The sequence below is a fragment of the Lissotriton vulgaris genome, chromosome 2_1 (assembly GCF_964263255.1).
Source record: "Lissotriton vulgaris chromosome 2_1, aLisVul1.2, whole genome shotgun sequence".
NCBI lineage: Eukaryota > Metazoa > Chordata > Amphibia > Caudata > Salamandridae > Lissotriton > Lissotriton vulgaris.
Genome location: NC_141687.1, coordinates 1098630352 through 1098702440, shown reverse-complemented (window position 1 = coordinate 1098702440; position 72089 = coordinate 1098630352). Strand labels below are relative to the sequence as shown.

General features: G+C 43.9%; 1 protein-coding gene across 1 annotated transcript; it reads right to left on the bottom strand.

Moving 5' to 3' along the window:
• Nucleotides 1–22767: 22767 nt before the first annotated feature.
• Nucleotides 22768–36758, bottom strand: TLCD5 (TLC domain containing 5). Its single transcript, XM_086958781.1, has 3 exons — nucleotides 36660–36758; nucleotides 33102–33298; nucleotides 22768–24397 (listed from the first exon to the last, which is right to left on the bottom strand). The coding sequence occupies exons 2-3, from the start codon at nucleotides 33295–33297 to the stop codon at nucleotides 23859–23861; spliced, it is 735 nt and encodes a 244-aa protein (XP_086814907.1). The 5' UTR covers nucleotide 33298; nucleotides 36660–36758; the 3' UTR covers nucleotides 22768–23858.
• Nucleotides 36759–72089: the final 35331 nt, after the last annotated feature.

The following is a 72089-nucleotide window of genomic DNA, read 5'->3' as shown; positions in this document are numbered from 1 at the left end:
AAACAGGCCATACACAGCAAACCAAGAGATAATGAACTAATTAAAAACTTACAATCTAATTATAAATCTTACCTTGAGGTAAGGAAAAGGGAATCAAATGAGTTAGCATGGGATAAGCCATCTATGGCAGCAGATACAGCGAACAATAAGTTATTTTGGGAAACAGTGAATTTGCCGTTTTTAAAGTGCGATTCATTTTCTGAATTACTATCCAATGTTACATGTGAAGCGTGGGTGTCACATTTTTCAAGTATATTTAACCCATCAGATTATGAAGCATCTAGGCCACAAGCGCAATACAGAGTAAGTGGCTAGTTATACCCTTAAATATCACAATTGAAGAGGTGCAGATAGGATTGACGGGAAGCAGGGGAGGGAAAGCCCCCGGCCCAGTAGATATTTATAAAGCATCAACAGATTTATGGGGGCCATTCTTACCAGAGTTTTTAATATATCTGCGACAATGCAAATACCTCCCTCGTGTGGTCAATCTATTATCCTATTTTTAAGAAAGATTAGAAGTCAGAACCTAAAAATCACCGCCCAGTATCGCTCCTAGATTCATCAGTAAAGGTGATGAGTAAAGTACTATTAGTGAGACTAAAAGAGTGGGCAAACGAAAATGAGATACTCTCCCCAGCGCAATATGGTTTTAGGAAAGGGCTAGAGACCACAGAGCAATGCATTAATTTGGAACTACTAATAGGCAAATATACGCGTGCAAAACAAGGGAGATTATTTCTATGATTTGCAGATCTCCGCAGCGCTTTTGATCTTGTTGATCACACTATTTTGTGGTCAACTTTGCTTAACCTCGGCGCGCCTAAACCCATAATTATTTTCCTCGCAAGACTTTACGAGATGTTATCATGCAAGGTGCGATATGGGCAGCAGGGTGAGTGTACACCAAGTTTGGATGTAAAACGAGGTATTCATCAGGGCTGTGTCCTCGCCCCACTCCTTTTTTCATTATTGATAAATGAGGATGATAAGGTTTTGCAGTTGGTGCAGGTGGATGCTCCTCAAATTGCTGGCAGTTCCACACCTGTCCTGCTATATGCAGATGATGCTGTACTGCTTCCTAGGACCCCGGTTGGCCTACAACGATTAATGGATACTTTTGGGAATTTCATTGCTGCAAGGAAACTGATCATTAATAAAACAAAAACTTTTACTATGGTATGCGGCCCTAAACCAAAGAAATGTAAAAACCTTTTAGATTGATAGCACCCCAGTAGAAACCGTTAACACTTTTTGCTACCTGGGAGTAACCTATTCGGGCAATGGGAATTGGACTCATGAATTAACTAATGTCCGTTCTAAGATGACTAAAAGTGCGCATGGGGTTTTTAGATTCACATCAAAACTAGGCATCGCCCAGTTAGTGAAATGTTAGCAAATATTAAGACTACATGCGTTGCCACCGCCCTATATGATGCACGGGAGTGGGGCCATAACTGTAGCCAGATTCTGCAGCGTTCAGCTGAAACAACACATCAAGAAGTAGGACTAATATACCTAGCCGATCTGATTGCTGCCGAAATGAGGCTGTTGCTGGTATGGATATCTATTAGGGCCAAAGATGAAACTAATTTAACTAAATCCATTATTAAAGACTGCTTACTATTGGATAAAAAAAATCAGTGATATATATATATAGTATATTATTTAAGTTACAGATTCATATGAACCCGGGACATGTGATAACCTTAACTAAACAGGAGACTAAGGATTCATTTTTGGCTCATAAAACAGAGTGCCGCATTAGAGTGGTAGGGAAGCAATCCACTTTTATATTTTACCAAACAATTGAATCTAGGAAGGGAATTCAAGATTACTTGACTATGGTGACTAAGCCTTCACACCGCTTTGTATTGATTAGATTGAGACTAGGAATAGTACACCATTTAGTCACTTTTCCCGTAATGAAAATGTGTCCCCTAGATTCTACTCCCTGTGACGAGCAATCCAAGCAAAGCACAAAGCACTTTATGCTCTTTTGTAATTTTTATCTGTATTTCAGGCGTCATGAAACCACTTTTTATAAAAAATATAATGTGAGACACACCATGCTGCTATGAAATTACTTGTTGCCCTTAATTACCCCGGGAAATGTTTTTATGTTGCGTCATATATTTTAAAAGCAATTAATGGACGAAAATGCATTGTCTTCTGACAATTGATCAACATATATTTTGATATGGAATATTTTATGTATGGCGGCTGGAAATGTTTTTAGAACTGTATTTTAAATCTGTAACTGTTTAGGTCTCGGCTAAAGACGCGCGGAAGCGCGTCTCCGCCGAGATCTTTTGTCGGCGAGTGTGCTTCCCAGGAGACACTCCTGGCCACGCGCAGGCGATTCTACACTGGCACGCGCATAAGTACGAGCGCTGCGCGAAGCTCCCACACAACACACGCATGCGCATACATAGAAACACACACAGAAGCGCACACGCACGCACGCACATACATAACCCCCCCACTCATATACACACACGCGCGCACACACACACGCGCGTGCACCGCCCCCCCCCCCCTCCCCCTCCCCTCCCCTTAAACTTACTGTGGCAATCTGGGGGACTCTGCTCTCCGCACGGGCAGGGATAGTTGACGCTGCGGCTCTTGGTAGCTCCTTTACCGGAACTCCCTCTTGGTCAAGTGAGCCCCGCAACAACGTCCTGTTGTCGGCCCCGGGGCTCTCCACGCTCGCAGGAGCCCCGGGCCGCTCGACGCATTTCCTTCGCCTGCCTCCTCTTCCGGTCCGGACGCGGCTCCGCCCCTGTCACGGGCGACCTTGCCTGACTTCCGGTGCGGCCGCGGCGGAATTCCGGGGGCAGTGGGAGTTACTCCACCTGGCTGTGGAGCGGGCGCCTTGTTGGATCATTAATAATTACAACAACAATAAAACTAATAGAAACAGAGAGAAGAGGCTGATGGGACTCGGAGTTGCAGGCGGACTTTTGCCTGTTGCTTCTCTCCAGGACTCTGTTAGACTTTGAAACTGATGCTCTGTGTCATCCTCTGCCAGCCCGCTCTGTGCCAAGGAGCAGCCCGGGCAGCTAGCCACGATGATTCTTTGCTAGCCCAATAGAAGATACCCCCCCAATTGGTGGCTTTTGACTCTCGAGAGGATTTGTGGCCCCCGGACGCCAAAGATGCTGAATTCCAAGAAGGTCCCGACCCCGGTGGCGCTGGTCATGTCACCGCGGATCTCTCTGCGGACCTCCCCGCTCAGCTCCCCCCGCCACTCTCCCCTCAACTCCCCCCGCCACTCGCCCCGCAACTCGCCGCTGAACTCGCCCCGCAACTCGCCTCTGCTGTTTCGGAAGCTGCTGTTGAATCGGAGCAGCCGGGTGCAGCGGCGGTTCACCCTGGCACACCCCCTGAGGTAAGGGCAGCGCGGCCGCCGTGGCGCGCGCAGGGCACGCGGAGGGGGTGCCCGCCCGGGGACAGTGCCCCGGGAGGGTGCGTTTGGGTAGCTGCACCTGTCCTCCCAGTGTGGTTGGCACTGCACGTGCTGTGTGTGCGTTGTTAGCAACACGTCTGTGCTTTCTATGTAGTTAGCCCTAGACATGCGGCATGGATGTGGTTAGTCTTGGGACTGCGGTATGCATTTGGCACTGTTTGCAGTGTAGCTGTGGTAACGGTGTGCCCCGCACTGCATCTGTGGCATGTGTGTGAGTAGCAGTGCACCTGTGGCGTGTATGTGATTAGCAGTGCACCTGTGGAATGTGTGTGTGGTTTGCAGTGCACCTGTGGTTTTTGTGATAACAGTGTGGTAAGAACAGTGTATGTGGCACGTGTGTGTCTTGGCGCTCTTGTCATGCCGGGGTGGTGAACAGGTCACCGGTGCCGTGCAGCAGGCAGGGCCCTCATGGTGGCGGGGTGGTTAGCAGTGCACCCTTCGTGTAGTTTGTATTTCACCTGTGAAAGGTGCGCAGTTAGCACCACTATTTAGAATCATGTGTGTAGTTTGTGTTGAACCTGTGATAGGTGTTTGTTTAGTAGTGCCCCCCCCCGCGTGTGTCCTGTTAGAAGTGCACCTGGGTATCTGTGTGAGCAGCAGTGCTCCTGTGGTATAAGTAAGGTTAGCAACACGCCTGTAGCATGTGGGTGCTAAGCAGCGTATGCGCAATACTGTTTTATGTGTTGTTAGGAACAGCCATGTGGTATGTTTGTAGGCAGAAATGCCTATTTTTTGTGCGTGTTGCGGCACTGCACTTGTGGTACGTGTATGTCTGTGGCTAGCACAACATCTGTGACGTGTGTGGTTGTCACTGCACCTGCTGTGTGTGAGCCCAGCAAGGCATCTGTGACGTGTGTGATTGGCTCTGTATTTGTGACGTGTGTGGTTGTCACTGCACCTGTTGTGTGTGAGGCCAGCAAGGCATCTGTGACGTGTGTGGTTGGCACTACATCTGTGACGTGTGTGGTTGACACCGCACCTGCTGTGAGTGAGTACAGCAAGGCACCTGTGACGTGTGTGGTTGGCACTGCACCTGCGGTGTGTGTGCGCCAAGTAAGGCAACGATCCTGTGTGCGGTTGGCACTGCATCTGCTGTGAGTGAGTCCAGCAAGGCACCTGTGACGTGTATGATTGGCTGTGCATTTGTGACGTGTGTGGTTGGCACTGCACCTGTGACGTTTGTGGTTGGCACTGCATCTGTGACGTGTGTGGTTGGCACTGCACCTGTGACGTGTGTGGTTGGCACTGCATCTGTGACGTGTGTGGTTGGCACTGCACCTGTGACGTGTGTGGTTGGCACTGCAACTGTGACGTGAGAGGCCAGCAAGGCACCTGTGACGTGTGTAATTGGCTCCCCATTCGTGACGTGTGTGGTTGGCACTGCACCTGTGACGTGTGCGGTTGGCACTGCACCTGCGGTGTGTGTGCGCCAAGTAAGGCAACGATCCTGTGTGCGGTTGGCACTGCACCTGGAGTTTGTGTGGCTAGTAATTTAACTGCGTCTCCGCCGAGATATTTTGTCAGCGAGTGTGCTTCCCAGGAGACATTCCTGGCCGCGCGCAGGCGTTTCTACACTGGCACGCGCATAAGTACGAGCGCTGCGCGAAGCTCCCACACAACACACGCATGCGCATACATAGAAACACACACAGAAGCGCACACGCACGCACATACATACAGAACCCCCCCACTCATATACACACACACGCACGCACACACACACACACACACACACACACACACACACGTGCACTGCCCCCCCCTCTTCCCCCTCCCCTTTAACTTACTGTGGCAATCTGGGGGACTCCGCCCTCCGCACGGGCAGGGATAGTTGACGCTGCGGCTTTTGTAAACACTGCTGTTTTCCAAGAAATTGCAGGACAGAATAATTCTCTCCTAAAACGTAAACTTACAGTGCAGAGTAGTGAGTGCAGAGTGTGCAAAGTGCAGAGTAGTGAGTGCAGAGTGCAGAGTAGTGAGTGCAGAGTAGTGAGTGCAGAGTAGTGAGTGCAGAGTAGTGAGTGCAGAGTAGTGAGTGCAGAGTAGTGAGTAGTGAGTGCAGAGTAGTGAGTGCAGAGTAGTGAGTAGTGAGTGCAGAGTAGTGAGTAGTGAGTGCAGAGTAGTGAGTGCAGAGTAGTGAGTGCAGAGTGCAGAGTAGTGAGTGCAGAGTGAGTGTGCAAAGTGCAGAGTAGTGAGTTCAGAGTGCAGAGTAGTGAGTTCAGAGTGCAGAGTAGTGAGTTCAGAGTGCAGAGTAGTGAGTGCAGAGTGCAGAGTAGTGAGTGCAGAGTGAGTGTGCAAAGTGCAGAGTAGTGAGTGCAGAGTAGTGAGTGCAGAGTAGTGAGTGCAGAGTAGTGAGTGCAGAGTAGTGAGTGCAAAGTGCAGAGTAGTGAGTGCAGAGTAGTGAGTACAAAGTGCAGAGTAGTGAGTGCAGAGTAGTGAGTACAAAGTGCAGAGTAGTGAGTGCAGAGTAGTGAGTGCAGAGTAGTGAGTGCAGAGTAGTGAGTGCAGAGTAGTGAGTGCAAAGTGCAGAGTAGTGAGTGCAGAGTAGTGAGTACAAAGTGCAGAGTAGTGAGTGCAGAGTAGTGAGTGCAGAGTAGTGAGTGCAGAGTAGTGAGTGCAGAGTAGTGAGTGCAGAGTAGTGAGTGTGCAAAGTGCAGAGTAGTGAGTGCAGAGTAGTGAGTGCAGAGTAGTGAGTGCAGAGTAGTGAGTGCAGAGTAGTGAGTGTGCAGAATGCAGAGTAGTGAGTGCAGAGTAGTGAGTGCAGAGTAGTGAGTGCAGAGTGAGTGTGCAGAATGCAGAATAGTGAGTGCAGAGTAGTGAGTGCAGAGTAGTGAGTGCACAGTAGTGAGTGCACAGTAGTGAGTGCACAGTAGTGAGTGTAGAGAGAGTGTGCAGAGCAGTGAGTGCAGGTGCAGAGTGGTGTGTGCTGTTGAGTGCAGAGTGCTGTGTATTGGCAATGTAAATGACAATGCCATTTATTTATGATTTAAAGAAAAAAAAAGAAATGTCATGAGCAATGCCAATAGCTCTACCTTTAATGATGCCGAGACCATTGCATTGCAAATGCTTGTTTTATGGTTGTTTGTACATACCTAATGAAGCTTATATTGAATTGAAATACCCGTGAGCAGCACCTAAACGTTTGGTTTTTTAATCATGACAGAGGGATCTTGCCTATTCAAATTGACTCACCCTTGATACCCCCTAGCCATTTTTAACCCACCTTTCACTACTTATCGAGCACTGACCCACACACACCATATGGCCTGAACAACAAGAGATCTCCGATAAAGTGACCCTTCGGGGGACCCACAGGGCATTGCAGCACCGGCCCGACGAGGAACACCGCCATATGAAGCATACTATCATGGAGCGGTAGTGGTGGTGAGAACAGTCGCACATCCAATTCTCTCAATGGTACAATATTATGTATATACATTTTTGAGATATGTCGAGTTTACGGTCCCATTCAAGGTGTCAGTGGCATCCCACTACCAAGGATGTTAAATAAACAGGTATAAATACCTATTGTTAAACATCTTACAAACAGGTTGCACCTCGCAACTCTAAAGTTTAAGTTAGACAATTTGTAATATTTGATATTGACGGAATGGCCAGTACTCAAAAGATTCTGTAACAGCAATCGTCTTCTCAATGGTCGGTCATTGTTATTTTAACCAGAAAGAGGAAAAGAGATCATCATAAGTTCAGATATTTATCTTATTCAATTTAATATGAGCTTCAATTCATCCAGATACATGTAATGTCAGTACATAATTTACTGAATCGTTGAGCACTACAAGAGACAAGAGTAAAGGCCAAGCTGGAGGTCCTGGCCCTAGTCCTAGAGCCATCCAGGTTGTGATGGTTGAAGGAAGCCGATGACAGCCGACACATGTTTCGTTACATGTGTGCAACTCTCTCAAGCCTTCCTCTCTGCGTTTTCGAAAGTTGATCCAGCAATGAACCAATTGGTTATTCTCTTGTTTTAGGGTTTCATAATGGAATGAAATCTGAATATCGTTAGTCAGAGATCTATCCCCTTTAGAATTTCGCGTGGTATCAAGGAGTAGAAGCTGTAATAAGAACTGGCCCATCTTTTAATACACCTGGTATATAATGTGTTCGAACCTTGCCCCTTAGAAATTCTTGAACCGTCTTTAGGTTATTGCAGTCAATATCAAATATTACAATTGTCTAACTTAAATTTTAGAGTGCCGAGGTGCAACCTGTTTGTAAGACAATGATGAAGCATGACATTCTTCCGGGTGTGTGAGGGCATCAAGTAAAAGTCTCTCAGACTTTTTCCCACCTTTCTCTAAAATGACTTCCCCCACACTCACTTTCTCAGGAACAGTGACTCTCTTTAGTAAACTATCCACCTTTCGGGAGCACAAGTCACTGGACCTACTTCCCACTCCCTGTCTTCCTCTCTCTTTTCAAGTACACAACTCAAAAGCCACATAAGACTTCACCATCATCACAACGCAAAATCGCTATGTAATCACAATTGGCATACAAAGTACTAGACGTCACACAAGCTACAAAGAGCTTTTGTCAACGTAAAGTACCTCTTATGTGATTTCTCACATAAGACATTGTAAGAGGGGTGACCTCACTACCATTAAAGTGCAGTGTTTGACTGAATACTCATTTTTTAGGTCTCGCCTGTCGATGCGCATGCGCATCGAGCAAGGCGAGAGTATTGCGAGTTATCCACTCTTTATCTACACTGCAAGGAATCGTGGCGATTCCTTGCAGTGCCCGTGACTTTTAAGGTCAATGCGCATGCGCATTAAGCTTATGCGCATGCGCATTGACCTTAAAAGTCACGGGCGCGTGCATGTCCCCTCTCCGCCCCCTCCCCCGTTCCGCCCCCTCCCCTTCCCGCCGTGTCGCATTTCTCCTCCCCCCTCCCCTCTCTTCCCTCCGGCTTGTTTGTTGATTTGACCCGCTCCGCCCCCTCCCCTTCCCGCCGTCTCGTTTTCTTATAACTCCCATACATCCCAATGAGGTTTGCACATTTCTCCTTTGCAGCAGTATCTCAGAGACTGCCTCATTGGTGTAGGGTGAACCGCGTTCTCTCTGTTTGTGTTTTTGTTGTGCCTTTCCCAACAGCCGTGACAGGTATTCTTCATGTGTTTTTTGGCGCAGAGTTTTATCGTTGTGGTGTTCGCCCCTGAATTCTCCAAATTCTGCACGCAGGCTCTTTGTCCTCGTGTAAAGTCTCAATTTCTTGACAATGGCTGTTGTCAGCAAATGAATAATCCGAGGCCCGGAAGGTTCCTCATTATGAGTTCTGAGTTCACAATGATTTGCCACGCTCTGTTCCCGAAGGTTCGCTGTCATGGCCGCTGGATCACAACGCGGTCGTATATCACCGCTGCACAATGGCCCCGACACGGAGAGGCGATGTGTGCTTTCAGTCGCTCCATTGTCGAAACCTTTTCAGTCGGTGCTGACATGATTGTTTTTAGCATCCTCTCTCCCCGCCCTCGCGACTCTTCGTCACCTCCGATTAACCTCTCCCTCCAATGTTTAGACAGTGTCTGAAGCCGGCCCCACCGCCATTGTCACGTTATAAAACCAGGGTAAGCTTTCCCACACGGTTCTGTCAATAAAACTACTGTAACTGTTGACCTGCGCGCCTGCTGCTGTTCCTCCGCCGCGACTGTGAGAAATGGCGTGGGTGGGGCAAGCGCCGCGAATGGCCCCCGTGGAGTCGCTGCGTTATTGGACATTTGTTACTTTAATTCGGCATTTAATCACGGCGAAGCTTCACTAAACAGCAAATAAACCTATTCCTGTTGGTTGTGTTATGTATTTAGTTCTATCGGTAGAAGTTAGATTTTATTCCGGTCCGTCTTTAGAAATGCGGGACTGGGTGGTGGCGCGCCTAATATGCGTGCGCGTAATTTCGTGAAGGTGAGTGGGGTATGAGTAATTATGTGAAAAGTAAAATGCATAATTTAGCACTATACTTTAGTCAGAACTGCATTCTCGTGGTGATTTTTTACTCTTGGACGCATTTCGACCAAAAATTGAACTAAAAACACAACTGCATAACAAGCGCAATGCGAAATATACTAAAGTGTGCAAATTCGGCCAGCGTAATTTTAAATTTCACCCGAGCCTCGCTTTTATCACACCCTCACCCTCACTCACCCTCACCCTCACTCACCCTCACCCACCCTCACCCTCACTCACCCTCACCCACTCTCACCCTCACTCACCCTCACTCTCACTCACCCTCACTCACCCTCACTCACCCTCACCCTCACTCACCCTCACTCTCACTCACCCTCACTCACCCTCAACCCCTCACTCACCCTCACTCACCCTCAACCCCTCAACATCAACCCCTCACCCTCACTCACCCTCACCCTCACTCACCCTCACTCACCCTCACCCTCACCCTCACTCACCCTCACTCACCCTCACCCTCACTCACCCTCACTCACCCTCACTCACCCTCACCCTCACTCACCCTCACTCACCCTCACCCTCACTCACCCTCACTCACCCTCACCCACTCTCACCCTCACTCTCACTCACTCTCACTCACCCTCACTCACCCTCACTCACCCTCACTCACCCTCACTCACCCTCACCCTCACTCACCCTCACTCACCCTCACTCACCCTCACTCACCCTCACTCACCCTCACTCACCCTCAACCCCTCACCCTCACACAGTGCAATAGGTCTCGGAGCATTTGAGTTAGAGCTTTTAGAAATGTTTATGGCTTTTTTTTTTTAATTCTTTAGCATTGGCTACAGGAAACAAAAATGCTAAAGATTTACAAAAAAACCCATAAACAATTCTAAAAGCACTAACTCTAATGCTGCGAGACCTATTGCATTTCCAATGCTTGTTTAATGATGTCATCAGTTAAGATCACGGCAAAGCAGTAAATTAACATTTAAATGGCACCTCTACATACATTCTAAAAACTAAATGTTACTATGTTTACAGACTTTCTTCATTTCACCTCCAATTAGATTTGATTTTTCACCATTTACTGCTCACTATACCCTGCAGGAGGTTTAATAAAATAATCACATTTTAAATAAATATATTGCATATTCTTGGACTATCGTGGTTTTGGGACTGCATGTCACTAATATGAAGTACTAAAAACAAACTTGAAAACTTTTTATATGGTTACTAATTCTGTGATCTTAAAAGGTACTCATTAGCAGTAGTTATGGAACACAATTTGCAAGACATAAAGGATGGAGAGAAATACAGTTTACTCTCTCCATTTCCAGCGTTTTAAATGGTGTTGAATGGACTGCTGGGAAAGTGAAGTTCAGAAACCATTTTCAATAATTTGGGTACCATCAAAATCTTTTTTGAACGCTGGTCACATATGTCTTAATTCAGCTGTTCTTAAAATGTTATCTTCTAGGGTCACACAATGAATGACTACTAGACACTGGCACTAAGCAATTCTATGATTTGAACCCTAAAGCAATGCACACTAATACAGAAACAAGTATATATTACACTGGTACATAAATTATAAAATCTTAATTTAATACACAGACAAGATGTACAAAAAAATCAACATTTTGAAGGGAAGGTTGAAACGTTTCAAAATGTGGATGTATTTCTAAAAGGCAAAGTGATACGAAAAGCTATAGGATATGTTTTTTATTTTTTTGCTCCTCCAACATGTTTTTAGACTGTGCATTCTAGTGCTTTAATTACGGTCATCAGCTGTCCATACTATGGTTCACAGTACTTGAGCTGTTCCCCCAAATCAGCTATGGATAGCAACTTTTTTTAGCTTCCAATTTCAGATTCCTTCACGTTCACAGGACGTTTTAAAATGTTAAATGTACCTTTTTTAGTAGCTATACTTTATTAATCTGCTAATTTGATTTTTTTTAACAGTTGCAGACCCCCAGAGTACGTGTCATGGATCCCAAGTTAAGAATCACTGCCTTAATTGCATGAATCGTACTGTTATGCTAAAGTTCAATTCTTTAGATTCTCCATTTCTAGCTCTTCCCTGCCTGTCCCACTGTTTTTTCTTTGTATCATGTATATTACTTGAATTGTTACATTGAGTTTTTCCTGTTATACATAGACATTTAAGCCATGGTTTGTGAAGGAAAGGAAGTAATGTAATATTCAGGATGACTTTACTTCCCGATTTATCCATCTTGTTTTTGTAGCCCCTGTAAGAGCAGACATTTTTACTACAATACTAAACTGAAAAAGAAAAAAAAAACATTTAAAAAAATGTCAAGCAGCCGAGGGGAGAGGGGAACACATAACCTGCAACTCCTCTCTAATAAGCGAATGTCAAAACAGAAAATAAGATGAATACAGATCAGCCAAGTTTTAAATGATGGACAACTTATGCTTTAGGCTAGTTGCTCATGGCCTTACCTTGTATCATGGAGCTGTCCTTCAGGCATCTGAACAAAGGAGCGATTAATTCTCTATTAAACACTTTATCGACGTGCAAAATGTAGTTGGGAAATGTGCTCTGTAAAAAACATAACTGTCCAGCAAATAGCCCAGTGCTGTTCTAATTTTGGGTTGTCATTCTACTCGCCTCATCACATCACATCACATATTGGTTTCACATGCACATTACACAATTAAGGGTCTATGGAGAGTAGCATTTTTGAGATGCTACCACTGCAATAAAAAAATCTCACTGTGGAACTACATTTGTGCTACATCAGGTAAATGAAATATACATTTGAAGCAGCACTAAATTGTTTTTTAGCTCGTTTGTGTCATTAGATGGGAAGACAATTTGTTAATTTCTTAATAGAACCTGTTCCATACGATCTGTGTGGGTAGTTCACGATTATCGTGATGAAGTAAGTATGCACCTTATTGTGTTTATCTTATTTATTTTTGCAATTTTATGAAGCGCAAATTCGGCCAAAGGCCATCAGTCTTTTACACAAACACCTGCAACATTACGCAAGTCAAGATTCATTTTTAGGCATGGGTAGATTAAGTGATTTCGTCAAAATCTGAGGATGCTGCTCCAACGCAGAGACTCAAACGTGGTTCCCCAGTTCTCAAAGTAGACAGCTATGGTTGTATTGCCACATACTCTTCCCTTGCTATGTATGCCAGCAACACGCCAACATGCAGTTTTGTTTCCCTCCAGATGCAAAAACAACAAGCATTTACAATGCAATGGTCTCGGCTTTGTAAAGTTAGAGCTATTGGCATTGCAAATGGCATTTTTTTCATTTTTTGTTTTCTTTGAAAACAAATAAATGGTATTGTCATTTACAATGGCAATAGGTGAGCCTTAGAGAGTAGTAGAGAGTATTAGCGGACACAGAGCCACACACACAGAGCCACAAACACAGAGCCACCCACACAAAGCTAACCAGTACCAAAAGCCTCAAGCAAAATGGGGTTCACAGAGGGCGCCAGGAGGCATACCCAACAGGGAAACTGAGAAGCAAATGAGGAAGCACTTTAAGGTGACTGGCGAGGGCCCAAAATGCACTGATGGCAGTCCTAGGTCACCCGGAGGGCCCATGCAAAGTCTATACAGAAGCTCTTCACCGCTCCCTGAGGCAGCCTCCAGCATGAGGAAGGACTGCAGAGACCTGTACGGGGCAGTCAGCCAGCTCCGGGAAGATGTGCATCTGCTGCTGCTTGGTCTAGTCAAACTAACAATTTTACTTACACAAAAATCAAAGGTGCTAAAAAGCAACGTGACCACATCCTGTAAAGGAACTTTTGAAACACATCTGCACAAATCAAGAAACATGCATGAAAGTGAAGTGCAAGGGAGAGTGTGTCAGATGGAAGGGGCATGCATAAGAGGACCCTTGTGCGTCGTTATGTCCCATTGGCTCAGCTGGCCAACAATGCCATAACTACATTTTCACAAGTTATACATTTCAGCGTTTCAAAGAACTGTTAATAATTAGATGGACCCTAATGGAGTCAACACTTCTCCGAACTCGCCACATGGAGGCATAAATAGAGGTTTGGCCTCCCAGTCAGAAATGGACAACAGCCTGCCAGTACCTACTTAAGAAACCAGCACACCTGCATAAACCCAGGTATCCGGGTAAAACTGGATTTTAATTGTAAGCATACTTATAGAGCGCAGCTGTCACCCAAAGGGTATCCTGGCGCTTCGACCATAAACATTACCTACAGATGTTAACACTACGCTGCTCTCGGGAAGAGGTAGCTTTTGAGATCCTTTTTAAAAGACAAGATATCCTGCTTGCTCCTTAGAGACATCGGTAAGGAATTCCATAGTTTGGCGGCCGCAAAGCTGAAAGAGTGGCCGCCCATCCTCACCCTTTTTATCCTGGGGACAGTGACCAGGAATGCCGAAGAGGAGCTCAAAGGTCTGGCGGTAGAGTACCAGGAGAATAGATCTTGCAACATCACTGGACCCAGCCCGTGCAGAGCTCTGAAAACCAGACAAGAGGATTTGAAGCAGATCCGTTTTTGAACAGGAAGCCAATGAAGATCCGAGAGCGCAAGAGAGGACGAGGCAGACCATGGTCGTGAAAGAGCCAGTTTAGCTGCCATATTCCTCACCCGCTGCAGCTTCGCGACCAAGGTGTTGGGGGCCCCCAGAAGCAGTGCGTTGCAGTAGTCTAATCTACTGAGGATAATACTACGCACTGCTTCCGTCCTTGCCGAGGGGGGGGGGGGGAGTAGCGGAAGAATTTTCCGTAACATGCGGAGCAGTAGCATGCAAGTCGCCGTGGTTTTATTAACGAAGGCATCCAGCTGGAGGCTAGGCCCGAACAGGACGCCTAGGTTGCGGGCGGATTCTGCCGCCGCTACGGTGCCTAGAGTAGAGAAAGGTCAGAACCCCTCGGGTAAAGGACGGGGCATTCGGTCCAGTGAGCAATGGAGAACTTCGGTCTTTGCTCCATTGAACTGGAGCGAGTTCTGACGCAACCAGTCCGCCGTTACAGTCATGCAGCGGTGAAAGGATTCCATAGAAACCGCTTCCATGCCCTCAAAGGAAAAAATAAGATGGGTGTCATCGGCATAGTTGATGACAGAAATGCCAAATGACTTAATCAAACTTATTAGAGGGCGAAGATATAAGTTAAAAAGAATCGGGCTGATTGCAGAGCCCTGCGGCACACCCTGAATCACATCTTTTACGACTGATCGGAAAGGCGGCAAGGCCACAGATTGCTGCCTATTACAGAGGTAGGAGGCCAGCCAGTCCAGGGCCATGCTGGTCACCCCAGACTCCCGGAGCCTGCCAAGTAACACCGCATGGTCAACCGTATCGAACGCGGCCGACATGTCGAGTAGCACCAGAAACGCCGCTCCTCCCATGTTGACGCGCGAACGCAGGTCGTCCAAAACGGCCACCAAAGCAGACTCCGTGCCGTGGGCCGGCCTAAATCCAAATTGGGCCACGTCCAAAAGGTCGTTGGTTTCAAGGAAGCTGGACAGGACCCTAGTGACCAATTTCTCTAAGATTTTTACCGAGAAAGGCAAAAGCGAAATGGGCCTATAAATGGCCGGGCACAATGGGTCCAAGGTGGCCTTCTTTAGCAGAGGAGTAACCACTGCCAGTTTCCAGCTATCAGGGACCGTGGCCGTGATAAGGGACTGGCAGCAAATGGAATGGAGCGGCGGAAAGAGCTCCCCCTGAAACAGCTTCCAGAACTTATGTGGCAATGGGTCTAAAGGGGAGCCAGATGAAACACCATTGGCCAGTAAGCAGAAATCCTCCAAAGAAGGAGTGGGAAAGCAGGTCAGCCGAGGCTGTACTGCCTCCTCCTCAAGGGCCTCCCGAGTCGCTATGCTGACCGGTTCCAAAGAACGAGAAACGAGGGGGCTGGTCGAATTGGAGGCCGAAAGTCCATTCAGGATGTTTTTTATTTTATCCTCAAACGCCAAGGCTAGGGAGTCACATAGCTCCTGAGAAGCCGGAATGGCGGATGTAGCGCAGGCTGGATTGGAGAGGTTCTTAACTAATTTGAATAAGGTTTGGGACTTGTTACCTGCTTTAGCCAAGGTATCCTCTAGGAACTTGGCTTTAGCCACCGTAATCTGTACTTAATAGTCCTGGAGGGATTTTTTATAGAGCAGCTTATCTGCTTCCAAATAGTGCCTTCTCCAGACCCGCTCCACCTGTTTACAGCGAAGACTCTGCTGGAGAAGATCACTAGAGAACCAGGGAGTGGCTTTTGATGGCTTATCTTTCACCCTGCGCAGTGGAATCACCTTGTCGAGCGACTCAAGGATCTGCTGGCAGAGAGTGGAATAGCTCTCCTCCACATTTTGACCCAAGGAAAAGACCCCAGGCAGTAACGTGGGTAGGTTAGAGCCCTTCAATAGCCAAGACCATTGCCTGCTAAGTTTAGGCCTGCCCGGGACGCTATTACTCAGCGAACCAGCTGGTAAAAGGATGGAAAAATGGATCAGTGCATGATCTGTCCAGCATTGAGCCGCTACCTCCTTGATCTAGACTAGCGATTCATCTGCAAAGATCATAGCCAAAGTATGACCTTTTGCATGAGTATGGGCGGACACAAGCTGCGTGAAGTGAAGATTATTGCATGCTTGACAGAGTTCTCGATATGCAAGATCATAAGGACCACTGGGCCATAGATTAAAGTCGCCCAAGATTAAAAACCTTGCGTGAGAATTAGATAGATCGTAGATCAGATCTATCAGATCTTGAAGAGATGATATCACACTGGCAGGAGGACGATAACAAAGTAGCCCCGCAACCAGTGTTCCACTCTGATCTTTCAGAGAGAAGCCCATGAGCTCAAAGCCCATGACCGGTTTAACTTCAAGATGTGAGAGCGTTAGTGAGTCCTTAAAAATGAAGCCCACTCCACCGCCCCTCCCAGTGGCTCGCGGGATGTGCCTGATTGAATAACCCGACGGGAAAGCCCAGCCGAGCTCCACACTACTCTCCGCTCTAGTCCAAGTTTCAGTCAGAAACATAATATCCAACTGCAATGATTCAATGAGAAGGGCCGTCTCTGCATGGTGTTTGCAGAGCGAGCGGACATTAAGTAGTCCGCAATTTACACTCACCGAAGGGACCGCCGGGAAGGCCGGTTGTTTACCCATACTAGGGTGTTGGTTCACCAGGCAAAGTTCCTCCCTGGAGTACACCAGGCGAGTTGGAGCAGCATGTCCAGCGCTGGGCGCGTCTGGAGCGAGAACGGGCGCAAACAGGCTTACCTCTGGCGCACCTCCGGCGCCCCGCCGGCGTGCCCGCTGCGCGCCCACGCTGCGCGCTTGCTTGTGCATCTCCTTATATAGTGTGCCGCGCGGGAGTCCTGCGAGTGAAGCCACTGGACCCACTCAAAGATGGCGCCTAAAGTCGGCCCGAGTCGAAGCACACCCACCTAAGATGGCGGCCAAAACGCCGCAAGCAGTTCCCAATGAAGCCCTGAGATCCAACTAAGCCCCGCAAATGCGGGTGGGTCTACAATTACAGTGCAAGTAAGTGCCTGACTATATACCCCCTAAATGCCCCCTAAATACAGCTACGAGCGCCTACAAAGTGGTAGCGCGATTCACAATTGCGGTTAAAAAGTTAAAATATAGGCAGCTACAGCGCAGAGGAGCGCGCGAGTAATAAGTGCATGTAGGTCTACCTGAAGCAGAAAGGGAGGGGTTTAAATACCCTTTACAATGCGCGGGAGTCCTGCGAGTGAAGCCACTGGACCCACTCAAAGATGGCGCCTAAAGTCATGAAGAAGCATGCCAGTGTGGCGGAAACCACTCAGATGCTGAAACTTATGGCTGACTAGATAGTATAATTTAAAAATACCCCTGAATCTTGCTCGAAGGCGAAACAATCAACAATCCTAGCCTGTCACTACCCTACTACATCCTAGGGTTGGCTCGCCTACGGAGGAGCCTCTTTTTTAAGGTAAAGTTTACATAAACCACCACCGTCTCTCTAAAGCCTTTCACCGCCAACCCCCAAGGTCTTCAAAAAGCACATGACCGACCCTGGCATTTCTCCACACACCTGCCCACCGAAGCATTCTCGCCCTTCGACTAGTATTTCTCTGTAATACTTACCAGTTCCCTGCTGGTTAAGTTGCTAGGGCGCAGGGTTCTCAAGCCCTGCCGCCATGTGGCTCTATGCAATACACTCAACGTAAATGCGAGGACCAACCATGTTATGCAAGTTTGATCACTTGTTTCATACTTTGTGCTAATTGCTCAAAGCAAGCAAAAAATGTGGGTTTCGGAATCCAGGCCACCAGAGCCATCGATGAACAGCCTCTTTATGCCCGAAACAACCAGAATCAGACATTATGGAATTAAGAAGAGACCCATTTCTGCTCATTAGAGGTTGTTAAGCCTGGTTGGACCATTCTAACACTATAGTAATTTAAGGAGAACAGACCCTGGAAAATGAAGAATACGAGGCTATTAAAACAAGCACTGGTAAAGAGAACAGGTCTTGTTTTTATGTGCTAACACACACAGCAGTAGCGCATTAAAACGAGGCACACAGGAGGGAGTCAGCAGGAGCGGACAAATGGGGCTTTAGCTGTAGTTTAGTTGTAAGATAGGAGTGGAGTCGATGGGCTACTACTAAATATCATTAGGAGAGCGATGAATAACGAGGACGAGCTAAGACGTGATTAACAAAGTCTCAAACTATTGGAAGGAGGCTCGTGGAAGCAAGCGGATAGATGCAAGGGCCAGACATAAGTAAAACATTTAAATACGAAAAGTCGAGTCAGTGATAAATGGCTGGCCTCCATTTAGGAAGCCAGCCAATGGAGAAGAGGGGCGGGTTTAAGCCCCCTACTCCAAAACATAAAACGAGGACAAAGCGAAAGTGCTTTGGGACGAGGGGCTATCACCTGGATGATGATGTCATCACGAAGGGGAGCCGGGAACAGCGGCTTGGAATTTCACAGATTACGACAGAGAAAGATGCGCCTTGGCGAATCAAACAGAAGTTTGTGGATTAAGCTGTTGAAAGCGGGTAGGGGGTCGGAGATCTGAATCGAGGTTACAGACCCAATAATAGCAGCTCGAGCTCGGCGGTAACGGGTAGGTCACACGGCAAGGATACAGGCATGCTGAGCCTCACCTTATGGTCTCGCCCCTGATATCCAACCCCGCCGACCCTCATGTGGTTTTCAGTCCCTGACCTTCTGGCATAGGAGACCCCACAGAGGTAACACACACCACATACATGACACAAGCATGTTCCCCCTTTCCTCACTTTTTGTAAAGGTCCTGATGAATCGCGGGTAACTTGACCCTTTGCGAGAAACATGTCGACCACTTTGATCTCTAGTCTTCTCTAGTGTCACTCAACCTAATCTGTTGACACTTAGTAAGCTAGCCCCACTTTTTAATTGCAGCCAGGGGACCCCCAGAATAAAGGTAATTCCGGTACCCATAGCTACATTTTAGCAATCATCCCATCATCACACATCATCCTGCCCACACCCCCCCACTTCACCACAAGGCTGTTGGATAAAAGATCTCCGCCAAAGAGCCCCTCTTGAGGTGAGCCCGTCGGGGATTGCACCGCCTCCCCGACGAGGAGCAAACGCCAATGATGAAGCATGACATCCTTCGGGGTGTGTGAGGCAAATACATCCAACACAATGGATGCCCCAAGGTGCCATTCAAACACCTTTGGTCATGCCAGCTAAACCTTCCCCCCTTCCTACATAGGAACAGTACAGCAATCTCCCCCTTGTATCCTATTTAATATACGAACATGTGTTTTATTTAGGTTTATTTTAAATAATGTGACAGCATTAACCAAGTTGAAGTTATGGAGAAGCAGTTGGAGCTGAGACTTCGAGGCGCACCAAAGGTGAATGGATGGATGGGTGCAAGAGCGGCTGGCGGAGAGCGCCGGTGGACGGTACACCGGAGTGTGCCTTGCAGTGAGGGAAGAAAAAAAGAACCCCGGCGCTGAAGGAGTGGAACAGGCTGGGCTGCCTGCCTGCTGCACTTCACTTAGGCCACCTGGCACACCCCCAGCCCCATCCCAGAAGGTAAACACTTTGGAGCAGGTGAGCTCAGAGAGAACAGTTCAGGCCTGCTCCTTGCCGCCCTCCAAGGGTCTGCACCGGATCCATGGCGCCGAGGACCCCCAAAGCATGATTGTCCGGCTCAAGAGGGCCGTGCGAGAATTTGCGCTCATGGGGAGCTGCGTGAGCGACCATCAGCGGCGAGTTCGTGCATAGCGCCTCTGGCGATAGATAGCATCGCTTGAGTGTGAAGTGTGGAGGGCCGTGCCTCGGACTTGCAGCTGCCCCCAATAGTGTCCTTTGACCTCTGCGGCAACCCAATACAGGGAGACCGACTGTTCAAAGTTGTGTGGAGGGTCATTTCTTAGTATATTAACGGCCAAATCTTCAGTTTCCAGTGCAGTGCGTTTGATAAACATACATGGCAGAGTTGAGAGCCAGCCCCTCTAGCCGAGGGTCTGATACACCTGACACTTCTTCATGTGTACATATCACGGCTGCGGCCCCCTTAAGGGAAGGCTGACCGACATGTTTGGACATATTGCTATTTCTGCCCAAGCCCCTCCACATTTATTATTTTATGACCGTTATTATTAGGAAAAGAATTAATGTTGTAAAAAGTGATGTTTTTGTTTCCTGTATGTCTAGCCTGGGTAGACAAAGCATAAATACTGCATCTATTCACCCATCAGAGATCGTATTACCACCTGCAGTCAAAGCGATCAATGGATTACTAGTGCACAGGCCCCCCATGAAATGTTGATCGCTCCACGGAGATTAAATGGACGCTGGCGGTGGTTTGGGGCTAAAAAGCACTCTGTGAAGCAACATTGAAAAGGAATGTGATAGCATAAAATATAACACATACTAACAGCTGTTGGGGTCGAGTTGTACGTGACACCACTGTTCAGTCAACCTCAAATAAAGGCAATACCCACATCTTGCTCTCAGGCATGGAGCATGTCATTGCATCTCCAAAATTAGCAGAAACGCAAGTCCACTCACTGCCGTAATTGTGATGCATTGTAAGGAAATGTGAATACTATCGATAAAATTGCCTTTAACCATGAAACTGGGCAGAAATATGGGGACTCAAGTTTGAGCCAAGCTCGCGATTTCAGTGGGATGCTTATAGAACAGAAAATACACTTAGTTGTTACTTAAGACATTTAAGCCACCACATTTTTATCAGTTTATTTCTATTACCCAATAATGAAAGAAACATATATCCTATGATCCCGAGAATAGCTAGTAGCCAAAATAAAATTAGTTCATAAACCCATTTTTATTTAGATAAAATGCAATTAATGCACACATGAGTACACTAAATCAATTCGAAATTAATGTTCCTCGTATTGTTTTGCCTAAGGTTCTGTAACCCGTCACAACCAAGTAGTTTTGACGGATCCGCATTATAACAGCAGATTTATGTAACTGTAAATACTATTTCATTCGGAGTTCAATAATTACTCTTCCACACCTTTGATGGCTTTGCCTTTATTAACCTTTTCCTTTATTAACCCCTCCACTTCATTGTGTCGTTAGAATTCCTCTATTCACATCAGCATGCAAAAAGGACTTGATTTGTGTTTCTTTCCTAGCTGAACTGTGCTTCATTATGAGCCACTCTGCCCTTCACAACACTCTTGTAACTGTATCCACTATTCACCCCACTGCTGCCAGAGCCCACACCTGCGTAGTTGCTGGATCTTTTCCTGGTACTTCCCATAGTAGGGGAATATGAGAAACACAGAGACGATCAGTACATGACTCAGGGTGACTCAAAGGCACATTGGACAAAAAAAGTCAGAAAAGCTCATTTTAATCCTAAATGCTAATCATGTTTCTTGCTGAACATCAGTCCAAAGTGCTGCAAGCAAGTAACAGTGCACTCACTCTCAGGGACGGGTGCCAAAGATCCTGCAAGCACGATCGAGCAATGCCTGAGAAGTGAAAAAGGTCTAGAGCAGCGTCTTGCTGTCAGCAACATAGAAACGGGGCAAAGGGCTACTCAAAGGCAGGTATGATGAAGGCGGAGCAGAGTTTTTTTCTCGTGTTCAACAGTTCAGTTGCGCGGAAAACACTGAAAGAAAGCACCAATCTGCACAGATATTGTAAACGAAGTTGATAATTTTGGTTAAGACTTTGTAATGGGCAATTCTGATGTTTGGGGTATATTTAATGTTAACGTACAAAAATTTAGCAATGCAGTATATTTCTCTTCATTTTTTCATACGTTCACATTATTTGCATTAAAATGGCACGTCTTGCTTTTTGCTTGTTATGGAAGTGCGGCGGTCGGGCAGAAATGGCTGCCGCAAAGCGCCGAGATTTTCGGAATCGGGGCGTGTTTTTTTTGTTGTTGAGTGACGGCCAAAGAAACGAAAAAACACACCCCCGAATCCGAAAAGGACGGGGATGAAATGGAGTGACGCCCCTCTGCTCCAATGGCTGGCCTCCGTTTAGGAAGCCAGCCAATGGAGAAGAGGGGCGGGTTTAAGCCCCCTACTCCAAATCATTAAATCTTTGGCTGCGCAAACACTGCTGCGCAGTGTTACGCTAGGCTTCGACCTAAAAAGGAAAAGATTAGCCCCCCCCTCCTCCCAGCAGAAAAGCGGGCCATTTTAGGTATGACAATTTTTCAAGTAAACAATGAAAAACCCAATCATCCATAAACAGACAGAAAATTAAAACACCAATCAGCAGAGAAATACATTCAAATTAGGCAAGCCTGTTTTTCGTTTTTAAGGGGTTTCAAATGCGAATTTGCTCACTGAAATCTGAAACTGGTGATGAATTTCAGAATGTCATTGAAGGGACATTCCGCACAATCTGATGTGCTTTTAGAGAACTCCTGGTCTGAATACAGAAAGGTTTTATTAAGTAAAATGTTAGACAATACAGAAACGCTGATGAAACAGTGGTATTTGAGTGTTTTTGAACTTCCAAAAAGTCAAAGTAGTAGAAAATCATCCCTCGACAATTAGCGAATATAAAGAGGTGGGTCAGGGAACCAAATTGTGATCTTCCATCATAATTTGAAAAGTGTCCTGACTCCTGATGAACTAAAAAACTCAGTAGCCATAGATGTCAAGTCTACAATTGGCTGTTTTACAAAATATTACTAAATAACATGGAAACAAAAACATACTTTGCTCCCAGGTATTTTCCCAAGTGGGGCCCAGGAGCGTCAAGTAACTCTTCCTGCTGCGCCAATGTAAGAATTAATTCAATAACCTTGACATTCAAAGGTGTTCCAACTTAATAACAATTTGTGGTTTCTACTTTAGAATTCTAAAATAATTTTGACAAAACAACCTTGTTAGACAATTGTTTATGAAAATATTCTATTTATTGACAATCAACATTCAAAAGTGAACCACAATTCCACACACTTCAACTGTAAACCCAGCAAGCCTTAACAAGAACATCACAACATGTTCAGTTGCATCCCCATCTTCCTCCAGGGACTTAAGACTCGTAGTCCATTATTAATACTTGTCGCACTCGAGGTACATCAGAGGTAGACACAATTTGCTCTGCGTGAGCGTGCTTGCCAATGAAGGAGCTACACAGGTTTTCTTATCTTGGCAAGATGACATGTTTTTCACAATGATTACTTTGCTGGTACCAACCCAGCTTATCGTTCACATGTGTAAACAGTCTTTCTTCACTTGATTCACTTTTATAAAACTTCAAAAGGGTGCCCCTCCTGGATGGTGGATATTTTTGGGGCTGAATGTGTTATGATAACCCTGATGGCTTTTAAGTGGCAGCTAATCAGTATTCTACAACGTCAGTGCTCAGCTCTGAACTCCTCTGCGAAGACATTATCGCACCAATCAAATAATACATCTCCGCAATTTTAGTATGTCTTCCCCGCAAAAGATCACTCTATATTTTCCATGTGGATGACCAGTGCTCTATTATGAGGCTCAAATGTGCCCCTCTTTGTAATGATGAAGGAGACTCAAATTACTCCCAAACTGGGTGGACCAGGCCCAAAAAGTGTTCCTCAAAAGACTCGAACACTGTACCCTTGTTAGTGGCAGCACTTCAGGCAGCTTTCCACATTACTCACAAATCCCTGAATTTGGAGTTGCCAGGGTCACCCAACTAGAAAATAGCAATTCACCATAAACTAAAACCTCACTACTCCTAGTGTGAGATCTGATAAATTCAGCTGTGCCTTCTCCACATTACTTTAGGCTCATGTGTCCATTTGCCATAAACTTCCATTGAAAGGCTACAATATCTACTCAGGCTTTCCCTTTTTGTCAACTAAAGCCTATTTTCTGTAGAATGTAGAGCTCTAAACCTTGCTTTTCAACAGCATATTTTCTGTAGAAAGTAGTGCTCTAAACCTTGCCTTTCCACTTGTTGTAAAACTAGCACAATACAAGTTCTGTTTTAAGCTAACATTACTGTATTTTGCGACAGTTATTCCCTTGCTTGTAGCCATTCCTTTTTACCTGACCCCTCCATAATTGGTACTTCATCACACTCTTCCTCCATGCAAATCGCCAAATGCTGATCATGAACACCCAAGAGACAATGTACATAGCCACTCCACCAACTTTCACGAACCAACGTGGTGTGGGTGAAACCAACTCACACCAGAGGAGGTTGGCTCCCACACCAATACGCACACCGGTGAAAAGGGCCACGAACAGAAAGTCCACCAGATCACCGCAGAAGCTGTGGTAGTGACCCATTTCCCGCAGGAACCAGCGAGCCTGCAGGAAGGGGTTTGTGATCTCGCTGCCAAAAAGAACAGCATTGACTTCGGTGGCAGATTCGCCGAGAATCAATGCCATGTTAATCCCCAGAATACTTAGAACGTGATGGACTAGCATCAGGAGCCGTTCGGTCTGAAAATACACGCACCAGCATAAGTCAAAGATGAAATAACCCAGGGTGAGACAGAGAACCTGAACTTGGAGAGCTGTATTGAGAGATCCTGTAAGCAAAGAAATCAAAGTGCGATTATTTAAAGGACAGAGCTAAATTGAACAGCAACAATACTGTGTAAACCATTGTAAATGTTAGCGTTATTCTATTCAAGCAACTAGAGTCATGCAAACAAGAGAGCTGAGCTTATCATTAATGGACATGCAATAGGCACTTAAAACAAGAGGCAAAATACACATTTCCGTGTTAGATGGAGAGCATTAGCTTAGTTAATGGATTAAGCATTTCAAATCATGTACCTTGGAGAAAAAAAGACCTAGACTGTTTTTTTAAACTGGGAAAATTAATCACCTTTCAATATAACATCAAATGAAATTTCAATTTATAGAATCAAAATAACTAGTTTTAAAAGGTGCGGTGTGCAAGTATATTTTAAACATTTCTATTGCTATGAACATTTAGCAGCACAATACAGTGCGGTTATTGGGAAGCTTCACAACAGTATTAGTAGTCTTGCTGGATAATCATACAAATAATACAAGTGCCCAGTGGCGGCCCTCAGCATTTGAGCAAGTACAGCACCAAGGCTGGAATTAGACAACACCTGGGATGCAAGCATTCAAAACCTTTACGAAAAGGTACCGGGTGCCTGGCTAAAACAGCTACTTAGGTTGTGGCGGGCTGTTACAAACAATGGCCTAGTTGGCTATGGCTACTTCTCAATTTGTGGAAATCGAAAAATCAACACAAACAGAAGGTCTCTGAGTAACTGCAGATAGACTTTAAAGATGTGTGGTGGAATATAATCGAAGTGACAATAGTGGTGAAAATTGAATATTCACTCACTCATCCATCTATGCCAGTGGTTCCCAAACTTTTTTGACCTGTGGCTCCCTTGACTAAATTAGCAGTTGGCCGTGGCTCCCCACCATTTTTTTTACCGGTGGGGGGGATGTAAGCCCGACCTCAGGAGTACTTCCAGTTGTCTTCCTTAAATTAATTGGGGCGCTTTTTTATTTTCCAATTGATGACAAGCAGAGGAAGTTATGTTTTGAAGCATTGGTGATCATTAAAGTTTCTCTGGCAGGCCAAATAGGTCAGCTCAACTTACTTACCAGAAAGATGGCTGCACGCCGGGTGATGCAGTGACAGTTGCATGCCATGTCACTGTGCACAGGCAAAGTCAGTCGCCTAGTAAAGTTAGTACAGTAGGGATGGGGCAGTCAGTTGGGTGGCAGACTGGAAGGGCTGGTAAACAGCAAGTAAGATATACTGTCAGTGGGGCCAGGTCAGCGAGCATTGGCAGAGCTATAAGTAGACACACTCCAGGTCACAGGGGCTGAGGCAGGGCAGGACAGTAAGGTTGGGGACAGAACACGATGAATGGCAGAAGACAGGGCTGCGTAAGATCCAGCCAGCTCAGTGGGGCTGGGTTAGAGCCAATCTCATGGCAGGAAGAATAGACGGGCAAGAGGTAGTTTTGTAGCATGCTGGTATGGATAAGGTAGAGTCAGTTGCACAAGGTGGAGGTGGTAGTAGACCCAGTTACATCCCAGGTCAGTGTGTGGCACAGGACATGAATGACTTTGAATTGACCACACGGGTGCCCACTGCCAGTCCCTGCCCTGGTGCCTTTTATCACATAGGTCTGCTGCCCCCACGCCTAACAGCCCACTCCTGCTTCAAAGCTGCTGTCTGTCATAATTGATGTGGCACTAGCAGCTTCTTCCTGAGTACATACTTCGGAGATGTCTCTGAGAAATACTGCTTTTGGTGCAAATTGTCTTTTCATTTTCGAGCCAGCTGTGAATTGATTCTAAAACTTGCATTACTTTTTTATTCAGAAACGTTTTTCAGGAAATAGACGGTGAGTGATAACAATGTCCCTTAAATTGTGTTCAGGGGTAACAAGCTTGTTTTGCCACTTAATAAATCCATTTGTCAACCTTATCTTTATTGAAGGACTGGCTATAAACTCGTGCCTTGCAGACTGCACGCACCCTTTCGCAGAAAGTGCCTAGTTACGTTCACTGGACTGTAACGTGAGTTTGCCCACTGGAATTTCTGATTTATAAAATCAGGCACGGTGTTTCTTCAACTTCCCACAAAGTGTGTGAACAGCAGCCAGGATATAATTATACATGGCTGTATTTTACATTTACAAGTTGTAGCTATATTTGAAATCACCTTGTTCTGCGAGGGGCCTACTACATGTTCATGAAGTCAGATGCTGTCCTGTTTTCCGACGAGACTGCAGGGGCCACTGCACATTTATAACTTGTCCCTTTCAAACTCAACTTCTCAAAATAAACCAAATAAATGAGTGAGCAGTGACTTCTCCGTATGTTGCGGCTGGAATAAGCTTCATCCTGCATTCAAGCCCTGCTAAGGTGTCAAAAGACGCATAATATTTTACTGCCTACACATGCCCAAATGCTATCTTTCCCACATCGTGCGCGGCGCCCCAGGCTACTCAAAACGGTGCACCGGGGCGACGCGGCGCACAGTTCGGGAACTACTGCTTTAACCCCTTACACACCTCCTTTATGCAGTTAGCTACCTGTCCTGTATGTATGTGCAAGAGCATCATGTAATGTTCCTTCTGCTACCGTCACATGTGCTTTACTTATACTGTGTGTTAGGGAAGGTTGCGCTGCTGCTCTTCATGTTGCACCTTTATGTTGTGAAGCTTGCTATAAAAATTTCCACTACACATAATACAAAACACTTTGCATTACCTCTTCGTCCTGTCTTCCTCGCCACAGTAATTACCCATGAGCCTCCGGCTCCACACAGAACTCCAAGCATTAAAAACAGCGCTCTTGTCTCCCTCTCCCTCCTCCAAGATGGCCCCCAGTGGCTCCAGCCAATCCTATAAAGGGATACAGAGACCTCAACTCGACCTGTTCTTTTTTTCTGCACTTCTCCAAGTGCTGGGTTCCCTGCTGGTCAGGTGAGTGGGACTGGGGTCTTGCTTGAGCAACCCCTTCGGTCCTTTGGTATCTGGTTGGGGGAAAGTAGTGTTTGTTCTGTTATTACTGTGTATGTTCATGGCGTTTTTATTTGATGTGTTTCAATTGTAAAAAACGTTCCCCCTTCTGCCTCCGAGCCTCGTGTCCTGCTTAGCGGACTTTCGTGGCGTTTGTTTGCGGCTGTATTTGTGTTTCTACCGTTGGGCGGGACGCCTTGAGTCCTGCTCTGCCGCTTCTTCATTTTTTATCTTCCTTGCTGGCCGCGCGTCCTGCTGAGCGGACGTTGCGCAGCCGGGTGCGCTGTCAATGGGGGCCGGAGGCTTCCGTTCGCTTTCCTTACCTACTGCCGGTTTGAGCGTATGCCTGTGTTTGCTGCCTCTTCGTCTTGTGTCTACTACGGTAGGGGCACATTCAGGGCTCTGTTTGGCACGCGACGGTCTGAGACCGTTTTTGAGTGTGCGCGCGGCTCTTCCGGCTGATTTTATCGGTTGCCTAGCAACCTCAGGACCTTTTTTTTACCAGGCGGGTTATTCTACTCATTGCCTGTGTTTGTTTTTGCACTCGTTCGCAAGTGTGGGTGTCAACTGTAATTGGTGATCCTGGTTCATTGAAATCAGGGATGCACCTTCTATGGAGTTTTTACAGCTGATGATCAATTCTGCTGAGTCTGCAGCGTTACATGGTCAGGTGCCTGTTCCTCCTAAGGAGGCGAAGGTTGATGGTGCTGCTGCGGATGATTCTGACATTGAAGATGAAGTTGATGTCGGGGGTCGCTTTGTGCAGGTGCAGACCTTGAGGAGGTGCTGGGTCACATTTGTGGGAACTTGGTGTTTCCGGCTTCTGTTGTACCTCTGGAGGACGATCTGTTTTCACTGTATCAGCGTCCTGAGCCTGATTCTTTGCCTCTACGTTCTTCTGTATTGATCTTGGAGAATGGATGGGAAGATGTGGGCAAGGGTTCCTTTCCGCGTTTTTTGAGTAAGAGGTACCCGCTGCAGGATTTTTCTGTGAAATACCCTTCCTCGTGAAGGTTGACTCTTTGTTGGTCGGCATGTCTTCTCATGGGGCTGTTGTTTCAGAGGATTCTTCTCCTGCTGACCCAGTTGCCCGTAAAGTGGATGGTGCGGTGAAATGCACTTTTTTGGCTGCAAATTTTTCTATCAGGGCTGCTGCCTGTTCATCTTACACTATCTGGTCCTTGCTTAGGGATTCTTCAGTCTCTGTCGGAATTGATAGACCAGGGGGTGGATGTTTCTTCTATCCTGGCTATGATGGAGCAACAGGTCCGCCTGTTTTCAGATGTCTCTTTTTTTCTTTGGAGTCGACGGCTTCAGCGGCTGGGTCTTCTGTGGCTGCGAGGCATCGGTTGTGGCTCCGTTCATGGAAGACTGATGCTGCGCAGAAAAGCCTGCTGTTGGTGATCCCCTTTTCTGGGGTTAGGCTTTTTGGTTCACCTCTGGACGTGATGGTGAGGAAGACAGCGGGAGACCGTATACTGCTTGCTCCTGAACGGCCTGGCAGCTTCCGTGCCTTTGGTTCACAGAGGGCTTTTGGTCCTTCTAGGAGGGGTCGGGCTGGTCGACCCTTTCGTGGAAGGGGGCGTGGCCGGGGTGCTCCTTCCTTTGATAAGTCCCGGTTATCCGGTGCATCTGCCTCCTCTGCTCCTGCTTCCAAATCATGACTGGATCGCTCCTGGTGTAGGTCCGGTTGGGGGTCGCCTCACTTGCTTCATGGACTCTTGGCGAGTACCTGTGTCGGACCGAAGGGTTCTTCAGGTGGTTTCGGATGGTTTGCTCCTTGGGTTTGCCCAGACTCCCCCTGCCTGTTTCAAGGCCACTCCTTGTCCCAGGGATTCTCTGTAGGGGTTGGCACTTCTGGAAGGCATAGATTCCCTGGTGGCCAAAATTGAGGTGATTCCTGTGCCCGACGGTCAGTTCGGGTTGGGCGTGTATTCCATCCTGTTTCTGGTGTCCGAGCGCACCGGGGATCTTCGACCTGTACTGGACCTGAAGTGGGTCGATACTTTCATCCCTCAACAGAAATTCTATGTGGTTTCGCTTCAATTGATCCTTCCTCTGGTGTCTCAGGGCGTTTTTCCTTGCTTCCATTGACTTGAGGGATGCTTATCTGCATATCCCTGTTCGTCCCGACTCTCAGCGGTTTCTCGGATTTTGAGTCCTGGGTCGTCATTACCAATTCCAGGTATTACCATTTGGGCTCTGCTCTGCTCCCAGGGTCTTTGATGAGGTTCTGGCTCCTCTTATTGGACATTTACATGGGGAGGGCATTAGTGTTTTTCCTTATCTGGACAACATTTTTATTTCTGCTTCTTCTTTTTCTAAGGCGGACTTGCATGTCCAGAGAGTGTGCCATGTCCTGGAGCGTCACGGGTTCCTGGTGTACATCCTTAGAAGGCGTGACATGGGTGTTTCCTTTGGTTGCCTGGCAACCTCCAGCCTTTTTTACCGGTCGAGGATTTCTGAACATTATACAGGTTCAGGGACTGATGTCTGCATCCTTGTTGACCGTACTATGGGCTTGCCTTCACATGTATCCGGTGGTGTCCCTCGTTTTTGTTGCATTGGGACCCCTGTTCCCTGGATGTGTGTGTTTTGATACCTGTGTCCGCTGATGTTCGAGTGGTCCTGGTTTGGTGGTTGGACGAGGGTCTTCTGTCCAGGGGCCGCCCATTTCTGGTTGTTCCCACTCGGGTTCTCACTACCGTTGCGGGCCTGCTGGGGTGGGCGCTACTCTGGGGGATTCAACGACTCGGGGTATTTGGCCTCGGTCTGTATTGTCTTGTTCTTCCAACTACAAGGGGCTAATGGCCGTCCTTTTGGGTCTGTTGGCCTTTTTCGGATGTTCTTCTGGTTCACCATGTGCAAATCCGGACGGATATTCAGGTGGTGTTGTCCTATGTCGACCATCAAGAAGGGTGTGGGGTTCGTTCCCTCAGTTGCATCGGCCGTCGGATTTGTTGTTGGGCAGAGTTGATCCTGGCGTCCCTGTCTACGGTTTACCTGCCGGGTCCGGAGGACACTGTGGCGGATTGTCTGAGCCAGGTGTTTCCTTCCATGGGGTCTTTGACCCTCACATGATTGGTGTTCGGGAGGTTACGGAGGATGTCTGGTTCTCCGATTGTGGACCTGTTTGCTTCCCAGTACAATGCCAAGATCCGCTGCTTTTGCATGATTATGCCTTGCCGGGATGCCTGGTTAGTGGGCGTTCTGTCGTTCCTTTGGCCAGAGGGTCTGTTGTATGCCTTTCCCCCTGTTCCCCTGATTCCGAAGTCTTGCAGAAGCTCAAGAGGGAGAGGTCGTATGTCCTTCTGTTTGCTCCAGGTTGGATACGTCGCCCTTGGTGTCCCCTATTGCTGGAATTGGATGTGTCTCCGGGCTGGACGTTACCGTTCGTGCCTTATCCTCTGTTGGGTCCTCTTCTACCTCTGCCTGTGTTCCGGTCCCTGGGTCTGCGGGCCTGGCTCTTGAGAGGGGATCGCGGGTGCATGCAGGTTGTTTTTTTGCGGTTGCTGACGTCATTCGGCAATCTCGGAAGCCTTCTACTCTTAAGTCCTACGCTGAGCATTGGGATACCTTTGCCTCTTGGTGTGTGTGTCACGAGCTGTCGTTGGATTCTTTGGACCCTGCTCGTATTCCGGATTTTTTTAATGTTGGTTTCCTTTTGGGCTTGGCCGTTTCCACTCTCAGGGCTCAATGGGCCGCCTTTTGGGCATTTCATGTCCTGCCTTTGGTTCAAATCTCCTTTGGTGGCTCGACTTTTTAAGTCGCTTTCTTTGCAAGTCCCCGTCCTGTCTTATGTTCTCCTCCTTGGGACCTTTCTTTGGTGTTGCGTTCCTTGCAGTCGGCTCCTTTCGAGCCTTTGGGGTCGGTGGGCCTGAAGATCTTGGCACTCAATGTGGTGTTTCTTGTGGCTATTGCATCTGCCAGGCGTATTGGTGAGCTGGGTGCCTTCCTGCGGTCTGCTCCATTTTTGGTCGTTTTGTCTGGTCATGTGGTATTGCGGCCTCATCCTACATTTGTTCCTAAGGTGGATTCTTATTTTCACTGTTCTGCTGAAGTGGTTCTTCCGATTCTTTGTCCTGGTCCTTCCTCGGCTGAGGATTGCCTTCTCCACCTGTTGGATGTGCGTCGTGCATTGTTGGTTTATTTGTCACGCAATTCTTCCTTTTGTAAGGTTGACAATTTATTTGTCAATTTTGGTTTGTCTCATCAGGGCCTGAAGCCCTCCCTGTCCCCTGTCAGTCGTTGGATTGAGGAGGCCATACTGTTGGCTTATGGTTCTGTTTCTGACCTTCCCCCTCTTCCGGTTCAGGGTCCGTCCACCAGATCTGTTTCTGTATCGTGGGCCTCTTTTACGGGGGTGTCCATGGAGGATGTTTGCCGGGCTGCAGCTTGGTCGTCCAAGCATACTTTCATGTCCCATTGTCGCCTTCAGATTGGGGGTGGGGGTTCCGTTTCCTTTGCCTCTTCTGCGCTGTCGGCTGGGATTCCTTGAGGTGTATGTTTCTGTGGAATTTTTGTACCTCTTGTGATTGAAATATGTTTCTCTGCATGATTTCTGTGGAGTGTTTTCCTTGCATGAAGCTGATTGCTTTGGTATCGGCTCATGGGTAATTACTGTGGCGAGGAAGACAGGACGAGGAGGTAATGCCCCGGTTACTTACCGGTAATCTTCATTACTCAGAGTCCATGTCTTCCTCGCCACAGTATAGTTTCCCTTCCCTCCCGGCCCTGGTGGTGGCTTCATGTCTGCCGCTTGGTTTTTCAGGTCGAGTGGAGGTCTCTGTATCCCTTTATGGGATTGGCTGGAGCCACTGGGGACCATCTTGGAGGAGGGAGAGGGAGACTAGAGCGCTGTTTTTTATGCTTGGAGTTCTGTGTGGAGCCGGAGGCTCATGGGTAATTACTGTGGCACGGTAGACATGGACTCGGAGTAATGAAGATTACCGGTAAGTAACCGGGGCATTACCAGTGCTGTTTTCAGTGAATGGTGCCAATGAAAGAGAATCCTCTTAAAATGTGTGAGCAGAGATTAAGTTTAGTTTTACAAGTGAAACGAGCAGTTTTTGGAATGAACTAGAGAACTTCGTAAAATGTTAAAACATTGCTGACAAGTGCCACTATGTCATGTATAACAGATTCAGCCAATTCTTGCAGTTTAGCCAAGAGCACTTTGCACAGTTGGACTTTTCAACTCATAATGAAAGTATTAAAAGGAAATCTACAAGCTGAACAATGCAACATGCTATTGGCTGAGAACTCAGGACTAGCTGATAGTATCATAAAGTTCCACTTGGTAGACTTGTGAAATGTAAAATAAAATTGAGTTCCCCACGTTCTGCCTTCTTTTCTTATAGGCAATCATGAGTTAAACAGCCCATAGATAAAAGTGAAGAGATAGCCTTTCAAAAGCAAGCATCTCGTTGCTAATGAGCGAACATTAACAGTCCTTGGAAGACAGACACGATAAAAAGACAGAATTTATTATCACAAAGTGAGGAGCAGCAGCTGGAAGTGTCTTAAGAGATGCTAAGAAAGGAAAAACATTGTTCTGGCAGCTGTCTTCCAAAACCCAAGCTAGGATTTTCCGCTAGTGTGACTCAGGTGGTGCACCTGCAACACCACTAAGGTACAATGAACCGCAATCTCCTTGTTTAAAATTTGATAAGAATACATCCAAGAAACAGGACCAAAAAAAGTGGCAATCAGATAAAAGGAAACCTGCAGGTTTACATCAGTGATATACTAGCCTAAAACTCACCCGGATGGGTAAATGGCCAGGGTCCATCGATAAAACCAACATAGGCAGAGAGAGAGATGATAAGAAACCCATGGATCACTGTCACTATTCTACAGTTCCATTCGTAACTCCGATTCTTGTTTAGATGGCAAAAGGATGCATACAGAGAGAACCAGCCGATGAAACTGCAGGCGACCAGAAGCAGGGGCGACACCATCCTGAAGAGAGAGGTGCAGGTTGGGAGGGAAAAGAAAGCACAAGCGATAGTAGCAGAACAAATTCAAAGTAATCAACGAATGATCTTCTGGGCACGAGACTGCACGTCACATCCCTAGGAGGATCAATACTAATGAATAATGTACACACAAACAAACATCAGGTTGTTTTGACCACAGCACTCTGACAACCATCTTATACAGTAATAAACACTGAAAATCAATATATTGGTTGCTCCAGTGTTGTATTAAATATCCTATCTTCCACTCCCTTGTCTTAACATATATTGGTTTCAGCCAACTGCCAGTGAGGATTTGAACGTCTACCTCACAAAACCCAACACACTACAGCTCCATTTGTACACTGCCTCAAACATGAGGCACTGAAGCTCCTTTGCAGATTGGTAGCATTGTTCTCCATGGGAGTGATATGGACGGATGCATGTCTGTCATTAGGCTAGATGGGCAGTGCTTTGATGCGGTGAGCAAGGGCCGAAATCTTGCTATTACCATGTTTTGATACTGCACCTCTGTATGAATTTGAAGCAAGGGGTGAGAGATTGGATAAGTAAGCATAATACACACCTGTATGGATGGACAGAAGGACAGCGTGGCTTTCACAAATCATCAGTCCTTCCCTCTAATCCCATAGATTATAAATCCCATTGCTCTAGGGCCATCTCAATATATTTTTACTCAACAGGCAATACACTTTTTGCACCCTTCCTCTTCTTTATTCCATTTGTGCAGCTTTGAGTTTGCTGCATAACAATGTATGTCCAAATGCCAGTTTGGCCCCCATAAAGGGGTGCCATGAGAAAATACCTGTTTTAAGTGGCCCTACATACTTCTCCCATCTGTACTCATGCACCACTTATCTCTCCGACTTAGAGTATCTCAGCCACACAACATTCAGTCAAATCTTTATTCTGGTAATCCCTACTTCACTGTCCCACCCCACAGTATCAAATTAAAGCTGCTATTGCATACACCCACTAATCCTAATTACTAATCTAACTGTAATCCAGAGACCCAATCATCCATTTCCACTCTCTCGTACCACAATTGTTACGTTGTGGCCTCAGGTCTGATTTCGAGAAATTGGTATGGGTCAGAGGCAACTCCTGGCCAAAATGAAATACTAATTTTTCTAGTAATAGATAACACTGGTCGTATGTGACTCTTGGCCTATATAAAGTTTACCACAACACTGGTCTATCTAGAATAAATGTGCAGTCTGACTGGGGCCCCAATAACTCCAGTTATTTATAGGTATGAGACAAAGCGAAAATGTGGTTCAAAACAACATATATATTTTTTTAAATTTGAAAATGCAAAGACATTTTGCCAAACTCTAGAAATACCAAAGGTGGACACAACACTGTATCTTATTGGACATTGTGTGTTAAAGTCTCAAACTTCAGAGAGAAAACCTAATGCTTTCAGGGTAAAGTTGTCTTTGTTATCTTTCTTTAATGTAATAGGATTAACATATGGCAACAATAATTTGTAAACCCTAACAAACAGGGCTGGAAAGAGGGCCTGTGATGACACAGAGAGAGGTTGCCAATCCTACAAAAACCTTGCATGTTAGTAGTATGTCTATATCACGAATCCCAAAATAACCTTGTTTGTATGTAGCACTTCTACAGCACGAACCCCCCCCCCCCCCCGAAAAACCTTGTTTGTATATAAAATGTCAATGCCTATAACCGGGGTACTCAAAGTATGGCCCGATGTGGGGCATGCGGCCCTCCTGAACTTCACTTGTAGCCCCCAGCTGAATCTGTACTTGGCTGCTGTTTACTTTAAAAAGCACTAACATTAAAAAATAAGTTAAAATAACGGGAAAGTGTTTACAGGCTAATTGAAGTAAATAAAAAAATGAGTGTAGAAATATTTATCCCTCCTCACACCCTGACAACAGTGCCAATAGTGAACTAAGACGCAAGTCAGTTGCTAAGAGGACGCCTCTGGGTGGTCAGGGTTGTTATTATACATGGGTATTATAGTTTATTAACTCAAACACATGAGGTCTATAAAGCATATATCCCGAACTCATGTATTTCAAGGTGCTCTTATTTGCCATAATGAAGAAAAAGGAGGTAAGGTGAAATTAGGCAGTTGCCTAGGATCAAATAGCTGGATCAAGTGGAAAAGCCGGGATTGATCCTATATTTTCTGGTTACTTCCTTTTGTCTTGCAAGGTAAAAACAGCAAGCAGAAAGGCTTACCCCAAGGTGCAGTAGAGGGATAGCAGTTCAGATACAGAATAGCACAGTATTGTCAAATCTAGGACTCTACTCTAGAGACTTTGAACTTACTTTAGAAGGCAGTAAAGAAAGAAACCCTGAAAATAATTACATGACTCATAGACAAAATGTGGATTTGTAAAGCGCATGTTTACCCAAGTGTATCTTGGCGTTTAATAGAAGATGTTTATTGTTACCCAACTCAAGGGCACTCATTGTATCGGCCTCAGAAGGATGATAGGCTGAGTGGCCCCACCGAGATTTGAACCAGTGACCATGAGGTCTAACACAGACCCCTACAGAGGACATTTTAGTCCACTAATCCAGCTGACTACATGTATGTGATTTGCTTTCCTATGCCCACTTTAACCCCTCACAAACTTCCACCCACCGTGCTGCCATTATTGCGGCCATCGGGCACACCACAGACCATGGTCTGAAGCCCCTGGGCAAATGTTTGTGAGTACCCATGGCTTATAACAAGTCATTTTCAGTGCACCCTGCACCACGTCCCAGACCCAAGGAGCATAACTATTCTACCTGCGTTATCCATCACCTCCCCACCACCACGAGCTTCTGACAGTAAGTTAGTACTCACTGATCTCGTCGTCGAATATATTCCTTCTCCCAGAGTAGGTGATAGAATAGCAAATTACCTAACCTCAACTGCACAGATTTAAAATATCCTATCTGTGAACTACACAAAAGACATAAATACGGCCTGACAGGCAACGGTCACGTACATTGTATTGAAAACAAGGGTTTACTCTTTTAGACTTCATAGCAAACCGAGAGCAAACGCTGGCTTGCGGAGACCCCCTTTATTAAGCAATAAATCGTTAAAACACGCTTCCACACTGCGGGAATAGGTGTCCAGTCAAAATAAGTCTCGGGCCGGGAGCAGGAGGCAAAGACCGGCAGACGCCAGATCAGGCTTTATTCTGATTGTTGCCTTGCTCCGGGCGCAATGGGTGGGCAAATCAGCGGGGCGTATATATATCCCAGAGGCCCACACTGGGCCTGTCCGGCACAATGTGGTTGAGAAAGCTAGGTCGGGACATCTCGTCCAGTGCACAGAACCCAGTAGAGGACACCGCTAGCTCAGAATGTACCTGCTAAATTAGCTGCACCCTCTTTCCGGCCCGCACCCTTCGTCACCAGCGCGTCGCTTCCTGTGGAATCCTCCTACAGGTTCGCATCATCAAAGGCTGTGATTGGCGGAAACTACGCTTGCACGGCTGCCTTCTAGTTAAAACACGCCCATCAATTCTCTGATTGGTTCGTGTCCGCTGGAGGATTTCTTTGTAATGAGCTCAATGATTACATTATTGCTTTACACAGCTTCGACATAAATAGGCTCTGTGTTGCTCGATTCGCGCGCCAGGCCAGACTAGAATTTGAGTCCTGCCGAAAATTAGAAAGGCAGACGCAGGCAGGGTTACAAAGCTGCATAGCTGGCATGGCGCTCTCTACCCCTTTTGTTTTATTTCCCCGTTAACTCTGTAACTATGTGATATATACTTTTCCAGCCTAATCGCTAGTAAAATGTAATCCTGAGCAAATCTACTATTTGTCTATATATCGAGAGAGATATAACTCTAGTATATGTAGTAGACCCTTGTACTCAGTACCATTCCTATGTGATTCTTAGAATGTATCCGTTTGTATCTCTTGTGTGACTTTACAACTTTTACACTTGCATTTTTTTTCTGTTTGTATCTTTTATGTAACTCTTGTAATCCTAAATCCTTATGTATCACAACTGGTTCTTTTGTAAAGCCCTCTGACACCTTCGGGTAATGTTTGCGCTATATAAAATAAATACAAATAAATAAAACATTTTCATAACGTCAGTGTAATTATGAGTGAGATTTCAAGAACTATGAGTGACACTTTCTCGTGCGCAAAATCAAGTAACGAATACTAGGGAGACACATAAATATATGAAATGACACCCATTTGAGCAAGGTAGCTCTAAGATCTTGCCCTAAGAATACATTGCCCTACATAGAATATGGAAACCTCAGTTTTATAAGCGTGGTCGGTCTCTTCACTTATGAGTATTGTGTAATCCTTGTCAAATTAGCCGATCTTCATGTACTGTGCTCCGTTACCAACAAAATAGGATTGCATGGAAACGTGTGCGTGTCCGTATTAGATGCTGTGTAAAAAACAAACAGCCACCTTCGCTTAGACATTATTATTATTTCTGAAACGCTCATCTTTCTAGAGCCGCATGAAAACATTTCAACGGGGCTACTGGGAAAACTTGTTTTCTAAGACTGGCTATCTCACCGGTTGCCAAGATGTGTTTTCAGCTAGCTATTTGATGACTGACCTGTGTTTGTGTTTTGTCTCACTCTCCCCCGCCACTGTGCCGAGAGCAGAGAGCCTGCCTGGTGGTTACTGTCACGCACTGTGCACCGTGAAGATTATAAACTTACTGGTGCCCTACGATCAGATCTGAGACTCAGCCAGAGAAGCCCTGCGGCCCTGCCTGCATTAACTGTAATAATCACAATGATCAGACTGCAGATTTAAACCAGGAGGCTCACTAGGTAGGATGATGAGAGCGAGCAGCCCTGCAGATGAGATGCCATTGTGTGAAATGAATTTATTTTTCAGATGCGGCCTCATTGATGTAGTAGTATAATTATAAACTTACTTGAACTAGAAGAGTTCAGAGTCGTTTCCCGGTCCATCCGGAGGCCGCGGGCTGCACAGGGACCCCACCCGCCGAGGCCGCACAGCTTAGTTAACAAGAACAATGGTCTGGGTGAGGTCCAAGGATCCTCCAGTAGCAAGGCTACAAACTTATTAAGTTAAATTCAATTAGAGTCACTGAGATACTGAAGCCAAGGTGGATTCAGTCAGAAATGAGTGAAACGATGGATGGAAGGATACATGGTGGATAGGTTTGCAAATGGTTGAATATCTTTGGATATGGATGGGCTTACTTATATACTATTGCGTGACCTGATCTTATGTGTCTGTAAAACTTCCTCCTGTCCTGAATTTTTGTCCTGAATTTAGACCCTTTACCTGAATTTTTACACTAGCCGTCCTGAATTTGCACCCATGCCAGTTGGTCACCCTAAGAAGAAATCTTGTTAAAATCTACCCTCGTCACAATATGAAAATCTGTGAAGCAACGAAAAATGGGTGCTGTAGTGGTGATTCTCATCTTCATAGTTCTTGGTGGGTCATGGGTGATGTTTATCAGCAACTTGCTACTTCATCGTTTCCTGTTCTTGGATAGTTGCAAATATCACATTCCTACGAAGGGTTAAGTGGTCACACACGTGCAGGGTCAGCCTTTGCCTAAAAATATAATTTTGTTACGGCTGCTGCTTCTTTCGTTGCAACTTCATCGGAGGGGTCTCCAAGAACCAGATCTGCTAATATGAAAGATTCTATGGTTTCTCAGAGGCATGCATTCAGGCAGATCTAAACCCAGTGTTATAAATTCCTGTTAGGTTTAGAGGTTATTACATGCATTGATTTAGTTATTGTAGTTGTGTGTTGTTTATTTGTATAAGTAATGTTCTTGTTTTGTTTTGCTGATGTTCTTTGAGGATTCTTTTATTATTTTTTTAATAAGGGGAAAGATGATGTAATGGTGACGTAACACTATTGTAGCACTGAGGTGCAGCGAGTGAGTTTTGTTGATGTTGTTTGTGTTTACTGTGTGCTCGACGTTCTGCTTCCTGTGTTGTAGGTGTTCTGATGGACTTTCAATCAGTTCTTCACGGACACTGGGGAGGCAGGAGGTGTGGTCGTTGGTTCCTTCCTCTGCACCTAAAATAAAGACTTACTTGGCACTTCTTCGAGTCCTCTGCCTGCTCATTGTCGCATACACCCATAACTCTCCTACTGAATGGGTGTGGCCCATTTACGACACTAATGCATTTTGCGATTCTTGAATGTCAGAATCCCTTCAAATTTAGTTATGCAACATTGAAAGCAGCATGCACTTCCTGTCTGAAAATTCTTCCAGTAACAGTTCCAGTAATTGTGCCAAGTATCACACATCAGATGTGACACTCACCCATTTCAGTGCAGTGTTCCACATCACCGCACTGAAATGCATTGTCACGCATTTTGTTGACTCGCCAGCTCGCGCCACCGGCGGTGCCTGTGCACGGCTCCTGCTGCTCTGAGAGACGAGCTGCAGCCAGTGCCAGCAGCTGCTCTAGTTCATAAATAGTTAATCATGTTGTAATGGCTGAGGGAGAGCGCGGCAGCGTTAGGTGACTACAATGTACCAATTATCGTGCTGGCTCCAGGCTGGCGCTGTAATTTCCTACTGTGCCGCGGCTTAAATTTAACACACAGCTGAAATTAATTATGGGGGGCGGGCCGCCCTCTCAGCATGATGCTGTAACTGACTCACTGGAATGTGGGTAACTGACTCACTGCCAGGCATTTACCAGCGGCGCCAAGGTGATTCACTGATGGCTATAATACGGCTGTAACGCTAACTTGCCGTCAGGTCACGTCTGGAGGAAGAGGAAATAGTGTAAGTGAGCACACTGAGGCAGAGTGGGTGGGAGTCCTCACCCTGGCATGCTGTACTGCTGTCTCTTCGTGCGCAGCTGTGCGCCACAAATAATAACCGTGTTGGCCATCCCAGAGAGACCAGCGGGGACTCAGTCAGTGACCCATGACCCCGAGTGAAATGTCACCGGCAGCGGCGAAGCGACAACAGTGCCAGGAGGATACACAGTCAGACACAGTGTCGACTCGCCGACCGCCGCGCAAGAAGAGGCATTGGTGATGATCGCGGGCGGCAGGGCAAACTAAACTACAGCCAAGTGGGGGACGAGGAGTGTGTCAGCAGCCAGTGTCTGGGGGTCGTAGAAGAAGACTGATGCAGTCCAGCAGAGTGCATCATGCTGCAGAGCAGTCACGCTCCGGACTGCTGCCAGCGCGTCACACACCGGGATTGACTACGCAAGACTGAACTCCTTCTAAATACCTTCCGGGACACTGCCTTAAGTAACTCGAGTTCCCGCCCCTAACGGATCACTCAGCACGGCATCCGATACCCGACCTCAGCTCCGACACACTGCCTTCCCGCCAGCAAGAGCCTCTTCAGCTTTACCCTGCCTTCAAATTAACACTCGCAATTCTACGTGCTCTCAGATTACAATGTCCTGATGATGATCTTGATTGACTAAGATCGAAACGTCATCGACCACAATATCAAAGTTCCCTAAAACTGTTAAATTACTTGGGGTCCTTTTTATCCATTTTCCAATGCGATGTAATGTTTTTACTGTCACCAAACACCCCACTTCACGCACTGTCACTTATTTATGTATGAGCACTGTAGTCTCCAATTCAATTTTTTTGTTCCTATGCAATTTGAAAGAAAAGGAAGATAGGAGGTTTAATTAAAAAAGGCCTTCCATAATAAGTATCCTGTGTCCTTGCATGTTGTTAAATCCTGAAATTCTGCAGCAAGGGTAATCTGGTGATACACTGTTCTGAGATCCAGCAGGGGAAATTATTTGGATTTCCCCAGATTAGCTTGTATTTAGTGTACTTTGGGTAAGGGATGACAATAATGGTGTTTTTATTCAAGGTGCTCAGGTCAACACATAAATGGATTATGCCTGTTTTCTTTTTCACTATGACCACTAGGCTAACCCATTCAGATGAATCATTAGCTTCAGTAACACCTTATGAACATAATATGTCCATGAGTTTTTAAAGTTCTGGTTTAACACACAGTGGAAAAACCCATTTCTTTGAGCACAACCAGGATTGCACACTTTTTAAGTTTGCTCAAATACTCAAACTTGAAAATGTTCCCAAACTTTTCACACAAAAAAAATCAGGGAAACTTCCAATAACCAGTTCGACACTCCAATCATCATCATTGCCAATCCAAGAAATGGGAACATCACCTGCCACAACAGTGTTATCTGAACCAGGAACCAGCATTAGGTCAAGTCTGGCAAGATCCTGCCAGCCAACAAAATTCCTCCCCTGGATGGCCACATACATGTTTGTTACAGTACTCCTTCCTAAGCAAGTAACAGAATGTACACAATAAACCAATATGTCTATTTCTTGCTCTTCAAATGCATTTGGGAGGCATATTTGTTTTGTACAGGGGAGTTTTACTCTATTTGTCAAAGTAAACAGTATCTGAAATGATGGTGATAGGCGCTCCTGAATCTACCATCATTCATAGTTTCTCATCACCTATTACCACATCACACAATTAGCATTTAGCTTTCCTTGTATTGCTATCATCAGAACTGTTGGTGGGTACCAATTTTGACAAGTCTTTGGCACATTGATCAGATTCAACTTCAGTACTCCTGACCTTGACCGGTACCCTTGAATTTTTGCAAACACTTTGAAAATGGCAAAGTTTACCACACTTACTACAGTAGTTATTAGCAGCAGGTCATGCCGGTTTATTACTAATGTGTGATTTAGAACCACATCTGAAACACATATTGAGATGCTTCCTTTACTCAAATGTAGTTCCCTTATCCTTGACGAATGTCACCCACAGAATCTGTTTCTGAGATTGTGCTCACACTAAGGATCCCATATCTGACAGGTTATGAAGACATTCATTTTCTTGAAATTATGGATCTCTCAATACTTTTGGCAATGTCCATGAGCCCGGATAGTGTGGGATCTCTGCAACGTAGCAATCACCCCTGTATCTTTTTTAGTAGAAAACTGTAAACAGATTGATCCTTGACGTACACCTCAAACAAGTTACCAAAATTACAGGTTGATGCCTGCAGCCTCAAGGCTGAAATACACTCCTCGATACTTTCCTCTACATTTTATTTACACAAGAAAAAATGTAATTGTTCTAGTAGAACACTAAGCTTCTCCGAAAATGTATCTGAAAGTCTCGCTACAGCCTCTGAATATGCAATTCATGTTCCAGAATTACCAGATGGGGTATCTACTTCAGGCAAATTGTCAAAAATGTGTTGCCTTTCCTGTCGCAAATGGCTAAAGGGAAGTGACACTTTTCATTTGTGCTCAAATTGAGTAACGTCAATCAACACTAAATAATTCTCAAAGATGCTAAATCCTTGTTTCCAAGCAACAGGAGGTTTACCAGGATTTTATAAAAAAATGAACAATTTGTACCAGTTTTGAATTAGTGGATGTTACTTACTATACAGGAATTCCTGGTGTGGAGAAAATATCCCAGCATAAACAGTTCCCAATAAAAGAAAATAAATAAATCGTACTTCAAATGGGTAGTTTTTGCTTTCCAGGAAGAAGATGTTCAGAAATGAGACCTAGAGCCATAAGCTACATTAATAGAGATGTGTAAGGAACAAGAAGAATTAATACACTCTTCCACACTTCCATAGACACTCCGTGTGCACATCCAGATCCAAAATGGCCTCCTGTGATGTCGAACAATGCTCCAATGTTCCACGATGATGTTTCACTTCCCCGAAAGCATTGCAACTGGATGGATCTGCAAGGCACACGCGCTCCACAGAATGTCAGGCGCAGGAGCAGAAATCCCAGTGGCATGAGCCGCATCATGAGCCAGACACACCACAGGATTTTGATAGGGAGAAGTATTCCCAAACATACAAAGACCCAGCACCAGCAGGTCAGGGAGCACTGTCAATTCAGGAGTGGGGAAGGAGACCATCAAGCAAGGCGTTACAGAGTGCAAATTAGATCCCAGTGGGATACAACAAACTACATGATGATTTTGGGCTCCAGATACGCCATTGGGTTATCCTCATCACCAGATGGAGAACTCAAAGATGTGCCAGTTTAGTCTTTATTTTAGGGATGGGCAGAGGAGCCCAAAAACACACCTTTTGCCTGGCCAGTGTCCCTGGAGAACTGGTCAACAGTTCAACAGAACATCAATGACGCAGGAAGCAGAACATGGAGCACACATTTAACCCAAACAACATCAATAAATAGTCACTCTAGACACCTCAGTGCCATGAGAATGTTCCATCACAGTGTCATTGGTGCTACATTACAATGTAGTATGTAGCTGCTATTGCATTTAGGAGCACACTGTCAGAAAGATATTACTAAAGTATGGTGTGGTAGCAAACAGTCATTTACAGACAGCACATTTTCATTCAAATGACCACTAAACGGAAGCTGGTTTCCGGTCCAGGGAAGACATGGCTTGGCAGTTCGGGCTGGACTGTTCCCATGAGGCACAGGGTCTGACTGATTTGCATATAGCCATGTCTGAACACGGGTGGCAGAGTGGGCTAAAGAACGGTGAAGGATTAAACCCAGATCTTTTGACTGGGTGTGAGTGTTTGATTGATTGCAGATGCTCCGTCCATCACCCCCCCCTTTTGTACCACTAAACGGTATAGGCATACAGTTTTACCTATAAAACCATATACCACACACACAATAATATGTGGACATTAGGTTGCAGCAAATATTTGTCACCAAGTAAAGAGTGTTGATTTTTTTTGATCCTATTAAAATCTATATTTCCATCAAAATTAGGAAAAAGGTGCTTCATTTGTGCTGTCCTGCTTCTTTATTTTGAAATATTTGTACAGTTTATTTACAGGTATTTACATTTTTTGCATGTTAGAAGAAATCAACATCCTACATTCTTTCCTTTCTCACCAGCAAGATTGTCCATAATTAACTTTACAAAATGAGCACACCTTGTAGTAAGAGAAAGAAAAGTAAACACCAGTCTCTATGTTAAATGAATATGCTACAATTTGTCAGAAGATTAGACTGACATTTGAACTCTGTCTTTGAATGCACAGCAAATGTGACATGATACAAACAAAATGTAAAGTCTTCTTTAATTCTGCTCCACTTTCGTAACTCCAACATGGTTATTTTGCTGGTGCTGCAGCATCCCCTGCACACCTACTTTCCGTGCCTATGGGTACAGGAAAAATACGAAGACCTCAACTCAACAGAAGAAAAGAGATTGTGAGAGAGTTAGGAAGGGAAAATATATGAGTGGAGTAGTCTGGCTACAAGATTATTGTATTGCAACCCCTAAATATGGTTACTCACTATCCCTGTGTGCGGCACTGAAGTGCTTGCCTCTGTTGGAAGCATATTATGTCTTGCACAGTGTGTGGGCAAAGGGGTCTTGTCTTTGTTTTTACTTCAATAAGGGAAGTGTTTCTGTGTTATGTGTGATGACCACTGAGGTGTGGTTATGGTGTTATGGCATGAATAGCTTATGATAGATGAAGAGGTGTGAGAGACAGATGTGCAGTTTATGGTTTTCCGTAAGCTGGCAGCTCTGAGTATCTATGCAGGTCCCTTTATGGTATTTCTTATGATCTTTGCCCATTTGTATGACAAAACAACGCAGGAAAATACTCTGCATGCTTTTACCACACATTTTTTACCCTGTCTTTTTTTTCAATGCATATGCTTTTACAACGTATGCCTTTACCAAGCATTGTATATATATATATATATATATATATATATTTCTCACCACGTTCTCCTCTTTCAAAGTACGTAGACGACACACCAGGAGTTTGCTGTGATGTGGAAGTTTATTGACAGCAAAGGAAAGCAAACAACGCGTTTCACCTCACGGCTTGTTCACGTTTGCCGAGGTTTCAAAAACAAAGTCCTTTTACATTGTTTAGCCCTCATCATAGAGGTAGGACTACTCCAAACTCACCCATTCGTGCACAGTGTGGGGGACATTTTGGAACGGGAATTAGCAACATTAAGATCCTAAATTATTCACAATGTTAACCAAAATAAGTCTTTTAGTATAACATAAATTGTAGAGAAAGATAAAGGTAATTAAATTCTCTCTTTTCACCATGTGACAATGTTGGAATTCCATGATGAACTGTTTATGGAGGACTGGAATGCCGCCCAAGTGGGCATAGTGTGATGATTGTGTTTTCTTTACGTGGTCTGACTGCACTGTTTGAATTAATCACAATATTCACATCGGCATGACCATTTACAGATTGCAAAAGATTATTTGAGTGGATCGAAATGATCTGTATTTTTACTTGTGGCCCATACAATTATCCACATGCCCAATAGAAGGCAGTTTGTACCTGTCGTTAAGAAAGTGATATGGAAATAGTCACAATAAAGCCCCAGTGGGCATATATTGTAGATAATGGTCTTATTACCAATATTTCTATGTAAGGTTAAACAGATCCCAATAACCAAATTGCTTCAAAATTGTTGTGATTGTACATTCAATAAAGTTATTTCAAAGATTTTCAAACTAGATAAAAGTCCAGCCCAAGTGGGCAAAGGTCTAAGTCATATCTTATCTCGATCTACACTTGCAGCAAGTCCCACAAAATGTTGTCATCAGGCTTTTCCATATCTGTTCCATAATGATTGTCCAAAAAAGATAATTTCCAACGTCTCTTAATGGTTATTGATTGTGATCAATAGTTCTATGTGTTCAGGTTCCAAAGTCCGACATGTATACAAAAAATTCTGTGAATTAAAACATGGAAAAACTGTTTTTAAAAACAAAAGACGACTTACAGTAAGCAGCTGAACGTAATGCAGACTTCTTTCATATATACATTTATACAGTTAGCATAATTCATTTATAGTTCAAGGTGTATAGATAATTCTTCATGGTTGTTAAGACCCTGAGGAAACGTGGTTTCGAAATCAATAATGTATCTTGATTCCATCTTCCTGAGACATGTTGTTCTGTCACCACCCCGTACTCCTAGATCAATTTTGTCCAGCACCACCATCTTGAGTAGATTTGCATTTTGGAAATGGTGTTCAAAGAAATGCCTGGCCACAGGATATTGGACATTATTGTTACGAATTGCCCTTAGGTGCTGCAACACTCTTTCTTTCGCCCTGAGTGTAGTGCTTCCTATGTACCACTTATCACATGGACAGATAAGTAGATATACGCAATATGTGGTGTTACAATTTAAGTTCTTGCGTATTGAAAACACCCTCCCTGTGCTTGGTACAATTATCTCTTTGCAATTGGTGCTGTTTCGACACGCTTTGCATGATCTGCAGCATTTAAAGCCAGATGTGTCAATTGGTTTGATCTTACTAGTTACATATATATATATATATATATTATATATATATATATATATATATATATATATATATATATATATATATATATACATATACATATATATATATATACAGTACATAGATGATCTATTAGTTGCATCCAGGACAAAGAAGGGCTGCAGAATAGACACAATTGCCTTATTGAATCATCTCACAGAAAGTGAGTATGAGGTGTCTCTTAATAAACTTCAATATTGCTAGAAAGAAGTCATCTGTTTGAAGAAACACATTGAAAACAGAGTAAGAAAGGTGTCCAAAGTATGCATCTTTCCAATCCTGGGAATGAAGCCTCCCACAACGCAAAGAGAAGTGAGGATATTTCTGGGATTGGTTGGCTACTGTCGATAGAGTATCCATAACTTATCCCTATTGGAAAAGCATCTATAGAGATTTACTCACAATGATATGGTCAATCCGGTACCCTGGGATGATGAATGCATGAGTGCCTTCCTCGATTTCAGAGAAAACCTCTACGGTGCTACCTTTGGGAAAGCCATACCACGAGAATGATTTATTTTGGTTTTGCCATGAACACAATGCGTGCCTATTGTCTGTGTTGGGGCAAAGCCACAGAGAAGTGAAACAGCCAGTGCCCTACTTTTCTACCACATTGGACAAGCATTTTTCAGTTGCCTGAAGTCAGATGCAGGAGTTTGTGTAGAGATCCATCAGAAGGAAGGAATTATGATGGGATATGCCCTTTTAGATTTTCCTGACTCAATTAAGATTTTGCTGACTTGTTTTCAAACTCAGCATATGACAAACAGCCTTTTCACAAAGTATCAACAAGTAATCTTTGCGGCTGAAAACATTTCCATCACAAAAATGCAATGTTCTAAATTCTGCCACACATTTACCAATTCCAGACCATGATAATAAGGAAGAAAATTCTGATCATGACTGTGTGGATGTCACTGAATTATGCACCAAGCCAAGACCGGGCATTCTGGATGTACAACTCTAAATGACCAATTTGACATTGTTTGTAAATGGGTCTTGTTTGAAGAACCTTTATGCAACATTGAGAGCAGCATATGCCATTTGCATCACATCTGGTAATGTGGATGCATCCTATTGGAGCAATGTGACCCCAGCACAAGTCGCTAAATTGATCACCTAAACAAGATCATGCTCTGTGGCCAATGAGGTAAAGGTTACCATCTACACTGACAGCCAGCATGGTTTTGGCATGGCCCATGATTGTGGCCAGTAATGTTTGCAAAGATGTTTTATGACATCCTCTAGTTCTCTAACTTGTTAATGAATACACATTCTCAATCTTCCTGAAGCACAGCAGTTTTGTAGAGACATTTCTGTTGTGAAATGCTCTATACGCAAGAGTGGTGACAACATGGTCAGATCTGGCAACAAAAATGCCAATGAGGTGGCAAAATATTGTATGCTTGAGTCCAGCTCATTCAATTCAGAAGAATCATGAAAAACTGAAAGTGATCATGTGACCAATATGTTGTTGACAACAGTCCTGACATTGAATGAGCTCAGAGAACTCCAACATGAAGCAGCTGAGAATGAGAAGGATACATGGATATGAGCTGGATATATCAAAGATGCAAGTGATCCTTGGGTTTCAAATGATGGCATCCCTGTTTCTTTAGAATTGGACAGTGGGACACACTTTAAGAATACATTCATGAAGTTACTCTGTGTACCCTTAAAAATTGATCAGAAGTTTCTCTGTGGCTATAGACCACAAGGTCAGATCTGGCAACAAAAATGCTGATAAGGTGGCAAAATATTGTATGCTTGTGTCCAGCTCATTCAATTCAGAAGAATTATGAAAAACTGAAAGTGATTATGTGACCAATATGTTGTTGACAACAGTCCTGACATTGAATGAGCTCAGAGAACTCCAACACGAAGCAGCTGAGAATGAGGATAAATGGACATGAGCTGGATATATCAAAGATGCAAATGATCCTTGGGTTTCAAATTATGGCATCCCTGTTTCTTTAGAATTGGACAGTGGGACACACTTTAAGAATGCATTCATGAAGTTACTCTGTGTACCCTTAAAAGTGGATCAGAAGTGTCTCTGTGGCTATAGACCAGAAGCATCACGGGTTGTTGAGCAAGTCAATGGTAAGTTTAAATCAAAGTTGAGGAAGGAGTGTGCCTCCATCTCCCTAAAATGGCCCAATGCACTCCTACTTGTTTTGATGAGCATCAGAAGCATAAGAAATAGAAGAACAGCACTCCACTTCCATGAAGTACTGTTGGGAAGAGCCATGAGAATCCCTTCTATCCCTGCAACCGCACTTTTAAATATCACACATTACTTTGTTCTCGTTTATTGTAGGGGACTGGCTGATGAAATGAGTCTTATCTCTTTTCAACAATTTTATTTTTAGTATTCATGAGCCAACAGTTCACTAAACTTCACATAAGTACTCTTCCAAACAAGTGAAAGTTAAAGTTGTTTTTCTTTATTCTGAATCAAATATCAGTTTCAGTCAGCTTCCAGAAGACACATCAATCTTTTCATATACACCAAATTAACAGATTAACAGCCAACGTGTTCCGTCCCCATCCGGGACATCACCAGGGCTGTAAATAAGGAAAACAAAAATAGCATCCCCTTACAATGTAAAACATAATCAATTGTACATTAGTTAGCCAATGTCATTGTTCGAGTTAACATGGGATGTTCTCAGACCATTGCATAATCAGTCTCTGCAGTGATACCACCCTGCCTATTGAACATTCTATTCACCATATTTTTAGTTACCCACCATGGTTATTTAACATTGGAACAGTATCATTAAAACACACAATCCCTTAAATCCGACATGAAGAGCTTTAATGCTTGAATTCACAATGTGGAGTAAATTACATTAACCTTTGTCAATGTACCATTACCAAAGTTAAGCTGTCCCTGCATATCCTGTTAGATCTGAGCATTAAAACTCAACCCAGTAGGTATGCTATTACACTCTATTCTATAAGCTAGCCACCATCAGAACTCAAGCTCACCTTACTAGATATGGCCGTCACTATTCTCAAGATTAATTATCTCCATGTCCAGTTACAATAGATTGTGCCCCACAAATTTCTCAATATCCAGGTGCATTAAATACTGCAAATAATGTCGTAAACATATATAAGATCTCTCACTATTTGTATTGAAACCCGATATCACATTTCCACCTAACATCCTACTGTTGGTCTTACCAATATTAATCCCCATGTATTCCGCTCTGTTTCTTAAGATATCTACCCCGGTACTCTTTGATTCGGGCACCAAACGAAACTATAATGGAAAAAAAATATATCATGCACATGCTAAGCAAAAACATTGTCCATCTGCCAAATGTGCATAGTTGACTATAACATCATACCCCTGATGATATAATTCAAAAGACATCTTACCAAAAAATTAGTTGATGCACAACTTTTAATGATTAAGGCAGTAACTGATCCCCAACTGTCCGCAATGTCAAACTGATGCACGTGCAGTTCCAAAGCTCAAATCGTCCCATTCCTTAGTATCCACATCCATGAAGTAGCCTGACAAATGTACCAAATTAAAACTATATCAATAAATGGGAAGAATATTGCCAGTAATTCTGATTACCCCTTTAAGTTGTCTCCATAAGCCCCCGAATGCCTCGGTTATTCCACCTACCAGTACTAAAAACTCCTGTCATCTCACGTTCATCCTGGCTCCCGGCACGATAAATCAGGAAAGCAAAGGCCCTTCATCCAGCCCTCCTTTTTCTACTATGTCCCGGCCAATCCAAATCATGGTTACAAAGAGGCACATAGATATCCAAAAAAGTTACGGACGTTCCCCATTAAGTCCGCCAGTCTAATTCTTTCCGGTTATCTTGCCTAACTTCCTTTATACACATAATCAACTGCCGAAGGCAAATTGGCCTCGGTAATCAACCATCGGTCTCACAACTCCTCCAATCAGCAAGCCGAGTTCTTAGTAGTCTGCCTGGAATTCGACATGGAGTGTCTACCGAGGGGGTAGATAGGATGTTGAGAGCATTTGACCACTGAAAATAGGAACAAGGGGATAACACAACGGTCCAGCTTTTTTGACTATGTGGGTGGCAGCTGTGCCAAATTTTGGATGTATTATGTATTGGGATTTATGATATGCTATTGTGAACATGTGGATTGCATGGACCATTAAAGGTTCTCTACACACTTAGCCTGTAAATAGCAGGTTAGGAACATAAGTGGTTCATTGTTATGATGGGTGTCTGCACTGTCGAGTATGGATTGATTGGACTTGCAGCACTGGCAGTTCGATGATACCAACGATTATGCCTGAGATCAATCGTATGTATTTGTGTTTACAAAGAAAGGATTGGAGACGGTGTAATGTTGTCAAGTTGAATTAGTAAAATATGGAGGAACCTAGCACGATGGGTTGTTAAGCAGAGATTGCTGTTGACCGTGCAGGCACACTTAGGGGCAGATTAGGATAGCGTTTTTTCCGCATCCTCCGGGCCGGCGGAAGCCACCGCCGGCCCGAAGGATACGGAAAAACCGCAGCGGACCCACCAAAGACCCACCGCCACATTAGGATGGCTGGTGGGTCCTGGTTTCTGTCTGCAGCTTTTCCGCCGTGGTTGGCTTATAACCGCGGCGGAAAAGCCCTAATATGGTGGTGGTGTCTCTCAGACACCGCCAGCCATATTAGGATGCCCAAAAAGAAATGCTTTTCCACGGCGGGGTTTCCTCCGTGGAAAATGTACGTATGCATGTATGTATGTTCTTATATAGCGCTCGACTTACCCTAGGGCATCTCGGCGCTTGCATTGGGAACCCGTCCTGGCTTTTTCCCTCTGAGATAACCCGTACTGGGCATCCCAAAGGTGAAAGCCAGGCATCCCGCCGCGGGGGGGCCGTAGTGGAGATTAAGCAAGCTATTGCCCAGAGTTGCAGAGTGTGAACCCATGATTCAAGTAGGCACCGAAGTGAGAATTATCGAGTCCGTGGACACTTGGGCTCAGACCCTGCCGCGTCGGGAATTGAACCCTGGTCCCGGGTCTGACCTATGCTTCAGGGTATGCCTCCTCTAACCAGTGAGCCACACTTCTCCACAGCATACGGAAAAGCATACGGAGCTTCACTGCGGGCGCCCGTTGTGGGTCCCCTGGGTGAAGGGGGGGTGGGGGGTGCACATGGGGGGTACCCCCCTGCATTTGTATGCAGTAATCGTCAGGCACCGCGCGGTGCCTGCCGCTTTTTGCATACAAATGCAATGTATGCATTTTTAACATTGCAGCGGGTGCAGCTTGAATCCGCACCCGCCGCAATGTTAAAAATAGAGGATGTGACCGCCAGGGTGGTGGTCACATCCTAATTGGACAGGAGGGAGCTCCGCAGGCCATGCGGAGGTTCCCTCCTCCTCGATGGTCGCGGACGGACTCAAGTCCGTCCGCGATCATAATGAGCCCCTTGATGTGGTATGCTGTTATGAACACTACAATGATTGGCTGACGCTTGGGCTACCGCACTGGAGAATAAAGCCACAGTTAGACGTAGTGAGTAGGCCTGAGGTTTAATGTAGAAGGTACAACACGGACTGGTTGATAAGCGGATTAATTATACACGTAGAGATACAGAAGGTTGGTAGAGGAGAGGCCACAAGTTAATGACAACAGTACGGACATGCTTCAGGTTGGATGATCTGACACCTGTAATGTGGCCGACTTTGTTTTGGAGTGATCGGGATCTTTACGTAACGTGAGATGTATACGGGTAACATGGCAAAGATTGGTTGTCGCCCGGCAAATTGGCTTATGGGTGGTGATGATGTTTGAATGGTCGCTTTGGTTAATAGGGATATTAAGTTCAAAATAATATTGTGTGAATACGGTAACTTGGCGGGGTCTTTTTGACTAATTTTAATGGATGCAAATGGCGGTATGCGGATTAAACAGAGCTATCGAATTCGAATTTTTCTGTTGAACAAGATTATGATGAAATAAGGGAGGCGGACCAGAGAGGGAACCCCAGGAAAAAAGGTGGACTGGATAATAGACTACTAAGAAATCGGCTTGCTGATTGGAGGAGTTGTGAGACCGATGGTTGATTACCGAGGCCAATTTGCCTTCGGCAGTTGATTATGTGTATAAAGGAAGTTACGTGAGATAGCTGGAAAGAATTAGACTGGCGGACTTAATGGGGAACGTCCATAACTTTTTTGGATATGTATGTGCCTCTTTGTAAACATGATTTGGATTGGCGGGGACATATTAGAAAAAGGAGGGCTGGATGAAGGGCCTTTGCATTCCAGATTTATTGTGCCGGGAGCCAGGATGAACGTGAGATGACAGGAGTTTTTAGTACTGGTAGGTGGAATAACCGAGGCGTTTGGGGGCTTATGGAGATAACTTAGAGGGGTAATCAGAATTACTGGCAATATTCTTCCCATTTATTGATATAGTTTTAATTTGGTACATTTGTCAGGCTACTTCATGGATTTGGGAACTAAGGAATAGGACGATTTGAGCTTTGGAACTGCACATGCATCGGTTTGACGTCGTGGACAGTTGGGGATCAGTTACTGCCTTAATCATTAAAGGTTGTGCATCGACTAATTTTTTGGTAAGATGTCTTTTGAAAAATATCTTCAGGGGGGTGATGTTATAGTCAACTATGCACCTTTAGCAGTTGGACAATGTTTTTGCTTAGCATGTGCATGATATATTTTTTTGCCATTATAGTTTCGTTTGGTGACCGAATCAAAGAGTACCGGGGTAGATATCTTAAGAAACAGAGCGGAATATGTGGGGATTAATATTGGTAAGACCAACAGTAGGATGTTAGGTGGAAATGTGATATCGGTTTTCAATACGAATAGTGAGAGGTCTTATATATGTTTACGACATTATTTGCAGTATTTAATGCACCTGGATATTGAGAAATTCGTGGAGCACAATCTATTGTAACTGGACACGGAGATAATTAATCTTGAGGATAGTGATGGCCATATCTAGTAAGGTGAGCTTGGGTTCTGATGGTGGCTAGCTCATAGAATAGAGTGTAATAGCAGACCTACTGGGTTGAGTTTCGAATGCTCAGATCTAACAGGATATGCAGGGGACAGCTTAACTAGGTAATGGTACATTGACAGAGGTTAATGTAAGTTACTGCTCATTGTGAATTAAAGCAATAAAGCTCTCCATGTCAGATTTAAGGGATTGTGTGTTTTAATGATACTGTTCCAATGTTAAATAACCATGGTGGATAACTAACAACATGGTGAATAGAATGTTCAATAGGCAGGGTGATATCACTGCAGAGATCTGATTGTGCAATGGTCTGAGAACATCCCATGTTAACTCGAACAATGACATTGGCTAACTAATGTACAATTGATTATGTTTTAAATTGTATGGTGATGCTATTTCTGTTTTCCTTATTTACAGACCTGATCATGTCCCGGATGGGGACGAAACGCTTTGGCTGTTAATCTGTTAATTGGGTGTATATGAAACGATTGATGTGTCTTCTGGAAGCTGACTGAAACTGATATTTGCTTCAGAATAAAGAAAACCAACTTCAACTTTCACTTGTTTGGAAGAGTACTTATGTGAACTTTAGTGAACTGTTGGCTCATGAATACTAAAAATAGAAATTGTTGAAATTTGAACTTGACTTTGCATACTCCCTCTATGTTGTTGCTTTCACCCAGTGTTTGAGGTTTTGACGGTGTACCTCGAGGAGGTTGAGTGTATGCATAGATTAAAACTATTTGAAATTATTACGTTTGAGGGAATAACCTTTTGGTGCACATCAAGGAGACCCCAAACTGGCTCTTGTAGGCAGAGTCTTATCTCTTGTCAAGTCAACTTGGCGATGCACCAATGGTGCAGGAACAGTGCAATGTTTATAACCCTGGTGACTGGATTTGGGTGAAAAGGCATGTTTTCAAGACCTATTTGAAGTCGCACTAAGCGATCCTTGTGACCAACACTTCTGTGAAATGTGCAGGATTACCTTGTGGATTTACATGTCGCCCTCGTAGAGGGTGAGACGAGTTGATGAAGACTTGGCAAGAACAGCCACTGATCACCGAATTGAATACTAGTCCACTGTGAGGACTCAGAAGAAGAAGAAGTACAAGACAGAACTTCATGAAATTAGTATCAGCAACCCCATTCTGAACCAGTCCTAGATGTAAAGAGTCTAAATCAAAGTGAAGACACTCTAGAGTCTCAAGACCAGAGAAAGAGATAGAGACAAGATTAAAACTGCATATCTCCAGCACCCTTGTTGAGTCTCGGCCGGTTGTGAGGGGTGAAGATAATCAAACTGAAAGCCATCCTCAACCTGTAACAAATTAAGCAAGGATATCAGCAGTGGTTGGAAATGGATCTGAAGATGAAAATGAGCACTGTGACTCAGAACCAGTCATACGCCCATCAAGTGCAATAGTGTATTGTGAAGAAAGCTTGCTAAAAGTTGAAGAAAGGGGAGTAGAATACAGGACAGAAAGACCTAAAACCAACTAAGAAAAAAACAGAGCAAGTAGCAACAATGTGACAGTAATAGTGAACAACTGAGAGTAAAAAGACCAAAGAGAAACAGAATGCCTAACAGAAAGTATGCATCTCCTAAATGGAATGGTTGTATATCGTTCAAAACCAGCAAGCCAAACAATCAGATACATAAAGAATTGACCTGACAAAGTACCCACTAACTTTTGAAGAACCTCCATGAACATGACCTGGTTAAAATACTGAAACAATCATTCTTGAAAATTGTTTTGATTAAATGTTGAACTGAGACTTGAACTGAATCTCTGAATTCTGCCAAATCTTTTTAATTTGTTTTTGTTTGTTCTCTATGGGCCAGATGTAACAACATTGAATTTTGTGAGTCCATAATAGCAAATTGTACAGATTCGCTATTATGGAATCGCAAAATGCAATTGGCCCGTTTGTGACCAGTAAAAAGCTTAATACATCCGGCCCATAGTATCCTGTCAAAGATACTGATAGTAGGTTTTCCTTTTTGGAAGATAATGAATACAAGAGCTAACGGTGCTGCTTTATTGATTTTGTACTGTACATCTAGTTAGATTTATGATTTTTGTAAAACTTTTTTCAATGACGAAACATGGCAAACGGCAAGAACTATTGCTGCAGCATTGAAAATAGCAAGACATATTGCTGTAGATTGTGATATTAATATTTGTAATTTGTTTATTAGTGGGACTTATCATCTCTGCCGGGTATGCCTCACAAAAACCCCAAATTAACCAGAACTTGATGAAAAGGAGAAATGAAGACATTAACAAAATTATGCTAGGCGATATTTCTGTAAGAATGTATATTTTAGTTAAATAGAAGAGTATTCAAATACTATGAATGCTAGTGACTGTCATACATTTACTCTTGTTGCTGTATCAGCCGCTATGGGTGACAACTATTAACATCTTCCCCTTAACTCTCCATTGTCTATATTTAATCTACGAGAATTATTGATATTTTTATTTTTCTGATTATTATGTTCCTTTGGAAAAGATGCCTAATATTAGGTCTCAAATATGTGAAGCTGATTAAACAACTTAAACTAAACTCACTGATAATAAGTTGATATATAAATTATAAAAGATTAAAAAGGAGTTTATGATGGAGCTTAACACAAGAGGTGCAAATAGTAGGGAACATTGGAGAGAGGCAACGGAGCTTGAATTAGAAAGGGAAGAGAAAGAAGTGTTTGGAAATAAAAGGTGCAGCCAAAACATAGTCTTGATCAGGTAAGGGAATAAATAATGTGTACGGTACATGAAATGAGTCCAAGTGGAGAACTAGTAGAAGTGGTAGCAGAAAGTAAGTGTGAGCAAATTTATTTTGTTAATAATGAGGTTTTAACTGGGAGGAAGTAAGTTTGAGCAAATTTATTTAGTTAATAATGAGGTTTTAACTGGGAGGGAACCCATTCTTAAGGATATTTATTATACGTGTGGTAAAAGTGCTTATTTGAAACTCCCACGTCATTGGGTGATAAGCTGTTATTTAGTAAGCAAGACGATGAAGTATGCTGATGGAATACAGTTAATGAAGTATGGATTGTGAGGATTTCAAAAATTATCAGGGAAGGGGTTCGTAGAGAGTTTTGATTAAATGCAAAATAATATTGCTACAATGTGATTAACATGCAGTTGACATTATGCTGAAGAAACTGCACTTATAACATTGGCCAGTGTAGGCCTCAATTTCAATATGGCTAACTTTGCTTGCTGCAATCTTTCAGCACACAGTCATCTTTGTATGTCTGTCTCACCCAACACTAAACACACAGTACTCAACTCCCAAGGAGGGAGAGAGGGGGGGTCCTAGGGAGAAAGTTTAAAGACCCAACAGTTTTAATCCCCAGACCTACTAATACAAAACACAAGAAAACTGATGGTCTAAGTGCAAAACAACAGAAGGTATATGTAACCATAGACACAGAACAGAAGTAAGCCAAACAACCCACATTGAATGTTTCATCAAACTAGCTGCGAGTGAAAATGAAAGGTTAATAGAGTCTTTACGACTTCATGTCAGGAGAAACCCTGAGGAGGGCAGAAGAAAAAGGATTTCCATCAACTGCCCTTGGTGGCCAGTGTCATCATTTGGAAAACCAAAGGCGCCCTATGTCACCTCAGCTCTTCTGGCAATGAGCCAAATGTTGGTAGACTGGGCTTATAGTAACCAAGGAGACAAGTGCAGTGCAAAGAATATAAATGTGAGTGAATTAAAAAAGTCTCAACAGTGGCCCAAAACCCTTTATTGATGACTACTGGTGGACTTATTAAAAAATACAGTGTCGGTTTTGAACAAATCTACCGAAAGTGGTCTACTAGTTTCAGCCGCTGTGGATCTAAGAACCCCGGCTTTCTTCAGGACCTAATCAATTTTGCTACTGCATTAAGTATGGTGATAATAAAAAAAAAAAAACGAACAAATATCACAGTGTTAAATGTATGTGACCAATCACAATACCTCCATACAGGATGGTTGAAACTTCATACCTGTAAGAATAAAGCAAGCATCAAAAGCAAAATCACAATGTGAGTGCTGTCTCATTTGTTGCCTACTGGACTGTTCTAGGTTGTCACATAACGTTACAAAAAAATACAATAATACACTCACCTATCCTGTATGAGATAGAAAGCCTCACCTCACCTGGCTCTGACTCAGGTCGAGAAGGAGGCACCGCCCTGCTATGTCCTGCATTTGTTATTTCCATTTTTGCAAATGATGACACTGGCCACCAAGGGCAGTTGATGGAAATCCTTTTTCTTCTGCCCTCCTCAGGGTTTCTCCTGACATGAAGTCGTAAAGACTCTATTAACCTTTCATTTTCACTCGCAGCTAGTTTGATGAAACATTCAATGTGGGTTGTTTGGCTTACTTCTGTTCTGTGTCTCACCCAACACACAGACTATTCGTGCACATGCAGCTTTGTAAACAAAACAAATCTAACACTAAAATCCAACATGAGGCAGGCCCTGTACCCACAACAAATCCAGAGACAGGAGTCTGGTAAGACAAAAGCAAGGTCTTCAAGCAACCAGACTGGGGAGCTACAAAAATTGTTTTGGCATACTGTTCTCTCACTTTCAAGTGCCACAAGTGTTACATGTGGTTCAACCGACCTGTCAAGCTGAATTTTACACTGTAGTGCTGTAGTGTAGTTCCTATTTTCCCTATAGGCCCTGCGCATTGGAATAACATAAACAGCAGTGTAGACGTAGGACTGCGGTCTTCTAGGTCTCTACTGACTATGTTAGACTTAATTTAGGTTTGCGCCAGCTAGCTCAGAGGTCACTGGAAACTTTCTTGACTGAATAGGAAGTGATCAGCTTCCCTGGCTCAGACAAGAAGGGATTCAGCTTCCGACAACCGCATAAACATGACAACTTTGCTCCTCAGAAATAAGAGTCAATCTCTAGAGTCGTGTGGAACAATAGACAGCTATTTCACTCAGTCAGTTGTGCAGATTTTCTTTCACCAGAATGCAGAGAATGGAGAGACGGGCGTTTTCAATAAAAGATATTATTTATTGAGCAGTCTTTCTTCTCATGCAAGAGAAATGAATTGCCACAATTGCAAGACTTGTTATTATAAAAAGTGCGTACAGTAAAAGGAGTATTACGAAATAATACTGTAAAAGCATTGATATGGTTTCTTAGCCATAAGATGGTTAAAATGAATAAAATATATACATTCATATATACATTAGCTAACGACCTCAACTGGTGCTTCTAACTACGCCTACCCCAGTGTACCTGGCCTAAGCCTAATACAAGGGAGGGAGTAAGTAGTAGTTTAAGTTAAGTTGGTTTTGCCAAGAGTTTGTTTCAAGAATTCTCTCTAAGGGTTTAGTCGCACCGTACCTCTGGAATAGAATGCAGGAGGGCTGGTATCTCCTCTCAGGACCAGTCACCCGCAAGGGTAGGCTGGAAACGCCGGAGCTGGATTTTCTCGGCAGGAGAAAAGACAGTGTCTTTCTCAGCGCGTCAAGGAGGAGGGGCAGCGTCCGTGGGCTTCTCGCATCTGCTGGGCTCTCTGCAAGGGGACAGCTGTTCTGCTCCAGTATTCACCACCACCGTGTGTTTGCTTAAGGCAACGTTGGTATATTTATACCTGAAAGGTGCAGAGTTTGACGTAAGTGTTTGGACATAAGACGTCAATAAAGATGTCACTAAGAACTGGTCGTTCTTACAGTGCTCGCAGGAGTTCTATTACTAATCAAAAAAAGCCAGCAGGGCTTTCCCAGGTTGCTGGGGGTTTGAGATGTCGAAAGAACTCGGTGTGCTATCTAGGAATCTAAGGAAGTGGCCTCTGCTGTGTCATGGACTGTCATGGACTGCAGAGGCGAGTTACTGAAATATGGCTCTGATTATTATGCCGTTTATAGGGATATGTATTGATTATAGCCGTATAAGGGCATGAGGTCACAATATTGATCGGGGTCCTAGATAAAACACATCACCCACTCCACGAATTTATGTCCATCAAATTACTAAAAACTAAAGCAATAAGAAGCACGTGTATTCCTACCCACCCCAAAATACATTTTGCATTTGAAATGGTGTATGTGAAATACATGAAAATGAATAGGTACTGTACGTTATCAAGCATAGTAATCATTCAAAAATATTGCATATGTAATCAGTTGAACGATTCAGCAAAGAATTACACATGAAAAGTCTCTAAATACAGAAAAGAAGGGCGAGACTATTTCATCACATAGTAAATATAATTGCTGTAAAAAATGTGCTAGAGGCTGAGGCGAAATTTTGTCTCTAGATCTACTAAAAATAGAAGCTCTGTTCTTTATGAATAGTTCTACTTTAAGCAAAGTACGTGTGCCAGAAAAAGGTAAATATTTTGGAACTTTTTGAAAAAATAATTTCATGGTGAGCGGGGAGAAAAAATAGTTCAAAAACGCTTTTCAGTAGCTTTTGTTTATCACAGCTGAAGGCCGAACTCAGAGTTCATGGGAACGCTGTGTGCCGGATTCTTTTCCAAAAGTTATTGTTTCTGTTCAGGGGAGAACATCATTTCAGACAGGCTCTCAAAGAATTGGTCTACATATTCAGGTGACAGTTCGACCAAGTTTGATAATGCTGTAACTTGGCAGTTGTGAAAATGATTGCTATCATCAATCTCAGGATCAGCAATGCTCACAGAAGGTCGTACCTGGGTGATGTTGCTTTCATTTCTTGCTTCACTGCCATCACCTAGTCGTAGCGCAGGAGTCTCAACGAATGCCGTCAGCAGGATTGGTAACCGCTGGGGCCAACACGATGTGTGAGCCGTTACTGGATTTAGCAAAGTATCGACGTCCATTGGTATTGCTGATGGTAGTGCAAGACAGGTGTCTAACATGCATTCCTCTCCGCATAGCATACATCGAAGCACAGGTAAGATGTAGGTCTGCCATATAGGTCTGAATGAAAGAAATCAGGTCATATTCAGATCTCTTAGCCGGGCTATCCCAAGGACTTTAGTTATGCGGTCCCGGTAGCGTATTGCTAGGATCGTTTCTTCCATCCTTGCCGGAGTCATGTCTGCGTTTTGGTTTGCCATATCGGAGCAGGAGGGTCAAAAATAAAATACCTTCTACGAGTCCCAAAAGTAGTGGTAGGCCGCCAAAGATCGAATGGACAAAATTTGGAAAGATACCCAGGACTGCTTCAAATGGTGTTAACAGTCCCTGGAAAATTGTCTTAAATACATTCGAGATACCACTGGCATTCGACATATTTAGGATTTGGCTGAGCATTTCTGTGAAATGCACCGGGCAATTTGTTGATAAAAGTGTATGTATCTCTGCCGCCGTCCTTGCAACTTGGAGATCATACGTCTCTTTTGATGACGAGATGGGCACTGTTGTCTGCAAAAGCACAGACTTCATTCTGCTTAAAGTATCAATTCGTATAGAAGGGATATTCAAAGAAGGCCAAATCGGAGCCACTGAGTCTCCAGGGCCATTCGGATACAATGCTTGCATACAGCAAGTGACCATGGAACTCACGCTTAAGAGATATGCTTTCCCTGGCACCAAGGCACAACAGCTGTGATCCGTTATTAGAACGTAACTCCCGTTAGAAAGTTGCCTAAAGAATGGCTCTATTTGTGCTGCAGGTGTGCCATGCTGGTGGCATGAAAGGTTATTTGAAGTACCCTCACAGGCCCCATGTAAGTTAATACCTTGGCACAAAAGTATACCGCTTAGTGAATGTTTACACTCATTACCACTAAGAAATACATTTTTGTTGTTGTCACTATAACATGTGTGTGTATAAGGTAATTTCCATGATGACTTAATGTATCCTTTACCCAACTTTTCATACTGGCCTGCCGGTATATACTCAAGGCAATTTTTAAACTGGAAAGTTGTTATCGGAATTGTGATAATCCCGTGTATTATCCATTCAATGACAGGTCTTTCTGACATTGTCAATGGTAATCTCTCAAGTTTTTCGATGCTCAGGATTGTATAGTCTGCTCCTTTCTGTGCCACACCGATTTGTTTATCAGTAAGGTTAAAGATGGAAAACAATGACGTTGTGTAGATTAAACGCCATGGCACATAGCCTGAACGAAGATTTTGCAACGTCCAGCCTAGCTGTACAATAGAACGTAATTGGGACTGGCCATGTTGTAACATTAGCAGGTCCTGGTCTATTATATCAATAGCAGATGATACAATACTGTCTAGTGAATATATTCTGGAAGACAGAGTCATTAAACCATTGTCTACAACAGAAAGTGATTTTTCCAAATTAATACGATCAATTTCTCGTATTTTCTCTGCCGTTTCAATTTGAGTTTCTTTCCATGCCGCATATATGCTGGCCGCTATGAAACGTTTTTGACGCTGTTTGCGTGGTCCCATAATGAAATCGCGCAAGTCAGCACCATCTTTAAGTAAAGACAAGTATTGCTTAATTTGTCCCAGTGTGGATGTTTGTAGCCATTCAAGACATAGTTTCCCTACACTGTACGTTGTTACTATCCCTGGATGTTGTCTCTGGGAGTATCTAGGGTCTGGTCTGGACATTTTTAACCCCTGTATTTTGTTCAGGAATCTATCTTGACAGTTATTCGTGTCTGTAGGCCAGATTAACCACTTTTTCCAATCAGGATGTGTTCTGTTTCATTTAAAATTTTGGATACGTCTACTTCAATATCTGTGGTTGTATTATCAGGTATTGGCTTTGGAATAGACGGTTTGTTAAGGTCTTTAATCTTGGCTAGGCCAAGACAGGTTGTTTGTTGAATTGTGTCATTCAAGAACATTATTTGTTCTGGGATCATGCAGGCTCGAAATAATGCTTCTAGGCCTTGTACCTGCCAATCTTTTGTACCCCAGATGGTTTTTGTTTCAATGTTATTCTTCCAGAAATCAAAACCAAACGTAATCATTTTTTCATAAAATGCTTCTGAATATATCAATTTATTATTTGTCAGCATTGTTTTTGTCCCTGTTTTATCCAACAGTTTATAATAAAATGTTTCTGCATTACTCGTGTTAAACCCTGAGAAGTATTGGAATTTCTCATAGAATGTTTTTGAACCGCTTTTAGGTGGAGTAGCACAATGTTCCCATTGGTTATATTTAAAAACATTTCTAGGTTGAGCAGATTTATGTAAATAGTGGTCTGCGTAATGTGAAAAACAGTACATCTGTTCATAAATAGATGAACCTTGTAAATAATCATGTTCTGTAAATTTTGCTGATAACACTAAATCCGACATCATATTATTTCAAAATCCCAATCATCAGAGAATGTACTTGGTTTTACAAAGTCACTTAATGAAACCTTAAATTGGTGAGGATATTTCAAGATCTCGACCGGTCCATATATTTCATAGTCTGTTTTGTCCCAAACTACTCCGCCGGGTATTGGAATTGCTGTGACATTTACTGATGATAGTTCTCTTTTCTCGATGTGAGATGATTTGTGAGGCTTCAGAACTAAGTTGATGTTCTGACTTGCTGTGTCCATTGAACTGTGATAAATTTTCCTAAAATTAAAACTAAAATTAGGCATAGTAGGAGAATAAGTACCCCTGATACAATCCAATGCTCAATCAATGGTGCAATCAGATATGCTTCTTTGATTTGATGAAATAGTTCTGTTGCTTTTTCTTTAAAAGTCTTTGTTTCTGGCGTCACTTCAGGGTCGCTTTGATCTTCAGAAAAGTTGTCGAAATTGATGAAGTAGCCAGATGCAGTTCTGTCGATTTTTGGAATTATTTTTCCATATGGCTTTCATTAGCACATTCTGATGCCACATCATTGTAGACTGGTGTTTCATGACGAACTGCTTCAATTTGTGTTTCAAGAGGCACAAGTTCCATGTCATTTCTGCATAGTCCTTTTTTATGTACTGCAGGTTTATCAAATGTGATTAGTATTTTAGTTTGAGCCTCTTGGATACTAGCAAATTTGGGTATTCTGTTACTTCTTGGGAGTCCACTGGGCCTGCTATTGATTATAGGCCACATGATTGTGGTTTTACCAGGTCGATTGATACAACACGGTTCTCCTTTTTACCAGCAAGGGGCGGTAGTACTACTGATCTTGTTCCGTTGATTGCTAAGACAGGTACTGCTTTTCTGTAAGAAGGCCCAAATTCCTTCTTCACCGCTATTTTCTCTCTGACCAGATCCCCAATCTTTGGAATCCAGACAGGTCTTGCTGGGACAGGTGGTGTGTCTTCAGTGGTGGTTGGCTGTTGCTTTAACTTTATGTTGCTCAGGGCTTTTCTTGTTTCAGTTAAGTCCTGTAAAACAGCCAAACGATCTTTGATGTCAAAGTCTTTATTCTTATCTTCTACCACTGAAGCAAGACTATCTAAGTCCTGAACATACATTCTCGTTCCGAACAATAGTTCGTACGGGCTGAAACCTTTTAGAGAATTTCTTGGCAAGTTGTTAAGACTACGTTGGACACTTATTAAATGCTTGACCCACCCATCACCCGAACCTAATACCTTTGCGGTTATAGATTGCTTTATGTCTCGTTTTTTCTTTTCACTACCCCGTTTCCCTCAGGATGGAAGGGACAAGAGAATCGCAATCCAATGCCCATGCTGGTCATGGCCTCCTTATAAGCTCGAGAGCTAAGAGCAGGACCCTGATCAGAATGCAGCATGGCAATTGCGTGTGTGCCGATAAAGACTCGCAAATCTTTTATAACAGTTCTGGCGACAGCCGAGCGCTGGGGCCACATTTTTTAAGTGAATGTATTCTTAAATAATTAATAGGAAGCTGGGTTTCATGTGTAGATAGCTCTATGCTACCTTCATAAATGGCCATGGCATTACTCCGCTTGACTGGTTACTGCGATCTCTGTCGCAGTCTGGGCAGTTCTTTACAAATTTATAATGGTGCAGGCTCATCCCCGGCCACCAGTATGCTGATTGTAATTCAGTCAGAGGTTCCTTCATCTGTTTGTGCCTTGGTCCTTCACCCATGTGTGCGTCTGCTATTAATAACTTTCTCCGATTCGTGTTTGGAATTACCCTATCCCCCACTCCAGGGATTCGAGCAAAAGGAACGGAGTTTGCATCAATTACGTATGTATAATTGAGTGGATAGTTCACAGGTAATGCTGCACAGTTGCCTTTTGAAGACGTTTTTACCGCCAGCATGGTTTCCCCGTCTATATATTTTTCTGAACGCTTTTTTGTGGCTACGGAAGCCGGTTTAGCTGCTTCCGCTGTGGCTGTATTAGCCAATGAATTCCCTGCAACGTGAACGCCATCACGTTGATGACTCAGAGTGTGTATCACGTGAGTCTTTTGTAGTTCTTTATGAAAAAGAACTACTTGTTTCCAAAGCATTTTATGCTTGATTGTGGCACCTGTGTCGTCTTTGTAATAATTTTGAACCCAGTTCTGCAAATCGTTATTGTAAGAATTGACGCAAAAATGCGAATCGCACACGATTAGTGTTGGGAATTCACGTTCGGTATTTTCAAGCGCCATCTTTAAAGATCTGATTTCAGCTCGCTGAGCCGAACATTTTCTCAGTGATTCAGTTTTTGTTATTTTCGGTCTGAATTTACCGCAGAGCCAGTGACCTTTAACAATCGCGCAGGCTGCATTGTAGGATTTGTCTTCTACATTGTAATGCTGTACAAATCTGTCTGTGTAGATTATACAGGAGTACTGTTTTAGAGGGAGAATTTCGATTGGCAGAGCATATTCTTTTTCATATTTTAAATCATTCAGTTTTTTCATGTGCGGGGCAAAATAGTATTTCACGTCTTCTGCAGCAAGAGTGTTTTCCCACTGTATCCATTTCGGATCCATTGATACTGTAGGCAGGTTTACTGGGCTGAATAGTGCCTCGAAGGCTGATTCTGCTGTGAGAACAGTGATTCTTTTGCCTTGTGCCAGTGCTCGTTCTTTTGCTATAGCAGTTTGCACCCCCTTTACAGTATTTTCTGTGAGACTGAATGTTTTTTCTGCTTGTGTGTACAAATGTGATTTGTAAGCTATTGGTACCGTTTCTCCCTCATTAGAGGTCAGGTACGTGAATCCGCATCTTCCTGGGATGACCCGGATTACAAGGTTGCGTGTATTGTCACGTGTTTCTAATTTTGTTTTAGCTAATATGTCTGTTTGCAGTGATCTCAAAATTTCTGTGTGTTTTTGAGTCCAGTTGATTGGTTTAAAATCAGGTTTTATTAATTCGTATAGAGGTTTAATCCTTTCTGCATAGTTTAAAATGTAAGTTCTTCCGAAATTCAGGAAGCCTAGAATTGATTGTAAGTTCTTCCGCGTTTTCGGTGCTTGGAGTACAGCGCACTTCTCTAAGAAGTTGTCCACTAGGCTTTTTCCTTCACTTGATAATTCGTATCCTAAGAATAAGACTGTCAGATGGGCAATTCTCGACTTTTTAAAGTTGAATTTGTAACCCTCTGATGCGAACCCAATATTAGGGTGTTCACTCTTTTCAAGGGAGTATCCAAGTCGTCGTCTGTGAGATAGATGTCATCGACATAAGATAATGCCTCATCATCATATATTTGTAGTAACTCTGTTACTCTGGCTGAGAATAGTCCTGGGCTGTTCTTGAATCTCTGTGGGAGCCTACAGAAATTTTTCTGTGACCCCATTATTGAGAAAGCGGTCAAGTACCTGCTTTCTGGTGCAATATTTTGGCAAAAGAACCCATTAGATATGTCTAATGTCGTCTTGTATTTTTTTGCGAACTATGTTATTCATTAGTGCAGCACTATGCGAATTTTGTACTGCAAATGTTTTGCAACATGAGTTAAGATGTCTGTAGTCCAAGACTAGACGATACGAATCGTCCGGTTTGGAGACAGGAAACAAAGGATTGTTCATTTGAGAGGTGCATGTTTCAATTACCCCTTGGTATTCAAGTTTATCTAAAATCTCCCTGACTTGTTTTTTCGTTTCTTGCTTAATTGGGTACTGCCTTTGTGCAGTTGGTTGACATTTTAACTGGATTTTGTGAGGAGGAGAGTCCTCATCCCATCCTACATGATTCTTATATAATACTGGTGCCTGGGCTACTGCCCATTTCCTTGCATATATATATTTAGTGTGAATTGGAATGTGATTTGAGAAGGCAGGCATAATCATTTCTTCGCCATGAGGGCACTCCCTGACAAACTCTGGGGGCCAATCTTTCTCGGCTAACAGGATGTCATAGCCTTTTGAGAGGTTATCCCAAAATAGACCCCTTATTTTCCTAGTCTTGTCTCCCTCTATACGCAGTGTTATTTCGTATATCTTATGAGGTTCGCTAACTCTGGTGTCTGCAGTTTCTACCTGAATGTATTCATTTGTGTCCACTGTCTCCAGATGACTCATCAGGATCTTGCGAGCTATGCTGATTTCTGCTGCACTGTCTAGCATTGTCTGTGCCCACTCTCCATTTTTCAGCTGTGTCCTCAGTATTCTCGGCATGTTCGGTTACTCTAATACTGGCTACCTTCTTCCTCGGGAATTGTAATTTTTTACTTTGAGCAGGTTCCTTGTCTTTGGACTTGGTGTGCTCTTCCCTTGGGTCTGACCGTCCTCTTCTTTCCGATTTTTGCGAAAAAGATCGAGAGGGACGTGCATCAATACTTTGATATCTATCAGGCTTCTTCAAATTATCCCTATTTCTAAGGTTATATCTTTTCTCAGAGGGCTCCCTCTGGGGAGACTGGTGTTCTCGAGTCGGAGTTCTTTCCCTCCGCCGAGGAGACCTTCCTCTGGACTGGAAAACTTTTTCTTTGGGAGTGGATTGTTTATTTCCATCCCAGCTCTTTTTAGGAGTGTTTAGATTATTTTTAATAAATATTTTTTCAGGATTTTTGAGTAGTTGGGGTTTTACTGGTTTCCCACCCAAACTATCTCTACCTAATTCTTCATAGCATTTTTCTATAATTCTGGCAAGCTCAATACGTTGATCTGTTATATCTGTTTCTTTCAATTTCTGGCGGATCGCCACAGATGCTGCTTCTCCTTTTATGTTGGCTAGTAATATAGCTGAGACCTGCTTGAAGTCTTTCAGTAATTTCATACCAAGAGTTAAAGCAGGTTCTGGACCGTATTCATTCTGAATTTGTTTTAGCACATCTGGTATTACCGCCATGGACGGAACACCATGTGTTTTTGTGTAAATGGAAGCAAAGACTGTACCCCAAGTGTCACAGTCCTCCACATGTGGTGCGACCCCCATTGGAAGGCAGATAGTCAGAATTCTGTGTTTCTCAATAGGGGTAGTATTCGGAAATACTGCCTCTATTTGAGTAATTTTCTGTGCTAACCAGAAAGGAATTTGTTTCCGTTTTGCGGGAGTTTTTCCAAGACAAGATTGTATGTTCTGTGGTGTAATTTTATTTGTGTTCCCCTGATGAGGGGTTAGCTGCGGAATATTAACAGCTGTTTGGACTGTTGCAGTCCGCATTACATATTGGACTAACTGTCTGTGTATTTTAATTAATAATTTGAGCTGTGCTAAAATTTCTTCTTTTGACATTTTTTCAATGTCTGGATGTGGTGTGTAGCTGGCTAGAACCGGCCACGTTGCTCCTGGTCTACCTAGTGGACCGAGCCTGGTAATGTGATCATTATGTTTTAGGGCGCCTTTAAACCAGAGCAGGTGCTCTTGGTATTTTAATGGGATTTCAATTTCCTCGAAAGGAGTATATTCATCTGGTGGTTCCTCTATTTTGTAATAGTGGAACTCGTGTGTTGTAGCGTTTGCCGCTGGAAAGTTTATCCATGAATAGAATACCTCTGTCTGCCGATATTCGTGTGCCTCTATCACAAAAATGACTGTACCACCTCGTGATGCCAGTCCGTTTTCTATACGCTTTGACGTTATAGTTTTTCTTATGTTTGCCGGGATGATAATCGCACCCGGTTCATTAATCCCTGTATCATCGGAACCCTGTTGATTCGCGTCTACTGCGACTTCATTGGTTCCGTTGTTATTGCCATTTACTGACATTGTATTAATGAAGGTTTGCAGAGCAGGTTTCAACGTTGACTAAACCAGGAACTCTACATAGGAATCTCTTCCTACTAAGTTCCAGTGGATTTTAACCTTTCACCCACTCCAGACGTCTATTGGAGTATTTACGGGAGAAAGGGTCTGTGTGAAAAAGCACGACTGAGTTACTCTAACGTCTTGCGTTAGTTTTATCGCCTTACCAAACGTTGGGCGCCATGTAGTGTAGTTCCTATTTTCCCTATAGGCCCTGCGCATTGGAATAACATAAACAGCAGTGTAGACGTAGGACTGCTGTCTTCTAGGTCTCTACTGACTATGTTAGACTTAATTTAGGTTTGAGACAGCTAGCTCAGAGGTCACTGGAACTTTCTTGACTGAATAGGAAGTGATCAGCTTCCCTGGCTCAGACAAGAAGGGATTCAGCTTCCGACAACCGCATAAACATGACAACTTTGCTCCTCAGAAATAAGAGTCAATCTCTAGAGTCGTGTGAAACAACAGTCAGCTATTTCACTCAGTCAGTTGTGCAGATTTACTTTCACCAGAATGCAGAGAATGGAGAGACGGGCGTTTTCAATAAAAGATATTATTTATTGAGCAGTCTTTCTTCTCATGCAAGAGAAATGAATTGCCACAATTGCAAGACTTGTTATTATAAAAAGTGCGTACAGTAAAAGGAGTATTACGAAATAATACTGTAAAAGCATTGATATGGTTTCTTAGCCATAAGATGGTTAAAATGAATAAAATATATACATTCATATATACATTAGCTAACGACCTCAACTGGTGCTTCTAACTACGCCTACCCCAGTGTACCTGACCTAAGCCTAATACAAGGGAGGGAGTAAGTAGTAGTTTAAGTTAAGTTGGTTTTGCCAAGAGTTTGTTTCAAGAATTCTCTCTAAGGGTTTAGTCAGCACCGTACCTCTGGAATAGAATGCAGGAGGTCTGGTATCTCCTCTCAGGACCCTATATCCCAGTCACCCGCAAGGGTAGGCTGGAAACGCCGGAGCTGGATTTTCTCGGCAGGAGAAAAGACAGCGTCTTTCTCAGCGCGTCAAGGAGGAGGGGCAGCGTCCGTGGGCTTCTCGCATCTGCTGGGCTCTCTGCAAGGGGACAGCTGTTCTGCTCCAGTATTCACCACCACCGTGTGTTTGCTTAAGGCAACGTTGGTATATTTATACCTGAAAGGTGCCAAGTTTGACGTAAGTTTTTGGACATAAGACGTCAATAAAGATGTCACTAAGAACTGGTCGTTCTTACAGTGCTCGCAGGAGTTCTATTGCTAATCAAAACAAAGCAAGCGGGGCTTTCCCAGGTTGCTGGGGGTTTGAGATGTCGAAAGAACTTGGTGTGCTATCTAGGAATCTAAGGAAGTGGCTTCTGCTGTGTCATGGACTGTCATGGACTGCAGAGGCGAGTTACTGAAATATGGCTCTGATTATTATGCCGTTTATAGGGATATGTATTGATTATAGCCATATAGGGGCATGAGGTCACAATATTGATCGGGGTCCTAGATAAAACACATCAGTGCCAAATAGGATGAAAATTTACCCCACTCAGAATATTCTGTGGAGTTCTGAGGAATTATCTCTACCCATTTAAGTCAGCCTATTGTTTCTCTTGGGCGGGATTTTACACCAATTCACAGCCGATCTCAGGCTGAAAGCTAGCAGGGACTTATGCAAATGATCCTCCTGACAGATCACTCAGGTAAACTGTAACTTTGTAACAATTCCTTTCCTTAATATTTGTTAAAAATCTGACTTCACCATTCAAATGGGTTTTAAGAACTATTTTAAAAAGTTGCTCAATAAGTTTTGTAGCTGGTTCCATTCCCCCCAAGATACAGTATTACTATGTTATTCTGTACTTAGGCCTTCTACTTAGGATAATGAGGCTTATCACAGTGGAAAAAGCTTTTAGGGCCTTGGAACTTTAGGGACATGGTAATATTCATTTTCCAAGTGTCTCACTTTTAAATACCATACACCATACAATGTGGGCTACAAGACTAACAGGGGTGGTAAATTAATATTTTTAGGATGTGGCTTTACCTGTCAAAAATAGTTATTTTAGGAGGCTGTACTTCAGCAGTCAGTCTACACAGAGTAGGCATGGAGCCATGTTTACTTTGCCAGTGTAGTGGATGGCACAATGGCTGTTGCAGTCCCCTAGTAGCAGCTAAATTCCAGGCCCTGGGTACACGCTGTACAACATATACTAGGGATTATAGGCATGTTAATTATACCAATTAGGAATAGCCCAGTTGAGCCATGGTTAAATGGGAAGCACAGGCTCTTTGCTACAGGTTGGCAGCGATAAAGTGCATAGAGTTATAAAGCCACCAAAACAGATAGGGTCCAGCAAAAGGTGAAAGATCCGGGGTGATCACACAGAAATGGTGGATTTTCTACAATACTCAGTTAATACCAAAACGACATCAGAATTCAAATGTAATGTGTGTCAGTTTATCTTAAAGCTCACTCAATCATCACCATGCAAATAAAAAGCCAGTAATACTCTCTCAGCCTCTCCTTTTTCACTGGTAGGGAAAATCCCATTAAATATTTCAATTGCTTGTTATCTAAAGATTCCAGCTAGCGAAAGTGTGCAGGATGATGCACACTTGTGTCGCGTTCTAATCTAGGACCCTGATCGATACTGTGACCTTATGCCCCTATACGGCTATAAATCCATTTATTCCCTATATTGGCATAACCGATCAACTACAATATTCAGAAACTCGTCTCTGGCCTCACACGAACAGAGCCACATTTCAGAATCGCTTCCTCTGCAACTTCCTTTGCAGCTCATTAGTGCAATGACATAGCAGAAGTTACTATCTAAGATTCCTAGATTAACACTCCGAGTTCTTCAACAAGATAAAAACTCAGCAACCTGGGAAAGCCCTGCTTGCTATGTTTGGATTAGTAATAGAACTCTAATGAGCACTGATAGACGATCGCTTCCTAGTGACATCTTTATTGACGTCTTATGTCCAAAAACCTACGTCAAACAAGGCACCTTTCAGTTATAAATATTACCAACATTGCCTTAAGCAAATGCTGATGATACCATCGCTGCTGCTGTTATGCTGAAGCTATCGCTGTCAAGCTAATGCTGACACTATCGCTACTGCTATCGCTGCTAACGAGCGAACGATGGTGTGGTGAACCCAGGAGCTGAACAGCCGTCCTCTGCAAGAGCCCAGCAGATGCAAGCTGCCCGCGGACGCTGCCCCTCCTCCTCCTCCTCGACACGCTGAGACGCTGTCTTATCTCTTGCCGAGAAAATCCAGCTCCGGCGTTTCCAGCCCACTCTTGCGAGTGACTGGGATATCGAGTCCCTGAAGGAGATACCAGACCTCCATCATTCTATTCCAGAGGTATGGTGTTGACTAAACCCTTAGAGAGAATTCTTGAAGCAAACCTTGGCAAAACCAACTTAACTTAAAGCTACTTACTTACTCCCCTCCCAAGTATTAGGCTT

Coding starts and splice junctions, on each gene's coding strand:
- TLCD5 (XM_086958781.1), bottom strand. CDS start 33,297: ATGGTGTCGCCCCTGCTTCTGGTCGCCTGCAGTTTCATCGGCTGGTTC. Junction 24,398..33,101: donor CTGGCCATTTACCCATCCGG/GTGAGTTTTAGG, acceptor CTTTGCTTACAG/GATCTCTCAATACAGCTCTC.